The following is a 70,931-nucleotide window of genomic DNA, read 5'->3' on the forward strand; positions in this document are numbered from 1 at the left end:
ATGATGAAGAATTGGATTTTTAGGACATGGGAGTGTGTGGACATCGGCTTGTTTGATAAAACTAAGAACACAAAGCTCAACTAAGAGAGCACTTGCACAAGAAGATCTAAAAAGTGAGTGAAGGAATTAATGCAAGAGAATGGAAGTCTGCAAGGTAGCCTAAGGACAAAGTAGGCCTATGGGTGTGACTTGAATAGTCTAAAGAGCTATGAGGGGGGGAAAAGAGAAAGGGCTTAGGGGGGGAAATTAAAACCGGGAGGGGAAACAAGGGGGCTTAGGGGAGGGGAATTTAAACCCGAGGGGGGGGGGGGAACAAGGGCTTTGGGGGGATTAGAATCCGGAGGGGGGGAAAACAAGGGCTTAGGGGGGGATTATACCCGGGAGGGGGGGGGGAAACAAGGCCTTAGGGGGGAATTAAAACCCAGGAGGGGGGAAAACAAGGCCTTAGGGGGGATTTAAATCCCCGGGAGGGGGGGGAAACAAGGGCTTAAAGAGCCCCCTTGGAAGCTTCCAAGCCGTCTGGAAGCCTCACAAAGGCATGTGGGGGGGGGGTTGAAAGGAGTTGCGTGGCGAAATGGTGGCTGAACGGCAGCGGATGGCAGCGGCCTCTCGTCTTCCTCCCTGGGCTCGGAGTTATGGCGGCACTTTCCTTGTCTCACTCGGCCTCTTCTCTCACGGCTCCGCCTTTCCCCTGTATAGCAGCCCCTCCCCCTGCCTTGTTTAAATAGTGGAAGGGAGGGGGATCTTTCCTCATGGCGTGTCAACGCGCATGGTCCCCCTCCCTCCTAAGGCTCCACCAAGGAGCTTATCGCTCCTTCTATTCCCCTCCCCCTCCAGCTCGTCAGTCTGCTGGAGAGATAAGGGGGGAATAAAAAAAGATTTCCATAAATCCCATTGATTTCGTTAACGCGGAATATTACATTCTCTCCCCCTTGGTGGAATCGAGATGTCCTCATCTCGCGATAAACTGGGGATATTGATAGTTGAGAGAGCTTTCATCTATCCAAGTGGCATCCTCTTCGGGATAATCTTTCCACTGGACAAGGCATTCTTTCAAGGTTCTAGATCATAACTGTCTTTCCCTAACATCTAAGATCCTTTCTGGCCTTAGTTCAAGGACTCCTTGACTAGGCATTACAATTTGTTGGTCATCGAGTACATGACTAGGATTGGGTACATATTTTTTCAATAAGCTGATATGGAATACATTGTGAACCTTTAGGTTCTCAGGGAGTTGCAATCTATAAGCATTGGGTCCTAGGCATTTGAGGATTTTATACGGCCCACAATACCTTGGACTTAGCTTCTTGCATTCTCCTAGGGATAGAGAACTCTTTTTAGGGCGTACACGAATGAAGACCATGTCTCCTTCTTCGAAGACTCTTTCTTGACGTTTCAAATCTGCATATGCCTTTTGTCTATCATTGGCTGCTTGTATGTCTTGTCTTATTGACCTTATTTGATCATCCATGTCCTCCAACATTTGTCTTGAAGCTTCAACTCTTAGGGTTGGATCAGAAAAGTCTAGGGGACTTCAACAATCATGACCATACAATGCCTGGAAAGGGGTCATTTGAATGCTCTGCCTGGTAAGAAGCATTGTAGGCAAATTCAACTAATGGCAAGTATTGAATCCACCTCTTCGGCTCTCGACAACAGTATGCCCTAAGAATATTCTCAATGATTTGATTTACTCGCTCTGTTTGGCCATCTGTTTGGGGATGGTAGGCGGTGCTAAAACAGAGTTGAGTCCCAATAGCTTCAAAGATAGCTCTCTAGAAGTGTGATGTGAAGAGAGAATCTCGATTGCTAATGATTCTTCTAGGTAACCCATGTAGCTTGAATATCTCCTTGATAAACAATCTTGCAATGTCGGAGGCTTTATAGTTTATCTTTACTAGAATCAGGTGTGCAACCTTGGTAAGCATGTCAACCACAACCATAATGGAATTATATCCTCCTTGGACTTGGGGTAAGCCCACAACAAAATCCATACTGATGAATTCCCATTTCATTTGGGGAATGTCAAGCGGTTGCAGTTTCCCTTGCATCATGACATGTTCAGCCTTGATACGTTGGCAAGACAAACATTCAGTGACATACTTGAGAACGTCACCTTTAAGCCTCTCCCAATGGTAGCTCTTCCTAACTGCATTAAGAGTTTTTGCATAGCCAGGATGTCCTGCGAAAGGAGAATCATGAGCTTCCCATAATATCTTCTGCTTAAGTGACTGGCTTGTTGGTATACGTGGCCTTGTTCTGTAGTAGACAAGTCCATTATCAATGAAAAATTCCTGATACTTAGCTTGCAACTTCTGATTGTGCTCCTTGGTAGATATTTCCTTTATCATTGTTTGGTAGGCCAAATCATGGTATGCTTCTTCTCTAGCTAGTTCAAGTATAGGGTTGTTTGGCATAGATACCTTTGTAGCTAGAGATCTGGCCGTTGATGGATTTAGCAAGATTAGGGAATTTAAGAATGCCTTCCGACTGACTGCATCGGCCACTACATTCTCCTTCCCTGGTTAGTACTTGATTTCAAAATCATATTCCTCCAATACTTCAATCCACCGACGTTGCGTCATGTTGAGCTTGTTCTCGGTAAAAATCCATTTGAGACTCTTATGATCGGTTACTAGAGTAAACTTGTTACCCAATAGGTAGTGTCTCCAAAGCTTTAGAGCATGGATGACAGCTAATAATTCCAGATCATGCGTGACATAATTCTTTTCATGACTCTTCAATTTCCTTGAAGAGTATGCTACTGGATGACCTTCCTGCATAAGTACACACCCCAAGGCAAGAATGTTGGCATCAGTTACTACCTCGAACTCTTAATTGAGGTCAGGAAGTTTTAGAATAGGTGCTGATACCAAACTTTGCTTCAATTTGTCGAAGCTATTTTGTTCGGAAGTTGACCATGTAATAGAAGTCTGCTTCTTTAGTAAGTCTATAAGAGGTGCTGCAATCAAAGCATAGTTTTTGATAAAGACCCTATACCATCCTGTCAATCCAAGAAAGCTATGTATTTCTTTGACGGATACTAGTATTGGCCATTCAAGCACATCTCTGACTTTGGCTGGGTCTACTGATATTCCTTCAATCTGACGCTTGAAGAATGCACACTTCTTCATTTTTGCATACAGCTTATGGGACCTCATTGTCTCAAGGACAATCCGAAGTTGAGGTTCATGATCTTCTTCCTGTTTAGAATAGACTAAAGTGTCATCGAAGAAGACAAGCACGAAATCATCAAGATATGGTCTAAAAATATCATGCATTAATCTATTGAAGGTGGCAGGTGCATTTGTAAGCCCGAATGACATAACCAAGAACTCAAAGTGCCCATATCTTGTATTGAAGGCCGTTTTTGGAATATATTCTTCCTTGATCCTTATCTGATAGTAACCTGACCTGAGATCAATCTTAGAGAAGATCTTTGCACCTTGAAGACGATCCAGAAGCTCATCAATTCTAGGAATAGGATACTTGTTCTTGACTGTTGATTGATTCAACCCTTGGTAATCAATACATAGTCGAAGTGTCCCATCTTTCTTTTTTTGGAATAGTACTGGAGCTCCCCACGGTTAGTTGCTAGGCCACTGATCCAACAGTTGCTTGAGCTATTCCTTCAACTCAATTGCTTCAGGTATGGACATTCTATAAGGCCTCTTTGCAATTGATGCAGCTCCAAGCACTAGCCTAATTTCATGATCTACTTCTCTTGGAGGGGAAAGTTCAATCAATTCCTCAGGGAATACGTCAGCGTATTCCTTTAGCCAAGAAGGTCCTTCGTGAGACTCTTGCTTTTGATCTAACTTGTTGAGTTTGATCAGGTAAATGGGTAATCCTTTTCTGACTCCTTTTATGATCCGAGATACTTTGGCTAATTGGATTCTTGGCACTCCTGCCTCACCTTGAGTTGTGACAAATTCCCTTTCAAAGTTTCGAAAGGAAACTTGACCCTTTCCACAGTGGATGTGGGCGTCATTAGGCTTTAGCCAATCCATCCCGAGTAGACACTCATGGATACCTAAATTCATGACTCTGAATTTGACCGAGGTTTTCTTTCCTCCAAGAAAGAATTCCACCTTAGCAGTTTGCCTGGTACAAGTTACCTCACGACCGTTTGCCAATTCCACAAGCAGGGTAGGTGCTTCTACTGTGGCTATTCCTAAATTTTTTGCACATGCTGGTGAGATAAAGGAATGTGTACTGCCACAATCAATCAAGGTTTTGAAACCTTTACCTTGATAGTCGGACGGTGTCTGAATCATCGAGAACTGGTGATTCGGCCCTTTCTTGTGTAAAGCGGCATGGACGGTCGCTCTTTCGAATTCTGCTTCCATAGTCGGATCTTCCTCTTCTTCTTCTTCGCATCTTTGCCTATTGGCAATGCAAGCGGTCCTTCCTCTTCCACGGGTGGCGGCTCCTTGACCGCGGCCTGCACCTTGGAAAGGCGTTTGACGATGTCCTCTGCTGAGCTTGGGACATTGCCTCTTGAAGTGACCGGGTTCGTTGCAGTGGAAACATCGGAGGTTTCGGCCATTACTTTGAGTAGGAACAAAGTTGTTGACGTTATTTGTCCTTGCTTTCTTCCTTTGTCCCGGATTGTGACCTTGAGCTCTCTTCATTTGAGGCCTGAATGCTCCTCTGTTCGGGTCACTATAGGACCAAGTTTTATTACCCCTTGGTCTAGCTTGCACTTTCTGAATTATAGGTGCTGCTCGAATGAGTGCATCCTGAAGATCTGATGGACGCATAGATTTGAGATGAGTATTTATGGGTGGATTTAAGCTCGCGCAAAATTTGGACACCTGCTGCATCATTTCCATCTGTGGCGCATACTTTAAGTGTGAGACAAATTTAGAGTAGTATGGGTCAAGGGTGAGTCCTAGCTGTTTTAGCTCGTAGAACTCATTCATTTTCTGTGTACGATATGCAGGTGGCAAATATCTCCCCTGCACAGCTTTCTTTAACTTCTCCCAGGTAATAGACCCCTCTAAAGTCCCTTGATCCCTGCACCATTGTTTCCACCAAAGTCTAGCTTCGCTGGTGAGTTTTAACTTGGTGAGCATGGCCTGATTGGTAGGTGCAGTACCAGCTGCTTCAAAGTAATCCTCCATAGATTCAATCCAAATTTCAGCATCAGACTGGATGAATCTGCCTCTCCCGTCAAACTCGGGTGGCTTTATCTGCTTGAGGAGGAACTTCTTCTCTTGGGTCACAGCAGTACTTGATGTAGGGGGCGAATTTGGAACCTGTACCTGGGGTTGTGCCTGTGTAAAAGTTTTCTTAATGTTATTATATGATAATTGACGTTAGCTTATCTTTAGTTCAGCGATCTCGTAAATAATGAAGCTAATTAACTTTTTAACAACTCTGATACACATCCAAATATTGATAAAAGAAGTTTTTATTTATATTTATATGGGTGTAGCCTTATACAACATCTCGTGTGATGACAATCCAATCATTACATTCAGTTTGGGGAGAACAATGTTGTATTGCATTTGTCTACAGGAACTGTGTAATAGTAGGGTTTTTGGTCATGGATCTTTAGGAATTGATAATTCATTGGAAGTTCAGGATACCCTTTTCGTTGGAATCCATACTTCTCATGGCGGCCCAACACTTTAATCCTGTTGGCTGGGATTACACGGGTTACTTCCTCATATACATATGAGTTCATTTCAACCCTCTGACCTTGAATATGTAAAGTCGAATTTACGTGAGCTTCCACAAAAATGAACAGCTTCACGACTTTCAAGTCTTCCAACCACTTGATCCTCTTTAGGTTGGTATGTAGATAAGCAAACCGGTGGGCGGCTATGTAGTAGATTCCTGAAGACCCTGTCCATCTTCGTTCTATGTATAAAGGTGATGGATTATAAATCTGCTCCAGGATGTTCATCATCCCAATTCTTTGTCTATAAAGCGGAGAATGCATTGCAGTCATAAACATGACCCGAAACACCAAAAACTTGTTCCACGCTTCATAGTTCTGCAAGACAGCATTGAAGATGAGGAAATGTTTGGACAGTAATAATTTCTTTATTTCATTTTATTGAGATCTCATAAAAATAATTCCGTTGTTGGTCGGCTCTGATACCAACTGTAACGTGTCCCCTAGTATCATCCAGGACACGTCTTAGCAGTCCATCGGAAAGGATGTCTAAAAAGCTCCGCCCGTCACTCCCATGAAATGTTACGGGTTTTGCGATCTAGTTCTTCCCGCGTCTACCACGTAGCGGAAGTATCCTGGCCGTTCCCACTTAGGATCGACCGGAATTAGGGTTTTCCTAATGGGTCATTAGCTAACAGCAACTAGTGTCAGACCCGAGCAAACTACTTTACGAAGAAACGCTAGGTCCGAAGCGGATTCACGCTGCACTTGGTTCAAGGAGAATGGGAAACAAGAGGGATGCAAATCTCAACCTCTCTACCATAAGGCATAGTCCCATTCCATTCCCCTAAAACAGCGTAAATCGGGTAAGACGTAACTCTAGGTCATCGTTCTCGTTATTCTTTTTGATGATGATGATCATTCCGCTATTCTTTGAGATTTTTGAGAAAAGTTCCCGGCTAACCGGGACCACCCAACCGTAGGACGGACCCATGGCCCATCCTCTGCACTTTTCTCAGTTTGTTTTAGTTATGTAATTATCTAACACATTAATTTGACATATAACAATCAGCTTCTTTAATTAACCTTGTTAAGCACTGGTTCCTTCACGTAATCTTATCACGTGATATAGAAAAACAACATCAAGCAACTTCTTTTAACATTTCATCATTTTATCTTTGAAATACAAGGAGTTCCGCCCATAGGCTTTTCCATAATCTGCCCGAAGGCTATCCAGTAATCCATAGTGATCACTATTCCAAGCTTCTGCCCGTAGACTAGTATGCGGGCCTCGAGATCCAATCCCGAGTCACGTTAGCCTCTTGTGCAGGATTCGGAAGGCAAGGGATTTACGGCCAGAGCCCCCCCTGGCACCAAGCGTCCTCCTGCTCCAAGTAGAACTCAACGGAGAGACCTCTCGCGGCGGGTTCGGTCCACGTTCCCAGTGCGATCAGCAACCCCCTTGGTTAGGATCAGGCAGGCAGTCGGGGGTAACTGAAGCTGCCTCTCCCTTGAGGCCTTTAACCTGAAGTATATGTACTTATTTAATTTGTAAATCATAATTGAAACAGAGCCCTAAAAATCTCTAGCAAGCACAAACATTTCCATTAATCAACTCAGTTGTATGGCAAACTGCTAAGGAAGTGTTCTTTCCTTTTTGAGTGTATCAACACTCGTTCCCAAGGTGTCTTGTAACTTGGCAAGATCTCTTGCATTCTAGTGTAGGGCATACCCAACTTGGTTAACCCTAAGGTACCTTAGATATGCTAGTTTCTGGTTTACAACTTTCCTTATTTAGAAGGATATCCAAAAAATACGTCTTTTTGCAAGATAACTTATGTAAGGATCTGTCGTCCTTGATGAGGGTTTTTCCCTTTTCTCCTTGTGAATCAATCACAAAATGATTTCATACATGTTGCGCAAGTCCTGCGATGGAATAATCTGTTTAGATTCTTTAAGCTGACGTATATCAAGCCTAGGGTTTCTTCATTTAAGAACCTTAGGGACAAACCCTAGTTACTTATCTTTATGAATTGATTGTCCCTACAGTAAGGAAAGTAGTCAAGTGTTTAGGGTATGAATGTGTCTATGTTTAGATTGGTTTAGTTAACTTTTGGAAGGTAATATTAATCGTCTTGTCATGGTTTTACTATCTTTGTGACAATTTACTTTTCCAATCAACACAGTTTAATTTGGCATATAGCATAATGCCAAGGTGATACAAAGAGCGACAATACTCCTTAGATGAACTCATGCCAAATAACAACAATTTCCTTGCTAAGATGTGCAACTAGCAAAGATAACTCCCTAGTAATTTGAGCATCGAAAGAAACCTTTCTTGAATTTAGCTATTTACCATGAATCGTTGCGAAAGGAATAAGACTAATGGTGCAAGATATAATTTCTACGCTTTAGGAATATATTACTATAGTAAATGGTTAATCTTGCTTATAATTTTATAATGCTTGATGCAATTTGAAGAAAGCTAATTTGTATACATTGTCATTCATAAGCTAACTCCTTTGTTAAAAATAACTCGAACAAATATATCCTATCCTTAACAATTTTTCTTTGCATGATCGACTTAAAACCGAATTAACACTAAGAAGAAAAACCTAGCTTTGAGGTGAGATATCCACATGGATACCGGGAGATGACCCTCCCGCAGCTACACCTTGGGCTTTCTTCGGCGGCATCGTAGTTCGAATGTGAGATAGCCTTTTCCTTTTTCTTCTTGAAATTCCACCGTCTTCTCCTTCCTTTTCTTTTACCTTTTTCCCACTCTTCCTCCTTCACTCCCTCTTTTCACTCCCTCTACTTCCCTCCCTATCTTTTATCTCACGGCTATTTCTCCCTTACGGGATACCATACGAGGCCATGATGAAGAATTGGATTTTTAGGACATGGGAGTGTGTGCACACCGGCTTGTTTGATAAAACTAAGAACACAAAGCTCAACTAAGAGAGCACTTGCACAAGAAGATCTAAAAAGTGAGTGAAGGAATTAATGCAAGAGAATGGAAGTCTGCAAGGTAGCCTAAGGACAAAGTAGGCCTATGGGTGTGACTTGAATAGTCTAAAGAGCTATGAGGGGGGAAAAAGAGCAAGGGCTTAGGGGGGGAAATTAAAACCGGGAGGGGAAACAAGGGGGCTTAGGGGGGGGGGGGGATTTAAACCCAGGGGGGGGGGGGAAACAAGGGCTTTGGGGGGATTAAAATCCGGAGGGGGGGAAAACAAGGGCTTAGGGGGGGGATTATACTCGGGAGGGGGGGGGAAACAAGGCCTTAGGGGGGAATTAAAACCCGGGAGGGGGAAAAACAAGGCCTTAGGGGGGATTTAAAACCCCGGGAGGGGGGGGAAACAAGGGCTTAAAGAGCCCCCTTGGAAGCTTCCAAGCCGTCTGGAAGCCTCACAAAGGCACGTGGGGGGGGGGGGGGGGGGGGTAAAAGGGGTTGTGTGGCGAAATGGTGGCTGAATGGTAGCGGATGGCAGTGGCCTCTCGTCTTCCTCCCTGGGCTCGGAGTTATGGCGGCACTCTCCTTGTCTCGCTCGGCCTCTTCTCTCACGGCTCCACCTTTCCCCTGTACAGTGGCCCCTCCCCTTGCCTCGTTTAAATAGTGGAAGGGAGGGGGATCTTTCCTCACGGCGTGTCAACACGCATGGTCCCCCTCCCTCCTAAGGCTCCACCAAGGAGCTTATAGCTCCTTCTATTCCCCTCCCCCTCCAGCTCGTCAGTCGGCGAGAGGGATAAGCGGGGAATTAAAAAAAATTCCATAAATCCCATTGATTTCGTTAACGCAGAATATTACAAGATCATTAATGAAAACTCTTAGCTCTTTTGGAAAAATATCATTAAAGGTTTTATGGGTCGTATACTGCTAAGAACGGAGTGCATTAAATAATAGAATGGCTATCATATGATACACAAAGGTTCCAAGAATGTTATGAATGTCTTCTTTAGCCTTTCTTCCTTTATGATGGCCATTTGATTGTAGCTAGCAACACAGTCCATAAAGGAGTTTAAAAAGATATTCATAACTTAATTAGCTACAGGAGGTTAATGTTAGGCTGCTCAACTTGACAAAGAGAACTAGCTAGATAAAATTCTCAAAAGTTAGAAATAGCTCTATTCTCCTGCATCAAACCATTCGCTCTCTTGGTTGCTTCATAGGCTTAAGTGCCTCTTTCTTGGCCTTTAGTTTCTTCTTCATTGGCTCCTTATTCAAGTCTACTTTGTCATCAAAAACCCTCAAAGGACCACCTTGCACATAACGGTTAAGGATTTGCTTGCCCTTATCATCCTATTTAAGGGTTTCCTCAGTGGGGTTTAAATTATCTTTATCTCTCTCATTGGCCTTTTGGCCTCTCATAATTATTTGCAAATTAGAAGCATCACTGTTAGTAATGCACACTACTTCTATCAAACTTATGCCACTACCACGAGGTAGTTCCTCCACTACAGTCTATCCTCTTTGCAAAATCTTATTTCGTCCCTTATCTTTCTGAAGATTGTTTTCTTGTCCTCAATGATTAATAGGACTTGGCTATCTACTTTCTCGCTCACGGGAACTAATATTGCTCTAGTAGGTGCTGGCTAAGTGGCTATACTTTTCACATATGTCACATTTGACATTACGACAGCTTCGAGGGAAGTATTGACCACCGCCACATTTACAACTCTAAACCTGGACGGACTACCCTCTTTAGGACATTGACATCCCATTAGGTTTTGTTGCTTCTTCAAAGTTATACATCTATAGCTATTTGTCTATATTTTTGAGATATCATGTGAGTATAATGCTTCATCATATTCTTGACTTCCCGAAGAACATTTCACACTACACTCATAACTGTAATCATCCGCTTGGCATTCTCATGGCCTAACTACTTGGTTAGGTATTAGTGGTGGATGGTTAGTTGGCATTACATCGGGATTCGTCATTTGGCTTTCACTATTTAATGGAGGTAATTGGCTACCCATTGGCATAGTAACATTAGGAGGACCCGTCAATATATGTACATTTTTGCAAAAATGGACTAGACTCTAGCTCTATTGGCTCTAGCTGGGCTCCTAGATTCACCAAACACTCCTTACGCACTCTAAACTAGGAGCGCCTAGGTAATAAAATGAATTACCTAACTATTGCATTTATAGACACAATTTCCAAATTGTAGTCCAATTGGATTGCCCTTCTTGACTCCAAGCAGGGGGAGCCTCTTGCACATAAATGACTATTTCACCTAAGTACACACACATACAAAGGGGCATCCCCCTAGCTAACTGTTGTGACCCCTACAGCTCTCCTACACCTTAGGGATTGGCCCCAATATGCACCATCCAAACAAATACAACATTGAACATAGAGCTCTCTCGTAATATTGTATAACACAGGAGATTTTTTAATCCTCACTTCATCTTTCTCCAAGAATGCCATTCTATCCTACTACACAAACTAAATATCCTATGGTAAATGCAACTTTCTTTTACTTCAATTACATAAAAGAAGTTTAAATTCACATATTTTATTGAGCTCAAGTTGTACAAAATTAGAGGTTTCCAAGCCACTTTTGAGATCATTGGACTCATAAATTTGCATTTTTCAAAATCCAAGTAGAAAATAGGCCCCTACAAAACCATTCAATCACCTATTCATTTTATGCAATTGTTGATATACTTTAGTAATCAAGTATCTTGCCCACATGATGTTTATTACGAAATGATAAAGGTCACCACAATCAAAAGAATAACATGTAAATATATTGCACAAAATATGAACAGTCTTACTCGTAATCCATGAAAACACAAACGATGTTTATATAGCGTCATCCAACTCAGTCTTGAACATTTTATAGAGCTTTGCATTCTCGCATGTCACCCCAGACGAAATTCACCAAAAGTCATTCTTTGACATGGGATGGTTTACAGCCTTAATAAAGCTTCAGTAACAATACTATGATCGAAGAAACTGCGAATCCTTTGGCTTAGCCGTCTAACTCTAGGATGCGGCTCCTGATTTTGAATTGCTGGCTTGGGTCGAGGAGGCAATAATGAACCGCCCTGGCCTTCGACGTGGCTGCCATCATACATGTTGAAAATGGATAGTATATGTTCTCCTCGGAAAGAGACCCTGCAGGCTGCACACGACGATATAGTTGCAGTTGCCCAATCAAAAGTCAGGGGTGCTGACATCAGCAGGACGGTCATGCACCGCCAGCAGTACAGGTGGCCGCATGTGGTGAGAAGGACGGGCTGTGGAGGGCCCACTGCTGCGCACAGGCAGCAACAGAAGGAGAATCGCCGAGTGACGGCTCCATCCGAATCAAGGGCCCGTGTTGCGCCAGCTGGAGTAAAGACGACGTGCTTTGTATTAGTGCACGCCGGCATAATCGGTATAACGTTCGCCGATCCGTCGACATCGACGTTAATAGTGACTTGGCACACGGGGCACGGCACACGCGGTAGCCGGCGTCGGACACGAACCCATTTCCGGAGGCAACTCCCGCAGAACACGTGGCCGCAGAGCGTCGCCACCGCATCCATCAGCTTGTGTCTGCAGGACTTGTAGCAGATCGGGCAGGTAAACCGTATCAAGGGGCTGCGGCCGGATGGGATTGCGAGTCTATTGTCTCTGCTTATCATGTTACTCCCAACAATAGCATTCTGCTTAATATCCATCCTTCAAATGAATGGTACCGGATGGTGCCGTCAATCTATTGTTACTGAAGGCGCTGGTATTAGGGTCTCATTACCTGTATGTATACTCGATCCAAATATAAGGCTTTCATCGAGTTTCGTAGTCGGTCACATGGTTTTTCCTTAAAATAGTACACTTATCTTAGCACCTCAGCCAGTCGGCTCAAATGCCTTCTCAACACAAGCATCGTGTCCATATCTATAATAGTGAAGTGATCGGTGCATCACTTGTGTTTTCTCGGCAAACTAGTCCGGTTTGCATATGCCAACAAAGTTGCTCTATTCTCTATTTTAAAGAAAAAGCAAGAAGCTACTAAGTGTAAGATTGAAATTAAACGAAGAGCTACAATGCTACAACTATTAAGTTCCTAGTTAGTTTTTCAATTCTATAAATTTGTACATCGACCATTATGTATTGTAACAAGTATGGCATAGTGGATCAAATAAACAAATAAACGTCATATTCAACAAGAAGTTCAAAATCATCAAATAACAGAGCAGGTTTCCAATGTGATACAACAATGTCTTTTTCCAAAATTTTCTCTTCATTTATTTATAAGGATTTTGGGCATACATATACAAATTAAAGTGTTCCGAATTCCGGATGCAATTATAAAGAGAAGTGATTGGAGCTAAAGTGTCTAATGCATTAATAGATACAATGAGAGAAAGTGTCTCATGTAGTAGTAGAGATAATGAGCTATATAAGAGTGTCTTGTTTACTAATAAGCTAATGTTATGCAAGGACAATTGCTAGGAAAGCGATATCATAAGCATTAATCTCTAGATGGTATAACAGAGCTCCCTCTTTGGTAAGCACATGTTGTGGAGTAGCTTGAGCAACCCCCAAGAAGAGGTCTAAGTGGTGTGTAGTACTAGGCAAGCCTCCTTCAACTCCAAGTTGATGTGTTGTATATTGCCTTTATTTTCATGTGCAACATGATAGCGGCAACCATACACGAAATGCATATGTTTAAAGGTATTACTTCCACCAATTGTAGACAATCAATTGTTGCTTCTTCTTGCATTCTGTTGTTAAGGTAGGCCATTGTAGATGACCATGAAGCAAGAAGTTGAAAGACAGTGATGAGCTGGAGAAACTCTAATATTTATAGGTGAAGTAGATCTCAATGAGCACCTAACTATCCACTCACAAATAATCCAAGATAATCTTTGGATCACATAGACCTTCTACACCTCCACATTTTCAAACACCTTTCTCTCATCACTCTCTTTTGAGCTCCTTACTTCATTTCATTCAATAAGGACATCTTAAGTGATAAAAGTTAGAAAATTAAATAAGCATTAGTGTAAGAACTAGCCTAGCGTAGATTAGGGCTTAGGCTAGGTTACTTTAGGATTCACACATTTGGGCCTAAGGTTACACCAATGTTGTGATAGGCCAAGCTATCTTTATGCATAAAATGTATGTAATCCAGAGTATGGGCATAGGCTAACCTAGCTAGACTAAGATGCCCAGCATAAGGCATGAACTACTTAGTCATAGGCTAGACTTAGATTACACTAAGCATATGGTAAGATTAGTCTAGGCATGGGTAGAAGTGTGATGTATCGGCCTTTGATAATCCCCATACTTGAAGGGGATTAAGGAGAAGGAAAATGATTAAAGGTATAAACCTTAACCTTTTAAAAAACTGAAACAAAAAATGGAGTGTCATTAGATTAATTGAATTGATCAAACATTGGATTAATTAAAGGTATGAACCTTAACCTTTAAAAAAAAACAAAGCGAAAAAATAAAGTGCCATACAACTAATTGAATTGATGAGTTGTCATCATCAAAACTATTGATCATCATCATCAAAGTCCCAAGGTTTTGTGCAACTAGTATTTTCCTTTGTAATCATCACTATATGATAAGTAGCATGCAACCTTCATTTGAAATGCTGAACCCCATGACCATTATATGGCACAAAACATATGATAGTAATTAGCCTTAACTAAGGCTTATAAGGCTGATAAAATCCTTAGCCTATGTTGCCCAAATGACATTTTTTTCCCCTATCATCAATTGTTGCTTATAGAGAGAGAGAGAGAGAGAGAGAGAGAGAGAGAGAGAGAGAGAGGAGGAGGAGGAGGAGGAGGAGGAGGAGGAGGAGGAGGAGGAGGAGGAGGAGGAGGAGGAGGAGGAGGAGGAGGAGGAGGAGGAGGAGGAGGAGGAGGAGGAGGAGGAGGAGGAGGAGGAGAAGGAGAAGAAGAAGAAGAAGAAGAAGAAGAAGCAAAAGGTAGGAGAAAAGAGGAGTGAAAGGAAGAATTAGGAATCAAATAGTTGCATCAAAAATATTTTTCTTGGCATTTAGAATCATGTAAACATAGAGAATGTGAATTAAGTAGTTAAAAGCATGTCATTTAATTCATTGAGTAAAAGTTGACTCTTTGATAGAAAAAAATTCATTACTATTAGTTAAGTTGAACTTATTGAAATGCGAAAGTGTCCATTATAAGCCTATGATATTTGAATCAGCCTGCTTTGCCAACATAAAAATGTAAATATGAACCTTAACTCATGAAGCAACCAAAAAGATAACATGATCCTCTTTAGAGAAACTAAAAGCCTCAAATTCCCAGGGAAAATATTCGCCTTGTTAACTTACATAGCTTCCAATATAGAAATCAAGATTCTAAGTGTCCCAACCTAGCTTCTATAAGTTAAGATAAATCTTAATCTTATTCTAACACATACAAGTCTAGAAAAATAGTCAATACTCATAATAAGGTTAATAGACCAACCTCCAACAAAGATTTAGGTCAAGAGAGGTTGCGAGAAAACATCAAAATATTAGAAAACTTGATGATAACCAAGTAAAGATCCAACAAAGAAGTACTAATTAGCATTGAAACTTCAAAGATCACTTTGTAAAATCAAAAGGAAAACTAGGAGAAATCGAAGAAGGGGATAAGACCAAGTTGGAAAGCTAGGTTAAAATATTACTCTAATTGCATCCCTATTCATGTAGAAATATTGCTTGAAAAGGAATGGCTTGTGCTAGCAATTGGTGCATAAAAGTTTAATTGATGCAATTAGGAAGCTTGATTGAACTAAGTTAAAATCCTAATGTACAAGATTTACAATAGGATAAAAGGCAACCATGCTAGACCTTTACAAAAAAAGTTTGAACTGATCCCAATGGCAACAAGAGATCACTACATAGGGGATCCTTAAGCAAGAGGAGTTAAGGATGTGAGGGGAGATTTTGGCCAATAAACTCTTTGATTCTTAGGAATCACCCGAAATCCTACATGAATCAGGAGGACTTCTTGACTGATGCCAGGAGGCATATTCCACGGTGGATTCCGTGAGGTTTTACGGTGGATTCCGTAAACTTAGATGACCAGGGCTCATACACAAAGAGGATTCTTTGTGCGAGAAGTTGATGGGGACGCCAGTCCTTTTCGGGCGTTTCATTAATTTAGTGTGTACATGGGTGATTCCATAGCGGGTGATTCCGCAAAATGCATATTAAATTAATAAACGTTTATGAGTTTAGAGTGCGCACTTGTAATAAATTAAGGTTAGGATTTATTTCTAACCAGTTGATTTATTTATGTAGCTGAAGACTGCTAGGTATTCACTTTTGTCGGTTTAATTGTATTATTTTACTAACGATTGTGAATGCTTCAGTTGATGTGTAGAGATAGCAGCAGTAGCGGAGGAAAGCATTGGAGTCTAGCGGGTATTCGACATTTGGACTATATTTTGATAGGCGCCACGCCTATATTTTGTTATGTCTATAGAGACATTGATTTGCCAGACTCTATGGGCACCGTCCATTAGCTTTATTTTTCTATTTTTGTAGAAAGCAAACTCAAAAGCTAAAAGCTTGTCATATTTTTGTAATTGGGCTATTATTGAGCATGAAGATTGGAAATATACATAAAATACATGCTTTATGAAGCGCTCACATAAGGCATGGGGGAGATTGAACCCAATTTGTCTCTTGCCTCTTGTCGTGCATGCTTTTACATTGTTTTTTGTGCAAAAAGGTAGAGTTCATTGTTCTTGGGGACCTTCAGGGATTCACTACGTGAGCTATCTGGACCGATTTGCGCACCAGTGATATCAGAGCGGAGCAGAGATCAAGAGCTTCCAATCGCTACCAATCTCGGGCGAAGGCGGAGCTCCAGGAACAAACGGGCTCTACAGTCAATCTCATCGCGAACCGTCGATACAGGTAGACTTCTGGCGATCAAGAACCCCTGTTTCCACTATCAGATCGCGAAGGACCAGGCTCTGCAGGCGGAGGACCACACATACATCTCCTTCATCAAGTCGTTGAAAACAGTGAGAAAAATTCTTAATCTTCTTAATCAAAAGCTTAATTATAAAGCTTTATAAGCTTAAAGGAAGCTTAGGGCTTCAAAATCTCACTTCGACGTATCAGAAGACCCCCCCGAAATTTCCGCACGGCCAAAAAACGGTCCCCCCCCCACGAAAATTCACGCCGCCTGCTAGTCCTCCATTGAGCTATTAAAGCTTAAGCTTAATCACTAAAGCTTAAGGCTTTCTGCAAGCTACACAGGGCAGACAAGTCGATATACTCCAGGTCCCGCACTTCTGAAGTCAAGTTCAGCAAGTCAATTGAAATCAAGTTCTGCAAGTCGGCCTAAGTTCAGCAAGTCAACAACTCTGCAAGTCTGCTAAGTCTGCAACTCTGCAAGTCAGACTAAATCAGAACTGACTAGTGCTTAAAACTCATAGAAGACTTGTTCGTATGCAAAAACTCTGAACTGGAAAGTTGTTCGCAGCAAGCTATTCTACCTATCTACAAGTTCGTTGAAGTACTTTCAGCAAACAGAGACAGAAATATTGTAGAATTTCTTAAAATTGAAGAAGAAATACCCAAAAATACATAGCCTTGTAACCCCGAATTTGAGCTACGCTCATCCCGCTAACCTGATTTTGAGAGAGAAAGGTTTGTTGAGTTTTACAGGATGACTACCGCACATATGGATGATCCTATGGTTGAAGACGACCTACCTGAGCCTACCATGGAACAAAAGCTGAATCTAATCATGCTACAATTGGAAGAAGAGCGAAGGGCTAGGCAAGCATTGCAAGCGCAATTGACAAAACTTCAAAGAGCGTCCACCGATAAAGAAGAACCTCAAGCTGAAGATTTGATTCGCCGTACCATCGACGCTACTCTTGAAGCATAAACCATTCGCAAGGAATCCAAGATAAGTAAACGAAGTTTCAAGTTTCGCACTTTCAATGGCATACGAGAAGGAAAGACTGTTTTATCATTCATTAGCCAGTTTGATGACTATTTCCATGAGGAAACTTATCCCGAAAAAGATAAAATCAAGTGTATTACTAATCATCTGATAGACAGAGCATCACTTTGGTGGACTGTAGTCCGCAAGAGCATAGAATGTCCTGCTACATGGGAAGATTTCAAGAAGAAGTTCATGCAAAATTTCCTTCCACCACAATTTCATGAGAAGGCTATCAAACAATGGGATTTACTTCAACAGCAAGATTGTGAGCCTATTCCACAGTATACAGAGCGTTTTTGGAATGCACTCCTATAGCTACGCATGCTTGAAGACGTACCAGAGACGACACATAAGCGGAAGTATATGTCTGGACTTCTTGGACATTACTACGCTGAAGTGAACATGTTCAAGCCTGCTACTCTTGAAGACGCCATCTCCTTAGCTCACGACACTGAAGATAAGTTACGCGGAAGAGATAGACGACCACAGCAATTCCAAGCCAACGGTAATTATGGATCTAAACAATTCAATTCCAATTTTAGAAGGTTTAATCCAGGTCGTTTCTCATCACCATCTTTCCGCAAGAATTGGCCTAAACCACCTGCATTACCATCCACTATCAATCCAAATCCAAAGCCTATTCCACAAGCAAATACAAATGTACCCAGACTTCCAGCCATTGCAAATAATGTAACCAAAGCCAAGCCAATAGTATGCTATAAGTGTCACCAGCCAGGGCATCTCGCAGCAAATTGTCATTCAAAGAAACAACCAGCACATATCAACTACCTTGGAGCCATGGACGAAGACGAGCATGAGGATATGCCAGATTTTACTGAAGATGAGGATGATCCTATTACTACTTCCGACACTATACCAAGTATGCCTACTCCACATTCATTGTTGACTATGAAATGTATGGTGCATGGAAAAGAAAGAACTATCTTGCATGATGATGGTAGTACCCATGACTTTATTTCAGCAAAATTTGTAAAGGAATTGAAATTGCATACTGTACCTACGCATTATCGCATAAAAGCTGCATTTTTAGGCACTAGGTACAATGGCACACAAGAAGTACAGGATTTAGAAATTCAAATTGGTGCATACATTGAAAGAAGAAATTTCTTAGTTGTCCCACTACAGTCAAGTGACATTATTTTAGGAATGCCATGGAGACACCAGCATAATCCAAATATAGATTATTCCACGCACACAATGAATATTAATTTTCAAGGAAAATCTATTACATTATATGGTATGCATGCATCTCATATTTTTCCACTACTTTCGCATACTCAAGCAAAACGTGCACTACGCAAGAATACTAAATCATATCTCATTTGAGTGAATGAATTGCACGCAAAGGAAAATCATATGCACCCTAGACATAAGGAATTTCTTGCATATTTTAAGGACTGTTTTGCAGAAGACCTACCACCAGGTTTACCACCTTCACGTCCAGAAGACCATAAGATTGATTTAATTCTTGGCACACAACCACCTGCAAAGCACCATATAGGCACAATCAAATAGAGCAAAAAGAAATCCAGAGTCAAGTTGAAGAATTACTAAATAGAGGTTTAATTCGACCTAGCAGTTCCCCATTCGGTACACCTGTACTCTTAGTCAAGAAAAAGAATAATACTTATCGTATGTGTATTGACTACCGAGCATTAAATAAGATCACTGTAAAGAATAGGTATCCTATACCTAGAGTTGATGACCTTACGGACAAACTGCAAGGATCTTCTATATTTAGTAAAATTGACCTTAAGTCTGGATATCATCAGGTGAGGCTAGATAGATCCGACATATTTAAGATCGCATTCAGGACACAGTTTGGCCATTACGAATTCTTAGTCATGCCATTTGGATTAACTAATGCACCTGCTACTTTCAGTAGAATGATGAACCGTATCTTTTTAAAATATCAGTATTGTGTGATTGTTTTCTTTGATGATATTTTGGTGTTTAGTCAAAGTGAAAAAGAGCATTATGAGCATTTATAATTAGTTTTTCAATTACTGAAAGAAAATCAATTGTTTGCAAATCCTGAAAAGAGTGAATTCTTTAAGACAGAAATAGAATATTTAGGTCATCTTGTTTCAAAAGAAGGAATTAAAGTTGATCCTAAGAAAATTGATGCAATATTGCATTGGCATGTTCCTAAAAATGTACATGAACTATGCTCATTCCTTGGTCTTGCTAGTTTCTATAGGAAGTTTGTACGTAATTTTTCATTACTTGCTTTACCATTAACCAAACTTCTTAAGAAAGGAATTGTTTATCAATGGACTGAAACTCAGCAGAAATCCTTTGATTTACTGAAACGTGCATTAACTAATGCCCCTGTTCTAGAATTGCCTGACTTTAATAGACCATTCTTTCTAGTTGTGACCGATGCTAGCGGATCAGGAATAGGAGCCGTATTAATGCAAGACAACCATCCAATAGCATATTCTGGTTCTAAGCTGAAACCCTCTGAGCTCAAATATTCCACTTATGACAAAGAACTATTAGCAGTTGTACAAGCATTAAAACAATGGAAGCATTATTTAATGGGTTCAGAATTCATGATAAAGACTGACCAGCAAAGCATTAGACATCTACTTAGCCAACCCCAAATTTCTGACCGTCACATCAAATGGGCTTCCTTCATTCAAAGTTTTCATTCTATCATTCAGTACCAACCTGGAAAAGAAAATGTAGTTGCTGATGCATTGAGTAGAAGACCTGCAATTCATAATATTTCTATCATATCTTTTGATTCTTTGATTGCTATGAAAGACACATATCACCAGGATATTACTTTTCATTCTGATTGGCAAAAATTAGTTCAAAATAATTTCATTCCTGTTGATTCATTATCATATAATGATGGATTTATGTTTTTTGAAAAGAGACTGTGTGTTACTATTCCATTCCGATCTTTTGTTTTGAATGAAATTCATTGTCCCCCATATCAAGGTCATAGAGGTATCATATCTACATTACGTATGTTAACTGAAGATTTTTATTGGCCGCATATGGATGCAGATGTATCTAATTTTGTTTCTGAATGTTTGATTTGTCAAAGAATAAAGAGACATCATGGTAAACAGTATGGATTATTAATGCCTTTGTCTATTCCATCTAAACCTTGGAAACATATATCTATGGATTTCATTACTGGTTTACCAAATACTAAATCTAACCATGACATGATTTGGACAATTGTAGATAGATTTAGTAAGCAAGCATATTTCATTGCATGTAAGAAAACTTTAACAGCATCACAAGCAGCACATTTATTTTTGAAAACTGTTTTTACTAACCATGGATTGCCAAAAGTGATTATTTCAGATCGTGATTCTAGATTTTGTAATAATTTTTGGATCACACTGTTTGCAAATCTAGGCACAAAGATTGATTTCTCATCTGCATTTCATCCAGAAACAAATGGACAAACAGAAGCCACAAATAGCACTATTTTAGATCTTTTACGTGCATATACAATCTCTAAACCTCAGACATGGGATACTCATTTACATTTATTATAGTTTGCATATAACAATACACCGCACACATCTACCAAGAAAGCACCTTTTGAAGTCATTTATGGATATAGATTATCTACACCTGTTGCATCTTTGTCTAATAGAATTTAGAGTGCTGATGATATCGCTACTATACATAACAGTATTTTTGATGAAGTTAAGGATATGATACCAGGAGGCATATTCCACGGTGGATTCCGTGAGGTTTTACGGTGGATTCCGTAAACTTAGATGACCGGGGCTCATACACAAAGAGGATTCTTTGTGCGAGAAGTTGATGGGGACGCCTGTCCTTTTCGGGCGTTTCATTAATTTAGTGTGTACATGGGTGATTTCATAGCGGGTGATTCCGCAAAATGCATATTAAATTAATAAACGTTTATGAGTTTAGAGTGCGCACTCGTAATAAATCAAGGTGTGTGATGCCAGGAGGCATATTCCACGGTGGATTCCGTGCCACGGTGAATTTCGTGAGGTTTTACGGTGGATTCCGTAAACTTAGATGACCGGGGCTCATACACAAAGAGGATTCTTTGTGCGAGAAGTTGATGGGGATGCCTGTCCTTTTCGGGCGTTTCATTAATTTAGTGTGTACATGGGTAATTCCATAGCGGGTGATTCCGCAAAATGCATATTAAATTAATAAACGTTTATGAGTTTAGAGTGCGCACTCGTAATAAATTAAGGTTAGGATTTATTTCTAACCAGTTGATTTATTTATGTAGCTGAAGACTGCTAGGTATTCACTTTTGTCGGTTTAATTATATTATTTTACTAACGATTGTGAATGCTTCAGTTGATGTGTAGAGATAGCAGCAGTAGCGGAGGAAAGCATTGGAGTCTAGCGGGTATTCGACATTTGGACTATATTTTGATAGGCGCCACACCTATATTTTGTTATGTCTATAGAGACATTGATTATTGATTATTATTTTGTATGCGCTTATGCGCCCGGATATGTTATTTCTATTTGGACATTGAGATTGGGCGTGCCAGACTCTATGGGCACCGTCCATTAGCTTTATTTTTCTATTTTTGTAGAAAGCAAACTCAAAAGCTAAAAGCTTGTCATATTTTTGTAATTGGGCTATTATTGAGCATGAAGATTAGAAATATACATAAAATACATGCTTTGTGAAGCGCTCACACAAGGCATGGGGGAGATTGAACCCAATTTGTCTCTTGCCTCTTGTCGTGCATGCTTTTACATTGTTTTTTGTGCAAAAAGGTAGAGTTCATTGTTCTTGGGGACCTTCAGGGATTCACTACGTGAGCTATCTGCGACCGATCTGCGCACCATTGACGGTCTCAAACTAGTTAGGGGTAAAATCTTGCTAAAATAATGGCCTTCTAGTCATAGTGAACACTTGTATCAGATTCTTTGATAAATAAAGAAGTTGTATTTCAAAGGATTGTTTTCATTGTTTGTCAAACACTATGACTAAAAGAGCTAAATTAAATTAACAATGATTATTTTATTTGTACAAAATAAATGTGTAAGGTAAGTAAATAATTGAGACTATCCAACCAAGGGAAGTGGGAGTGTGATATTCCTTGCAAAATCACCCAAAGGTAGGGTGGTCTCAATTAGTCAAGGGCTCACTACAAGGGTACACACTTATAGGGATGCTAAGTAGCGACGTTTTTTTCGACGTCAGTATTAGCGTCGCTAAAAACATCGCTATTTAGCGACGTTTTTAGTGACGCAGATATCGACGCTAATAGCGACGACTTACTGCAGTAACATTTCGTCGAAACCTGAACGTTTCTTTCATATGAGCGCGCGAAGGCGGAGAGAAAGAGAAAGGGAGGTGAGCAAGAGAGGGAGGTGAGCAAGGAAGCAAGCTACAAGCCACACACGAGGAGAGGAGCGTCGCCCGCACAAAGAGGTCGTGGTAGAAGAAGAGAGCACGATGGTATGCCTTGTTTTGGTTTCTTTACAATCTTTGTTTTGTTTTGCAATGTAGGTTAGAAAGTGTTGGTTTCTCTTCGATCTTTGTGTTGCTTTGCAATGTAGGTTAGGAAGTGTTGAAAGAGAGAGAAATGAAAGCAAGTGTTTTCAAATTTTTTCTTGTGTTGGTTTTTATTCTTTGCAATGTAGGTACAAAAATGTATGTGTGTGAGCATAGTTTAGAGCCGACCTCAAAGATAGATAAGTTTAGAGCCGAACTCAAAGAGATAGGTATGAAAATTAAAAAAAAAGGACATGAAATATATATAGTGGAGTGGTCCGAATATACAATATAGAATCGTTATTAAATTATCATTCCATTACATCGCAATCAAGATGTCTAGCACTCACGACCAACATGGTGGTGATCGTGAGGCTTGGCTCAATCAACGTGTCCCCTGTCCATGCACGCAATGCAAATTGGCCATTCGTCGGAAACGTCGTTTGTCCATAGAGCATGTGCAATGGTATGGAGAGTTTTGAGTTGAGATAATCGACCAAGCAGTCTTGAATTAGGAGATTGCGGTAAGTTCTCTCTCATTACGTACTAAATGACATGTAATTGATTTAAGTATAATAGTTTGGGGTTATCTTACACTACAACAAAAAGGGTTCATAGATGCGCTTGTAGACACAATATTTGAATTGTGAAAAAAAATATCGGGCGCATTTATTAACGCGTCTATTTGTGTGTCTACAAAATCGCGTCTAAAAGCGCGCTTATGACCGGAGTTACACGCACACTTAGACGCGTCTATAGACGCTCGTATAAATGTGCTACGTAAATATATAATCATATTTTTAAAAAAGTGGACATATTCATATTGTGCGTCTATACAAGCATGTTTCTACGCGTCTAAAACCGTGTTAACTCTGAAAGATTTTTATGAAAATAGACGTGCATTTATCCTGCAATTTAGACACCCTGATAGACGCACAAAACAGAGGTATGAAAAAAAAACCAGAGAGCATGTGGCTTTGCAAGCCACACACTCTCTGGTTTTTTCCCCCCATCAACATCAAATTGTATGCTTAGGGATAACAGAGAAAGATTATTTTGAAGATTGGATACTGAAAAAAAAACAATGTATGTAGCACACGAAATTTCGTATATATAGATGAAAGGTTTTTACATTATGAGTTCTAGTGCTTGTGACGTCATGGTCGCAAGCACTAGCTGAAAGTAATACATATCAAAAATGAAAATTACAAGCCAAGGGGAGGCATGCATGCATGGGGCTCCTCTATATCTCCTCAGAAGAGGCATCATCATCGCTACCACCACCGCTGCCTGTGCCGTTGCCTTTGCCGCCACCGCTACTGCTAGTCCCCCCTTCGCTATCCTCAATTGCATTAGGGTTCGCCTATACAAAGGATTAAGGTATATAAATACCATTACAAATAATAAATTAGAGTTATCTATACTTTTCATGTAAAAAATCAAACATACCTCTTCTAGTGGTGGAATCTTCTTAGTGCGATTATATTGCTCCTCTGTGATGAGTCCCTCCTCGTAGAAATGCTGCCAAGTGGACACCCGGTTATGACCTCGATGGTAGCCTACCTCTCTAGGAGTAGGCATCCTACCAACGATATGATGCTATAAAACAATTTGAATATACAACATATTAAAACACACTACATAATGAAGTGAAACAAATTACCAAATTTAATTTTTTTAAAAAAATCAAATAATACTTACAAACTCAGTCTCCCATGACTCCCTGGCACCTGATCCATAATGCGACGATCCCATGGTTGCCATCTGGATACATCGCGCCTCTGCATGCTGGTGACTTGTCATTTTCTCTGCTGCTCTCTTCTTGGCCTCTTTCCACTCCTTGCGGTGGCAATTGGGTGGTTGGCCATATCCAGGGCGCCCCTGCTCTTGTCTCCGCAATGACTCCTTGGTGCGCGTCATAAGGTGAGACCTCTTGTTATGAAGCGCGTCTCTCACCTTTGACCGTCCCCAATCATCTGAGAATCATGAATTCTCGGGATTAGGGTACCTTTTATGTACTGCCCGCAGCACCTCTTGCCACAAACCATTTTTTTGGTGCTTGAAGGGAATCATGCAATCTTTGTATGTGGCATGCACGACACTCCTCAAGTAGGCTATCACTTCCCTCCCCTCGAAGTCATGCAAGATACCACCAACATCAGTGATAGAGTAGTACATTTGTGGAGGCTCACCTCTCTCATTTTTCGGTGAGGGTGATCGAGAGCCACCACCTAGGCAACCCCCACAGAGCCCTCGACCCCCTCGTCCTCCCGCACCACTCTCCCTCCTCCCTCGACATGCACTACCCTCTACCTCACTCAATACACGTACTTCTGCAAATGTACGTGCTTCGGCCGATCCATGTACCTCAGCTGATCCCTGTGTAGGCAAAGATGTGATAGGTGTCCCAGACATCACACTGAAAACCTCATCTGCAGTGCGAGGGCGACCAAGATAATTAGTTATCTCCCCCATGAATTGCTCCTTGTTGAATGGGGTGCTGGAGGATCCAGGATTCCACATCTACACAACAAAAATCATATTATCCTGTGTAGATAAAACATATTACATACAGAGTCTATACCTGCGTCTCTGTGCGCGTCTATACCTGCATCTCTGTGAGCGTTTGTCAGCACGTGTATCATCGCGTGTACACTGCAGAGCACATGCGCCATCACACGCACTCAAAGACACGCCCCCAGAGAAACATTTTTCGCGTCTATATCTGCGTCTACACTGAGATGTAGATGCACTGTCAGACGCGCTCGGTCGGCTTATTTTAGGCCGACGACTACCATTGATGATTTACAAAATGCAATACATAATGGAATCACAAATCCTAAATACACAGATAGAGCAGAGAGAGGAAGAGAGAAACAAAGAGAGAGAGAGAGAGAGAGAGAGAGAGAGAGAGAGAGAGAGAGAGAGAGAGAGAGACTCACCTTGGGTGTTTGGTGTGGCAGGTGGTGGCGCTTCTTCCTTCTCCTTCTTCCTCTCCTTGGTAAGTTACCCTCCCTTGATACTTGCTTGCTGCTTCTTCTTGTTCTCCTCTCTCTTGTTCTCTCTTTCTTCCTCTCCTTGGCTTTCCTTTTTCCCTTCTTGTGTGTTTGAAATGAAAGAAGAGGTGAGTCATGAGGAGGTGAGGTATGAAGAGACTAGGTGAGGCATGAAGAGACTGCATGTCGGCTAAACTCAAGCTTCAGAACCGCAAAAAACGCACGAAAGGAAAGGCGTAGTTTGAAAAGAAATGATTTAAGTATGATTTGAATTTTGACGTGTGCATCTATTTTTGCGTGTATATGCGCATCTATTTGCGTGGATACATAGACGCAAAATTCGCGTCTATTTACACGCACGTTTACACACACTTATAGACGCTGTGATAGACGCATCCGACTTTGCGCGTCTATGCCTTGTTTCTGTTGTAGTGTTAGAAGTTAGCTCCTTAACATCCTTTATAGGGTCAGGGCCATGTCGATACATTGCAGTCGGCAGATCTCTTGCGTCCAGTAAGACGGTTTCGTCCGTGCTCTATACAAATGCCGTCCGAGATAACTAACTGTCTCATAGAAGATGATAACTCTCAACCCCCTTCTATGGGTGAGAATTCTAGAGACATGGACGATCCTCCTGCTTTTTTGGAGCTCAAGTTAGAGGACATGATCGAATCATTGCTTCCGACGGACTCGGAATCCCAAGATCCTTTATTTGCGGAGGCTGCCATTCCATTGTATTATGGGAGTCGGATATCCCGTTTGAAGACACTTCTTGCATTGTTGAGCAAACAAACAAAGTATAGATGGAGCGATGTGATTGTGACAGAGCTATTCAAGTATATTATGATGTGTATGATTCTTTATTGAAAGCCATTAAAATGTGCTATTTAGTACTCTAATAACGTGCTTCATTGCAATTTGTAGAACGTTGAAATCTTACATTTTGCCTACCCAAAACACAATGCTTGAGTCTCGTGACGATGTAAGACAAGTGCTGCGAAAGATAAGCATGGGTTATAATTGCATTCATGCTTGCCCCAATGATTGTGTTCTCTTCCGGGAGAGTTTGAATTGTTGGCCACATGTCCCAAGTGCGGTGCGGACAGGTATCCAAATGACTTGCAAGGATAGACTATTCTGTAGAAGGTTTTGAGGCACTTTCTGTTGATACTGCATGTTCATCACATTTTTCGGACCAAGAGTTTTGCAAAGTTGACTACATGGCATGCGGAAAATCGATCCACTGATGGTGTATAGCGGACACTAGCTGACTCAAAAGCATGGCATCACATTGACGAAACTTTCCTTGACTTTGCAAAGGAGGCGAGGAATCTACGATTCGGTCTTGCCATGGATGGGGTAAATCCTTTTGGTTTACGTTCCACCTCCTATAGTGTATGGCTCGTGGTCCTTGTTAACTACAATATACCACCATGTCTTTCCACCAAGAAAGGAAACCTTTTGCTCCGCTTGCTTGTGCCTAGACGATACAAAGTCAAGAATATGGATGTCTACCTCTCTCCACTGATTGATGAGCTAAAGGAGTTGTGGGAGGGAATTGTAGTGGAAGACATGAGCAAACATATTGGTAGGCGATCCGCAACTATAAGGTCAATTCTTATGTGGACCATGCATGACTTTCCACGTTATGGAGAATGCTCTGGTAAAGCGTGTTTTCTTATTTTGCTAGTTTTCTTTGAGCGATGTTGGTGTTATGACATGCCTCATTGTACATGTGTGTTCTGCAAGGCTAGTCACGTCAGGTTACCATGCATATCCTCTGTGTGGACCAAGGTTGGATTCTCGTATGTCAAAATCTATGAAGAATATGGTATTTGAGGGACATCGGGCTTTTTTGCCAGAGGGTCATGTCATGAGAGAAGGATTTATTGGTTCAGTTTGTCTCCCAAAAAGAGATTCACATATCATCGATTGAATCCGCGAAATGCGTGGTAGTAGAGACTGCTTGTCTTTTGGAGAAGTATCTTCCCACTAGCATGCTCACGATACAAACCCATCTTCTAGTGCATACTGTAGATGAATTGCACGTTGCAGGTCCAGTCCATAGTCGATGGATGTTTTTCCTTGAATGGTTCATGAAGACCTTAAAGGGATTTGTGCGACAACGGGCTCATCCTAAGGGTAGCATGGCTGAAGGTTGGTTAGTGTCGGAGGCCTTGGTGTACATTTTTGAGTGGTTGTCCACTGTGGATCAGGACAAAGACTTGTTATGGTCACTTAAGGAGGATGATCGTCTGAATGGAGATGTCCTAGTGGGAAATGGAATAGAGAAGAAGATGGACGCATCGATGGAGTCCAAGGTGAACCGATTTTGTATGTTGCATAGCACTACGATGGAGAAGTGGCTGCAACAGTATGAGGATGCTCGCACTGAGCGAGAGTCTGCAAGATCTGACTTTCGACGGAGCACGCGGAAATAGCCCATTCAATATCCGAAGGGCTTAGAGGAGATGCCTCTACTCATGTCCACTAGATGGCTACATGAGGCCCTAACCAAAGCATCGCAAGATGGAGAAAGAGTTACTGAAGAAGAGTGAGACTTCTCACGTGGATGAAATCCCAAGGTATGGATGCAATCCCAAGGTATGCAATCCCAAGAAATTATAATCTATCCTGCAAATTGCAACTAATATACTTGTTCTTCTCCTAGTATAGGGTCCATAGTGCAGCATGGTCACGTGGACGACATTTCAGAGTAGAGCACATCGACAAGTTATGCTCGACAATGGACTGTGGAGTGATGGCAATATTTGAGCAGGAAAGCCGACGATGTGCCACAGATCCAAACTGTGTAGTTGTAGAGATGGATTATTTTGAATGTTTACAGAGTATCCTTGCAGTGGACTATCAAAGTTTCTCCGTGACCATATTTGATGTGCAATGGTTCAAGGTTACTCTCGAAGGAGCAGGTGCAACTGTTCAGCGAGGGCCAAGTTGCTTTGTTGAGATTGACTCAACAAAGAAGTGGACCGATTTGAGTGATACATTTGTTTTGCCAAATCACTGTGAGCAGGTAAGAGTCCCTAATACTTGATGAACTTTAGCAATCTCAAAGTGGACTTTTATACTAATCATAATATGGATCAAGTCATCTTTTTCCCTAATCCGCAACAACCTCAATGGTGGTATGTCATTCCCATGACATCTAGGAGTATCCCCGTGTTTGCTAGAACCCCTGTACCGATCGTAGAAGAGACACCTTTAATAGCGGCAATGACAGAAGGCATACAAGAAACTAGGATGAACTGTCTGGAGGACCAAGACATCTCACCTATGGAGATGGAGGAGATAGAAGATGGATTTTTTGAAAATGAAGCAGAGTCCTCATTTTGTGGAGAATTTTGTATAGATCTCCCAGTGTATACTGAGCTATGTCAAGATGAGATTGTGAAACCCTAAACAAAAGTGACTCGATCAAAACGTTCCTTCCACTACAGCAATGCAACTTTTTGCAAATCGGTTAGGACAGTTTGTATGTTTTCGGAGTATGGTATTTTGTATTATCTAATTTTTTTATTATTTTAAAATGAAGTCTTGCAAATTAAGTCTTAATTTTATTATGTCTTGCAATTCATTATCTAATTGACTTATTTTACCTTGTATGTGTAGGTTTAGGATTTGGGCATGGACGGCATGATGAGTCAGGATTTTACAGATGACGACATTGATGCGATACTAGCGCGTTTCTCACCGGATCAGCTAGCACAGATCAGAGATAGAGCCAATGCAGATCTTTCTCGTTCCACCTCAGCATGATCGGCAAAGTCTAGATGGTCCGATGCGTCGGTCTCCAGTAGACACAGTTGCATGTCTCGCTTTGCTTCAGAGTCACGTGGTCGAGGAGGAGGTAGCTCCTGTTATGGGGACATAGATGCAATCTCTCCCACTCGCACTGCCACTAGGGATTCAACACCGTCTTTCACTAGCGGTGGCGGGCAGACGTCTAGTGCTCCCACTCCTTCACGCACCCCACCGATCACTCCCGGCCGACAAGAAGTACACAAAACCCACTCCTCCAGGTATGTATTTTCACATGAAGATTTTCGTAGTAGCACTTATCAATTCAAGTTGTGTTTGACACATTTGTATTAATGTCATGAAAGTACCCGTTTGAAAAATCTTGCAGGTTACTCCTATCTCATAAATAAGGCCTCTAGCCATTTATACATGAATGATGATGGAAAAGTTGTCATCTCTAGGATGCACGAGTTGTGCCAACAAGTATTTCCACACAACATTACAGACAAGTGGAAGGAGATCCCAGATGCCAGCAGGAGTACATAATCGATACATTGTATCGAGAGTTCCCTGAGCCCTCTAGCAATGATAGATTTTCGAGAGGGTGGATGATGATGTGTATGCGTGATTATCAGTCGCGTAGGCAGTTTGATGCACGCGAAGCGGTCAAGCAGGGAAAATCAAAGCCGGAGTGGTTGGATACAGAGGACTGGAGTAATCTCCAGGATGAGGCGAGATCCACTCCAGACAAGTGGAAGCAGCAGAAGGATGCAACAAAGGCGCGCTTGGATGCAAGATCGGTGCATCACCTTGGTAGCGGCGGCCACGCAACATTCGTGGCAGATTTCGTAAGTATTAATAGGGTAGAGTACTCTAATTTAATGATCCATGTTGATTTATGTGTTTCGAACGTGAATCTCAAGTACGTTGTTTTTCAATGTTTGTGTGCCATAGCAAGGTTTTACGAATCGCGACCCAACTGCACTAGAGGTGACATACGGGGAGAAGCATGGCTTAAGTGCCCTGATCGAGAAGCTCTATGCTCGTGGAGGACTAGTAAGTAGTAATAAATATCATTCCTAATTTGAGAAATCTGTCATTATATGTCAGTTTGTATTTGATACTCACAATTATATATGTATTTGCTATTGCAAACTCCCTTCAATATGCCACTACAGCGAGAGGAGTTTTCTGATGCGGATGAGTCATAGAGAGCAGATTAGGCTACATAGGATTACTCCCCATCTTGTATTATGTAAGGCCTTATAGTCTCTATCCTCCATATGTAATAGCAAATTGTATATGATTCGGACTTCTATGTTGTAGCATGACTCCATATTTGCTTTGTCGTAGTAGCACTTCTCAATTTAAGTTCTGTTATTTTCTTTATCAATGTAGTGCACATTTGTGATAATTAATGTCATGAAAGTACTTGTTTGCAAAGTCTTGTCATTATTTGGGATCGATTGTCTAACTTCTTTGACAGGAGGAATTGTCTCTAAAGCCTTGTGTGGCTCTAATTGTGGCAGCGCTGCATCTACAGATCTGCCACAAAAAAAATTTATTCTCTGCAACCGTTAGTATCAGTGTCGAAAAATAATTTTGCAATCGTCAGTAGTAGCGTCGGAAATTCCTTTGTAATAGTCACTATTTTCATCGTTAATTTCGTCGGTATTAGCATCGCTAAATAGCGAGGCAAATAGCGACAGTTTTGGAGCGACGCTAATACCGATGCTAATACCAACGATGGGGATATTTTTTATATATAAAAAAAACATTGTTATAAACGTCGTTATAGCATGTATATGTTGTAGTGGCTTCTCTACAATTTGATCTGTTATAGTCTTAGGGAGCATTGAATACATAGAATCATTTTAGGGGAATAGAGTAAAACTTTGCCCTATGGGCAAAGTGGTCCACATACCCATAATCCCCTCATTTTTCACTCCCCTTCAGCCAAGTACAATATGAGTCTCTAACAATGTAGTACAAATAGATACTTGAAGACCGATACTAGTTAATGTAAATAGGTAACCTCATTTTACTTAGAACCTAAAATTTAGGTCGATTCTTATGGGAATGGCCAAAAACCTTTTGTTGCAAAGTGGACTTGAGAGTCTAAGAGGCCACAAAACTCATTTTTTTTGAAAGAGTACCGAGCAGCATAACGTAGAAAATCATCTTGATGGACCACTAGATCATGCATTGAGGATGTCTCAAAGTGAATACATCAGAATAAGTGAGGTAGGCAAACAATAGGCATAAGTGATTCATTGGCTATGAATACATTGTGAGTCTGTTCCTCTTGAAGATCTAAAATAGGACTATGAGTGGATGGCGTTATGTGGTTAGCCATGGGTAGGACAAATTTAAGTCATGCTAGATCTAGAGAGGACTTATTTGCTAGGAGTTATTTTATTCTAGCTTATTTTGGATAGGTGTTTTCTATTGAGCATTGAAGCTTTTACCTAGCATTGCAATGAGTGCCACTAAAGGATTATTAAGCTTAGTCTACATGGATGACTCAAGGGTTTGAGGCGATAACTTTAAGTGAAGGGTCCATTTAATATTATTGAGTTAGATTTAATAAGATAAAGGTCCAATAGGTATGCTAATGAGATCTTATGGTTTTAGGAAAACCCTTCATTGTATATTTTGTATAGATATTCACTTTTAAGGTACCCTAATGAGATCTTGATACCATAAAGAATGCTTATTTTTTAATGTGATATTCAAATGAGATTTAGAGATCATATGAATAAAGACCTAGAGACACCAAAATCCAATGATTATCAAGATCAAAATGTTAATGTAAATGTGTAAGTAAACACTAGATAATTTATTTTTCTTTCAAGTATATAAATGTGCTTTTATATACCAGTTTTTGTCAACTATGACAAAGAACTATGGCCATGATGTTTTATACTTGCATTATAAGTAAAAGAAAACTTAAGATAATTACACAAAGAAAAAAAAAAAAACACACACACACACACACACAGAGGTGCTCTTTAAGCTTGTTGTAGAGGACTTAAAGAAGAATAACAAGCAAGTTGCTTTGATCTCAAATGTATGGAGTTGTTCTGGTTTGTAGTTATAAATATCTATTATCTTCATGCTACTTTAATGATAAAAAGAAATGGGTTTGCTATGGCCATGCTGTGCATGACTATTTACGAAGTGTCGTATAATAAATATGATTTTATGCATGATAAAAAATATGCCATGGGAGAGCTAAAATGCAATCATACACATGTAGGTAAATTTGCTTGGTGTAGAATGTTCTTGTTGTAAACACACTCTATCTTCCATTTATGAACTATTTTAAACACATCTTATTTTATTATTTTCAAATTTTTAAAATATTTATAATGATTTTAACGTTGATGTTCCCCACCTTCTCCGTATGTAAATACATGCTTATAAGGGAGTTAAAGATAAATGTTAATGAATACCTTTAATGGTTTTTTCATTTCTTATTCTCTCCAATCTATTTCCTTCCTACACATCAATGAGAGCAATTACTACCTTCCTAGTGCACCATCATACCACGAGAGAGAAAGAGAGAGAGAGAGAGAGAGAGATCACAAGTGGAGAGGATACCAATGATTCCAAAAAGGGCACCATGACTGGAGAAAGATAAACACATTGATATTCATGAATATATCAAACCTCCTTGAAATCATAATTGAAAATTGAACCACAATAGGACTAATTATTATCGCCCTTACAAGAACCATCAACTAGAGTTTCATCATCGTCCCCATCATTAGATATAGCATCATTAAGCTCAAATGAGACGAGGAGTTAACTAGCAACTTGAGAAAGAGGGAGAGTCAATGATTAGCCTAAGGTGGGGAGGAGTGGGCTATGAAATATCCCCTAACTAATGATTAAATGGTCCCCTCTAGTTGAGGGAAAACTAATCTCCATCCATGCTGAGAGAGAGGGGGTGTTGGGGAGAGACAAAGGGAGATATTAATAAAAGATAGAAGGAAAGATATGGAGGAAGAGGGCAAGGCAAGAGAACAGAAGAAATCAACAAAGGCAGAGAAGAGAAAGATTAGTCTTGTTTCCTTGAAGCATCAAATCCATTTTTCTAGTCCATCCCTTCCCAAGGAAACCTATCAACACTTGTGAGTTGAGTGCTCATAAAAATGACCAGAGCTCAAAGAGTGAAGGCTCATGAGAAGTGCTAACAAGCTCAAAAGAAGAGTAATCTAAATGATGGCTCCTCAATAAGCATTTTGATTCTAGTATCCAGTTGGGTAGACAATATCAAATCAATAAATTGTAGTGGATGCCTAGTACTTGTCATGTGCTCTGACTCCTATTCTTGACCTTCTGAATCTAGAGTGTAATCATAAGGGTTCTTACTTGTATAAATTAAGGGATATGATCACCTTATATAATTTGCCAAAAAAAACCTTTTTTTGTACTCATTTGCAGAAGGGAATTCTTAAACTTGATATAATTGGGAAATGTTAATGAATTTGGAAATTCTTAAACTTGATATAATTGGGAAGTGTTAGTGAAATTCTATAACAAGGTCTTACCTAGAAATATATTATTCTTTTGATTATGGACTAACCTTAAGTTGAAGAAACTCTAAATGTGACTTGTATCTTGATAAGATAAAGAAGGACATCTCTCAAAATATTCTTAGAAAAGGGATTATTTAGATTCCTAAAGTAGACAAACCTTCTTGCAAGGCTAATAAATTAGACTCATATGATTAGTGGTCGTTATCCATAGCATTACTCATACAATGGTTTGTAAGATTATGGACTCAAATTACTAGTATGCTTCTATTCGGTTATAAATAAGAGGTGTACATGCCATGGGAAACATATTGTACCTTAACAAAGGTAATTTGTGGAAACATGCACTTGCTAGGAGTCGACTTCTCTTATGATCCATTTGATAACTAAATAGAGTTGATGACCTATGCGTATTTCATACTTGCAAGTGGCATTATATTGCATCCATAGATTGCAAGTCACCTAAAGGTAACTAGGTTTTCATGTATTTTCCTAAGGATGAGTCTACAAGATTTTAATTAAACATTGCCTAATAGATACCAATATCATGTCAAATATCTTGGATTTTTCCAAAGATATTGGTGACCATGTAACCATATCACAACAATTAGCTTGTCTTGGTAGCTTAATTGCCATAGCCTTTAAAATGGGTTAACTTATGAGTTTATGGATTAGATAGCTAAAAGACCCCAATTAAGGAAACATAATTTCACATGCATGTATTCCATACATCCTCACATAATCCCCAATTGAAATATCATAACCATACCAAGCAGCTACTTGAATACCACCATCCACTTAACCATTGTACTAATACATAATGACAAGTATAGAAAATCCAAACAAACATTTTAAAAAATATAGGCACCTGTACCTTTGATTTTTAAGAGATTCTAGAAGATGAAACTTCTTCTTTAAACTAAAGTACAAAGATAGAAATGATTTGAAACAATTACCAAATGTAACATGCATGTTAGAAGATCCATTGACAACATGACTTGAGAAGCATAGTCCTAGGTGATATTGTTCAAAACTCCAAGGTTAAGATTTCCCATTTGTAAATGAGTACAAACAAGGCTCCTTCTTGGAAATTATATAAGGTGATTTTGGAGCTTAGGTGAAAATGGCTATGGAGTCACAGTTAGGGTTTCTGGGGGTAGCCTGGTTCTTTTGACATTGCACGAGCTATACTTAATCATTTTGAAAACTTTTTATATGGAAATGAAGCTTGAATGATGGGTTATCAATGCCCTATGGTGGTTTTCAACATTGCAAACTCTAGTGATGGAGAGAGCAGTACGAATGGCGATAGGGGCATTCTGGGTAGCAATCTACACGAACGATAATGATGGGCTCAAAGAGGAGTAATGTTGAGGTTTGATGGCCCAGGGAGGAGTGCCTTGAGTTGAGAAATGATCTCTAGTTGTTGGTACTTCTAAGGGAAATACTTATTAGTCGTACTATGGTTATACTACGATGACGATTTCAAGGAAGTTTAATATATTCATGAAGATCACTGTGTTTGTCTCCTCTAGTCATGGAACCCTTTGTGGAGTCATTGACATGATCTCGTCCACTCACTCTAATTTGTTTTTTTTTCTCTCTGCATCTCTTTTTCTTTGTCTCTATCTATGGTTCTCTTCTCTCTGGTAGTACAATGGTGCATTGGAAACACGGTGATTGCTGATGTCAATGTTTACAAAGACAACAAATTGGGGAGAATAAGAAATGATTAAATCATTAAGGGTTTTCATTAACCTTTGCTTGATCCTCTATAGGCCTAGAATCATATTTAGAAGGGGCGAGGCATCTAAGTTTACATCTAATTTAATCTAGGGATCACTTAATTTCTACTTATATATATGTCTATGCATATGTGTGTGCATAGCCTATGTCTATACTTGTATATGGGCATAGGCTCTACATATGAGTATCCAATTACATATGTGTAGCTTATGCCATATCTATACATACACACACATACACATAGGCTATTCATATACATGTATATGAATAAGTTGCACATATATAGACATATGAACATGCATACACACAAGATACATATAGGATGCATAGTCCTTACATATATCTTTACTCAAGAGTTCAAAGCCCTAGCTATAATTGCCTAGAACCCAAAACATCTTTACAAGATAGTTCACACCCTTCACCCAAATCCCAAGTTTTCTCCTTCATCCCCAACTTCATAGGAATCCTTAGGAATCCTCATCCCAAACCCAACTCTAATTATTAATTTCAATCCTTTCCCATTTCTAGAGATCCTCACTACCATCTCATATGTAATTTTTGTAAAATACAAGGTTATATAAAAAAGGATTATTGGTAAAAGGATATATTCAACAAACATCACTCATGGAGCCAAGCTCACTTTGCTAGCATTGGAAATTAGTACATAGAAGATCACTCAAACACCATCATCAACTTAGCTACAAGTGTCTACCTATCTCATCAAGATCCAAAGAAGAATATACATGGTTCCTAGACTTTGTAGCTACTAATCATATGACTTTTTCATAAATAATAAATGATCAATTTTGAAGAGATGTCTACTCCACTCAGTGTAGCTATGGGGGATAATAGCATCCAACAAGCTCAATACTACGAGACGATTCAAGTGGAGCTTCCATCTAACTACATAGTTAGGGTACACAAAGTTTACTATGTTCCAAATCTCAAGAAAGATCTTTTAAGCATCAGTGAGCTCACTTCTCAAGCTTCTTTCACTTCTCACTTCTTCAAGGACCATTGTATCTTGTAGCTATTGTTGCCTTCTCTCAAACTTGTCCAAAATTAGGTAGGCTTTACACACTTGGCTATTCAATTCTCAAACCTCCTCTACTACCAATGCTTTTGCTGATTTCACCTCACTTTCTAGTTTAACACAAGACTCTCTTCTATGGCACTTTCGATTTGGTCATGTCTCTCAACATGTTCTCCCACAACTTACCTACAAGAAATTTGTCATGGGCATCCTACCTTCTCTCTCTCAACTTCCATTTTCTCAAGCTTGTGCTCTTAATAAATCCACACATCTTCCTTACTCTAAATCCTATTCAATTAAAACTCAATTTCTTCAATTAATACATTCCAACATTTGTGGTCCCATCAATGTTACCTCACTCACTAGAGGAAAATACTTCATGGTAGTCATTGATGATTACTCTAGATATACTATAGTAAATTTTCTCACAAGGAAGTCAGATGTATTTTCAAAGTTCAAAGAATACAAAGAAGCAATGGAGAATAAGCACGAGCTATGAATCAAGGTTCTCTGAATAGATAATGCAAGAGAGTAAACAACCAATGAGTTTGAAGACTATTGCAAAGCTTTTGGGATTCACCATGAGCTTACCATACCGTATCATCCACAACAAAATGGAGTTGCTGAATGTAGGAACTCCACTTTGCTAAACACTACGAGAGCTATATTTTTAGTAGCACATCTTCAAAAAGAATATTGGGAAGAAGCAATTGCCATAGCAACTTACATTCAAAATAGGTTGTATTCTACCTCTCTTCACAATCACACTTCATATGGATTATGGTTTTTCCACCCTCCTAAATTATCACATTTGAAGATATTTGGATGCACTGCCTTTCTCATCAACATGGACAACAAATCGAAATTCTCTCTAAGAGCCACACAACTTATCTTCACTAGATATCCTGAACCTTAAGGGTCACAAAGCTTATAGACAATATGACACATAACGCATTAAAGTTTTTATTTATCTGTAAGAGTGCTATCTTTAAAAATTTCCATATCTATAGGAGTGCCATCTTTAAAAAACTCCATATCTTTTCGGCCTTTTAAATCACCAAAACTCTCAATTTCTTACTCTATATCCGATTGCATCCTTTGCAACCACATCTTTGAACTCATCCCATGCCACACATGCAACTCTAATGGTGGGTCCACTACTTCAACTTTGTTTCCTACAATACACACATCTAATTCTAGATCCACATCTTTAAGATCCTCTTTTTCCACTTATAATGAAGAGTCTTGTTTCTTCTCCACACATTTGACACTTCATACACATTCCTACCCACTTGTCACATGTGACTTGCCTCCAAAAATTCAACAATTTAATATCCCTAAATCAATCACAACTTGTTAAAGCTTATTACCTTATTCTAGCTTACAACAATATGATGGCAACCATATTTTGGTGCCAATTTAGCGATATCTCACCCTCCTTCCATCAGGATTGCTCCCCATTATCCTTTGACTCAAGAAGGTTCACTCCATCGATCCATCAAATCATTAATGACTCAAATTAGCAAAGGATCTTGCACTAGAAGACACTAATATCTTTATAGTGCTTTGGATTGTTTCAATTTGAAATAAATTAAAGCTATTGTTAGATTATAGAAGCATTATTAGAAAATATATGTAAATACTTCAAGGAGAGGCCACACGTAGGTCATCAATAAGGCTCTATCTCTAGAGGTTTTCTCTTAATGGTGGGTTGCTATAATCTTAATAAAAGGGCAGCTATATCTATCTTTTTTAAAAGATTGTAGCTTTGTAAATCTAGTTGTTCCATACACTTCACCAACAATTTCAAGACCTCGGAGCTTTACCAATCAATGCTCTATGATTAGAGTATAGGTCTCTTAGTAAAGCTTTGCCATCAATCAATGCTTACACCACTGGAAAATCACCGACTTACAAGGTGTTTAAAAATATGCATCATTTGAAGAGATGTCTTTCCCATGACATAGTAGTAGTAGTAGTCCACCGATGTCTAACAATAATGGATATGCAATCTAGTGAGCATAAAATGTAGATTTGCTGACTAGATGATGCATTAACACTTCGAGGTGGTGTAAGAGCTGGGCAACCTACCTGTGTTGAAAATAAAGTTGTGACAACAAATGAAGGTCGCCAAATAACAAAATACAGCGGTGGGAATAAAGTTAACTTTCACATGATGTCGAGCGGTTGGATGGCATGAATGAGATCAAAATGTAGCGTTGAGAGTGCAAATTTGGTCACCTGTGGACAAATGTCATTGTTAATAGGGTAGCCACATGTAGATAATGAAGATCTGCAATAGTAGAATTCCAAAATAGCTTATGTAGCCATGTGTAGATAATCGACATTTTGCAAGATCGTCTTTCTAGTAACACCTTATATAACTTAGTACATATTACCTTTATCTTAGTTTCTAGGAGTATAAGCTTCTAGTTTTGAGTCTTAGTCAATATTGTGGTTTGGAGTCTTGTTCCAACTCTTCCTCCTTAATAGTTCCAAGCTTTGAAAGGACAGGATACCTAGAATCTACTCCAACAAGCTTCTTGATACAAAATTTTTATATGAGCCCTCATGTTCATCCAACCTTGTGGCAAAACGGGTCTCTTTGATGAGTAGGAAAATAGTGAACTATCTTGAAAGTTTTGGAGTATGGACTGTGGAAAATGTTGACCTATGCAAGTTCTCTAGGAAACTCGTGCATTCAAGCTCAATGTGTGAGCCTGGTGGGACATCAATCAAGGATTATCATACACCATAGAGCTCTTTGGACTCCTATCCTAGTGGGACTTCTTGTTCAAGTCCAAAATATTCAAAGAGGTATGATGTTTCATCGGGCCTTTTTGTTTTCCTTTCCATTTAACTTTAAATGCTATTTAAAAACAAGTTAAGATAATTGGTCACTTTCGCAAAAAAGATTGGTTTTGGAAAATTGTGCACATATTATTCTTTAATGAAGAGGATTGTATGGAGGATGATTCCACTTGAGAGAGTTACTAGCTTAGGCCTATAGTAGGCATTGGAGATGAGTCTGATCAAAGAGATGGTTGACATCAATCAACAATGATTGAATCTCAAAATCAAATGACTGATGATGGTATGGTAGTTTATCTTTCAGATAATGAATTAGACTGTAGGTCAACGCCATCCAGGAATGTCACTGATGGAAAAGTCAAGCCAGACAATCAGAATCTGGAGACTCGTTTTGACAACCCCTACTCCACTTGTTTATATGGTAAACAACGAAAATGAAAGGGCACTAATTGTTTTTAACAATCCAAAACAACTAGCCAACTCAAAAATGTAATTTGGAATCAACATTTGAGAATGAGGTGATAAGTGGAGAGCTCTGAAAAGAAACTCCTACAATTGTTCCAATGACGTAGACCTGTTTAGTTTCAAGCTTTTGAAGTTCATGCACCACGTCACAAGCTGTTTGAAAGCCTTAAAGTCCACCTCATCCTGAAAAATTTCAGAATTTAGGAATACAAGAGAAGTAGCTTCCTGGGATTGGGTTACAAATGAGCCAGGCAAATCATCCACTTTATTCTCAAGAAAATTAAGGTATTGCAAGTATTACAACTTCTCACAATAATTGTGAGTCCATTAGAGCTGAAATCTTTACACATATTCAAGGTTAAACTCTGAAAGTTGTTCAATGGGTTGCAATCCTTGACAGTGGACATAGTCTTGTCTCATTCTTAGCTTTTCCAATGAGGGATAAGCTGTGCAAAATGATTGAACCCAGGGATCAAAATGGAACCTTGCTCCAATCATCCCCACCCCAAGCCTTTCTTTTTTTGAGATAAATTCCATTTTTCTCTCCAATTACTTGAAATCAGAGATGTTTGGTTTTATTGTTACCAATTACTAGAAATGCGGCTTTATTGTTTGGTTTACATTGTTACCAATTTAGAGATGTATGAAATACATCCATACATCCAAGATCATGTAGCATGTGATAGGATCGTAGACCTCAAGGTAACCTCAAGCTCGTAGGTGTAAATCAATGTAGCATTAAAGCATAACCCATGCAAGAAGTGGCAGTCCCCATGACATGTAAGGCAATGTATTCCAATTTCAAGCGTGCGAATGTAGCCCAAATATGAAAGTCAAAATTTTTCCATAGCATAGTCAAATGTGTGGCACCACTGGCATGCAATGTAATCCCCAAATGGCATGCACTTCAATACATAGAGTTTCCCAAGTAAGTGACAGGCTATAAGTAATGACTAGAAGTAGAAATCTCTACATAAACTGACATATGTCAACCCAACATGAAGCTCAAAGCATATCCAAGCCTTATCATAACATCCAACATCATAGCCATGCCCACAACAAGCATCAATGAAGCTCATGACATGAATTAGTGGTGGTTGTCCTTGTGAGTAACCAGTATGTTGCCCTACTTTCAGTAGTGATATCTGTCTAAGATTGAGCCAAATGTGGGTTTCGATCAGTGCCAAAGCATGGGAGAACTTTACCTTAACATCCTATCATCAAGAAAACTGTATATGGGAGGCAATTTCATCATTACCTGAGCTCCAAACTGTAATATTTCTACCAAAAAATATATATTGAGGCCATGTGAATTCTCGACAAAAGACAATGCCGACATTGGGTCCCGGACGGTACAAACTTAGATGCGATGTATCATTATCTCCTTTGGCAAAAACCGGGACTATGAAACCGCATATGTCGCATGAATCCCCTCTTGGGAAGAGGTCATGGGGATAATATTTGAATTGGATAATTAATAGGATAATGGAAAATTTTTGTATCCCTTTCTCCTCTAGCCGACTGTCGTGCTAGAGGAGAAGGGAATAGTAATGGCTACCAAGTTGCTTGCCATGAGACGAACGAAGCATGCCCGATGCCGCGTGGGGGAGGGAGCTACCTCTCCCTCTCCCTATAAAACCATGGCTATGGGAGCTTTGGAGAAAGAAGGAAGAATTGAGAACTCTGACTCTACCGTTGGTCGCTGCCGTGGAGTGAGAGGGTTGATGCTGGCCGTCGAGAGGGAGGAGACAAGGCGCTGCACTGCCGTGAGTTGGGAGAGGCCCACATCACCGCTAGCCGAGAAGGGGAGTGTTGGTGTGGAGAGAGGAGGAGGGTCAGACTGCCGACGTTGCCGTGAAGCACTACAGTCGTGAAGGAGGGGAAGGCTTCCGACGCCACCGTGAGAGGGAGAGGAGGAGCCGACACGCTGTCACTTCTGCCAGTCAAAATCCCACCTGGCCTCCATCCACGTGCGCTTCTGAAAGCTCCAGAAGCTTTAGAAGCTTCTTGGAAGCTTCCAAAGTTGGGCCTCCTAAGCCCCCTTCCACATTACACCCCCAATCCTCTTTGTGGGTCCTCTTAGCCCTTGTCCATGAGGGCTTGGTAAACCCCCCCACATAAAATTCCCTTTCTAACGGCTTAGACAACGCTTGCTTCCCTTTTTCTGTCGTGTCTCGGTAGACCTTGTAAAAAGCCACTAAGCCCTTTCCCGTGGCTTTACTAATCCTTACCTCGAAAGGTTTTAAAACCCCCTCCCCGAGATTTAACCCTTCACAAGCGGGCCCTTACACTTCCTTTCCTTGAGTCTCACTACGTAATTTAGGACCCTGTATTCCACAAAGCCGTGGTTTTTAAACTCCATTTTTGTGGATTTTCCTTTCCATACATCTCCCATAAAGCTTAGCATAACCGGTTTTTTTTTAAAAACCCATTTTCATAGCATCCCCACATAGTTTTAAACCCGTTTCTTTCCAAGTGATTCTCCTCAAGTTCAGTTTATCCACTAGAAAAAAAAAATGTCTTTCCTATTGCAACTCCCACAAGTCTTTAAGGGCTTTAAAGTTGATTCACAAAGGGAGTTTCGTGTATGAAGAGACGGACAAGATCATAACTCTGCGTCCAAGGCGAAAAGACGGAATTCGCGATGGCCCCTAAGAAGGCACAAGGCACAACCACAAGAGGATTGTCTCCTAACATCCAAGTGGACATCTCACCACAAGTCCAGGTTTTTCTTCCTAATTTTTATTTACGTCGTTATAATTCAATCGTGCGTGGATGATTTTTGGAGATAGGATGCATTTTTTGTTTTAAATACTTTGACTAATTTAAAAGAAATAGCTCACGATGAATGAATTTGGTCATTAGTATTTTCAATAAAACGGACAAAATAAAGTGAGTAGAAGATTGCTATACATTTCTAGCAAGTAGTTTTTATGCATTGCAATGAATTGAAATTAGATTAAAAAACAAAATTATGATAGTACACGTTGATTAAGCATGGAAGAAACAAACCGCATATTGCATTATTGAACAGATTTTTTTGAAATTATTCCTAAAGAAGGTTGCTAGCAACCGTTGTCGTGCTGTTGCGCATCCGAGGTGTGAAATCCACCCAAAAGTTGTGTGTGGGATTTGATATTTTGTACATACTTAGTCGTTATGTTTGCATCTTTATTCTGCGTGGTAATATAGTAAAGAGGGGCTAGAAAAGGATACTGTTGTTGGCAGTGCATTGGTTGGTATGTATGGCATGTGTGGTTTATTTGCGGAAGCACAGAAAGTGTTTGACAAGCATCGACTTTGTAGCGTAATCTCGTGGAATGCTGCATTATCTTGGCTTGAAGGTGACAAGGGGTTTTGTTTGCTTGTATTGTGATGATCAAGGAAAAGAATTCCAAAGTTTGGAGGCAGTTTGAAAGCGTATGATATGAAAGAGCCATTGTAAGCTATGATATGAAGATGAGGGCTTGTATGCTTTTCTAAGGGCCGCTTTTCTAGAGCCAATGATGGGATGATGATTTTCAAATGGGCTTTTTGGGGGGAAGAGGCTTAATTGAGAAGAAGGGAGGGAGAAAGCTACAAATTTCAAGCAGGGAAGGAAATCAGAGAGAGGAACAGAGGAGCTGGACGGAAAGAAAAAAAAAACACAAAGGAAGGATTTTCGTCAATCGATGATGAGCTATGGAGACCAAAAGGGGGGGAAAATTGAAGACGATTAATCAGAGGGAAATCTCTGCAACTTCAAAGGGGAGTTCAGGACAGGAAGAACAGGGGAAGGTAATCTTGATCGAGGGGAAAACTGCTACTGTGATAGAGGAGGAGAAGAGGGCCGTCGACAGTGCTGGGGTCATCACTTGGACCATGGACTGATTGATACTGCAGAACGAGATGATCCTTTGATTATTGGTCTACAAAAACCCTTTCTGGTTCGTATGATATGCAATAAACAACTTACAGAAAATGCAGATGACAGAGATGTTCGTCATATCGAATTTGACCTTAAAAGTTCTGGCTTGAATAATACCTCTAAAGAGACCTCTCTAATAGCACAAATGATAAAATTCAGGCGGTTATAGAAGCTGGTGTTTGCCCGAGGCTTGTTGCATTGCTTCTGCATCCATCTCCATCGGTCCTCATCCCTACGTTATGAACAGTGGGCAATATTGTCACGGGGGATGATGCATAGACACAGTATCTTCTCAACCACAATGTACTTGCCTGCCTTCTAAATTTGCTCACTTACAACCACAAAAGAAGCATAAAAAAGGAAGCATGTTGGACCATATCAAATATAATTGCTAGGAAGAAAGAGCAAATTCAGGCCGTTATTGATGCAAACATCATCCCTCCTCTTGTATCATTGCTTGGTACACTCGAATTTGAGATTAAAAAAAGAGGCAGCTTGGGCTATATCAAATGCTACATCGGGTGGTACACACGAACAGATAAAGTACCTTATAAGCCAAGGTTGCATCAAGCCATTGTGTGATCTATTGACCTGTTCGGATCCTCAAATTGTGACGGTGTGTTTGGAAGGATTAGAAAACATATTGAGGGTTGGGGAAGCTGAGAAGGACCTTGGTAATACATGTGGCATCAATTTGTATGCTCAGTATATTGATGAAGCAGAAGGCATTGAAAAGATTGAGACTTTATAGACCCATGACAATTCTGACATTTATGAGAAGGCAGTGAAGCTCTTGGAAACATGCTGGCTAGATGAGGAGGAAGATGAGAACGTTGCTTCTGATAAATTGCTGCTGCTTTCCAGAGAGTTAATGAGTTATGATTAGCTCTAGCTTTTTCTAACACTATTTGACCTCAGTCCTGCTCAATTAGCAGCAGTTTGTGCAAGTCTTATCTCACAAGGCATCAAATTTCACAGTGATACAATAGTGAGTGACATCTACAAACCATCAAATGAAGTGCAACAATCAATTGGTGTATTGAGGGAAACACAACAATGGCTACTGTTTGAAGGCTCTAAGCCCCTACTATATTTGCAGTATACTATCCACAAGACCACATGTTAAGAAGTTATGTCACATGCTTGCAAGTAATTTATGGAAACATGACATTACCATGGCTCCTTGATACATCTCTTTAAACTAGATGTGAACATCCCATTAGTTCCCTTCACCATCTTCAACCATTTCTGCAGCATGGCCAACTATAACAATTATAATCAGAAGCTTGATTATGTTTACAAAGTTGTCATTTTCAAGAGTCAAATTGTCATGATTTGAAGAGCTATTCTCAGTTCTCATACTGCTCATGAGAGGGTGGAACAGATTTGTCAACTGTTGCAATCACATAGAGATGATGTAAGCAGGCAGAAACTGTTGTCAATTGTGTGCATTTGAAATCTTGCTTCTCATAAGCTTGGACTTTAATAAGAGCTTGTATACATGGCATGGGTCAATTGCATAGATCACAGGTGGTTTGTTATGATGTTTCTCTATGCTTAGAGATAACTTGGGAGTAATACAATTGTTACTTAGCATCATATTTGTCTTGATTATTTGCTTCGATTTATCTTCTATCTTGGAATTTCTCAAGAACCTCTGTGGTTGCGACTTTGCTTTCGAAAACCCTTTGACATCTTTGGTGAACCCGACGTGAAAGTGTCGCATAAATTTCAGGATGGGAGATACTTCAGCATCCATTTCAGCCTCTTCTACGATTCCTGCTGCGTCCTCTACTTCAATTCCATCATTGACTGCTGCTTCAAGTACTTCAATGGATGATCTAAAGCAGATTTTGTAGAATATGTCTATGTATATGCAGCTTCAAAATCAGCAGACACAATTGTATATGCAACAGCAGCAGCAATTGCATCAACAACAGTTGTCTCAGCAAAGGCAACTATATTTGGAGCAAGAAAATGCAATCAACACGACTAAGGCGATTGAAGCAGTTGAGAATGAGAACAAGCTATTTGATGGCCGTAATGTTTCAACATATTTGAAGACATATGAGATCAAGATGGGGTTTTTTGGAGTTCCAGCTGGACTTATGAGTAAGTATTTCCTTCGTCTTGTCACACCCACCTTGAGGGCAAAAGTGACTGATCTTTTTATTCAAAATTCGCATTGGCAAGATTTTAAGAAGGCCCTGAAAGAAGAGTATTTCCTTGAGGACTTTGGGATGGCTACAAGGCGGTCATTCCGAGAGTGGGTCTACATGCCAAACAAAGGTCTAGCTGCTTCAGAGTTGATACGAGAATTTGAAGAGAGGTATAGTCAGCTTGATGCCATTGAACAAAGAGCATTGGATGTTGAGAAAGTTGAGCTTTTCTTGCAAGTTGCAGATCTTGCTCTTCAGGAAGAATTAGGAGAGCTTCTTGAGGATCGCACGAAGCCTATGGGTCTTAAAATGGATTGGCAAGATGCCCAGGATGCAGTTTCGACTTTGACCAAGAGGAGGATATGGAAGACCCGCCTGTAGAATGGTTCTATGACACCGACACCATCTTCTGCTCCTATGCCTACTTCTATCCCTGTTATTTCTTCTCTTCCTCAGCCAGTTTCTTGGCCTATGCCAGTGCCTACTGTTTCTACTCCTCCTATTCCTCCTTCTCCAAGATCGATGCCGGCTCCTTCTACTCCAAAACCATCCGCTCCATCGGTGCCTTCCTCTCTTGATGATATAATCAAAGGAATAACGGATTTGACACTAGAGTCAGTTAAAGCAGAATTGGTGGGAAAATTGAAAGAGCAGTTTGCTTCGACTGCGCCTACTATTTCTTCTAGTGCTCCTACTACACCTAGGAGTGCTCCTAGTGCACCTACGAGAGATAGAATATGTATTTGGTGTGATAGTACGGACCATCAATATTGCAGGGATTGTGAATCTTTTCAGGATGCAAGGAGGAAGAATTTGGTATTTTGGGGACAAGATGGTAAGATTTGGTTGACTGAAACAGGAGCTTTGCTTGCTACCAACTTTGGGAAAGGTGGAATGAAGAAGTTAGTGGATGACATGGCTGCGCATACTTCTTATGTGGCAGCTAGAGGAGATGCTTCTGCATATGGAGTCCAGATTGAGAAGGGATCAGAGAATCAGTCAGTATTATGGACTTATGCTATGGATACGGCAAACAAGGGAAAAATTCAACAAACTAATTGGACTAGTGCAGGCTCTAGCATCAGATCTAAGACAGGTTGGGATTCGCCTATTGACAGGTACACTATTTATGCCTACTTGGCTAAGTCTCAGGGAGCAGATGTACTTGTTGAGGAGAAGCGTAAGAGGGATGAAGAAAATCCAAGTGCATCTAAATAGACTAGAGGGGGTGAGTTTGTTACTCCACCTACTGCAGGACCATCTTTGAGACCAGGGCTAGAACAACAGATGGAAGATGCTCAAAAGAAAGAAAAGAGGCAAGAGCCTAGAGAGAGAAAGCAGCTAGGGTTTAGATTGATGTCTGATATTGAGACATCTACGGACATGAAGAAAATCTTTAATGACAAGATACTTGGCAGTGAGGTGACTTTTACTATTTTTGAGGTCTTGGGCATCTCGAAAAGAGAGTTTCAAGATCAGTTCCAAGAGGTTCTGAAGAGGAAAAGACATGCATTGCCTACTATTGATACACAGGGAGTTTTGATTGGGGAGTTGGATGAGGATGAGGATGAGGTTATGGTTCAGAATGCTTCTGTTTTTCCACAGATAGAGAAGAGGGTTCAGCCTATGCATTATGCTGAAACTGATGAGTGTGTCTTGATACCGCGTAGTCACTTTTCACGGAGTCATTGGGCTACGGCAACTACAGAGACGATAGTAAAAATTGGAGAGAGACAGGTGCCTTATGTTGCTTTGGTGGGTCATGATTTAGAGATTAATCTCATAGTTCATGGAGTTTATGAAAGTAATAGATGGCCTATGGATGTAGAGCATGGGTGGCGTATGAGAGCTGCCAACAACACTGCAAGTGATTTGTATGCTACCTGTCCCAGTGTCAGGGTTTCTATTGGAGATGTAGAGGAGGATTTCCATTTCTTTGTGTAGGATTAATGCTCTTATTCCATAATTCTTGGACATCCATTCATCATAGAGATGCGCATGGAAAAAAAAGTAATGGATGATGGATCTACTTATGCATGGATTCGCAGTAAAGATGGCATGAGAGCGGTTTAGTTTATGACTGTGTGTGTGAACCATGTTAGAAACGGGGATAGTCTTAGAGATGCACCTTTGCCCACTCTGAGGGATTCGGGTTTTCATTAGGTATCGCTGTTTCATGAGACGACAGTGGTACAGAGTAGAGGAGATTGGAGTTCTCGCCTTCTGGCAGCAGTGTTTTCTCCTCCAGTTTTGTTGGAATTTTAGCAAACAGTTCGATGAGTTATTAGAAGACTTCTAAGTTGCCTAGAGCTGCCAGGCAGTACATATGCAGGAAGGAGAAAAATTTGAAAATTGTAGGAATTTTAGAGGATGATGAGCACATAGATGGGATGTATGATAGTATGATTTGTGCCGATACGATGATAGAGATGGAAAATATGCTGAAAATTGGTATGCAGAGTTGTCACAATAATGTATTAGTGCAGTCTTTGGACATGTTTCATGAAATTGCAGATTCTTTGTCACAAATAGAGTTAGAGGCTGAGGTGACTCAGCAAAAAGTATTGAGCGCTTAAGAAATTTAGCAAACAGAGTTTCCAGCTGATTATGATCAGCTTACAAAGACATAGAGGGCTGAAAACTTTCAGCCAACAGAGTTTATTGCTGAAATATTTCAGCATCCAGAGTTTAGGGTTGTTCCTATGCAGTCCATAGAGCAGAGGGCTGAGAATATTCAGCCCATTGGACTGCAAAATTGCTGATTTACAGCAAGATTTGAGTAATGCAGAAGAGCATAATGAAGCCAGGATTGACACGAAATACAAAACTGTGGATAAGAAGGTGAAGTCGGTAGCTGTACAGCTTCCACCTAATAGTGATCAGCAAATAGAGAGGGCTGCCAAACAACCAATTTTGAGGAATCCGGAGCATATAGGCCATAAATTTTTAGCAGAGACTCTTGCTGAATTGAAAATTGGAAATGGTGATTCCTTGCTACCCACAGAGAAGCAATGCTTTCAGGAGATGCTTGAGTGACATGGAAGGGGGTTTGCTTTTTTCCCGCATGAGATTGGATGTGTGAATCCAGATATTGTTGCTCCTATGGTGATCTTTACTATTCCTCATATTCCATGGAACCTCTGACCTATTCTAGTGCCTAAGGCACACCTGCCAAAGCTGATTGACTTGTTGAATGAGAAAATCAAGATGGGAATCCTAGAGCCTTCATCTGCACCATATTCAAATAGGTGGTTTACGGTTCCAAAGAAGAATGGTACTCTCTGATTTATACAGGATATGCAACCAGTAAACAGAGTTACTATCAGGAATGTTGGTATAGGTCCAGTTGTGGATGAGTTTGCAGAAGCATTTGCAGGACGTGCCATCTATTCTTTAGGTGATTTGTATTCGGGATATGATGAGTTTGAACTGGCTTTGGAAAGCAGGGACATAACCACTATGAGAACTCCTATTGGGCTTGTTAGGATGTGTACCTTGCCTCAAGGTGCCACTAATTCTGTTGCGCATATGATGAATGCCATGCATAGGGTCCTTCGTGATAACATACCTCAGCTTACCATGCCTTTCCTTGATGATGTGCCCATTAAGGGGTGTGCAGAAGAAGAGAAGAATGAGAGTCTAAATGAGCAGGGATGCAGATACTTTGTGGCTGATCATATTTCAGCTTGTGAGAAGATTTTGGCCAGGTTAGAAGAAGTGAACTTGACACTATCAGGGCAAAAATCTGTTTTTGGAGTAAATAAGGAAATCCTCACCTGAGAAGGTGGATGCTATAGGCAAGATTACATAGTATTGTTCTACCACTTCAAAGGTACGGAGATTCATTGGTGCTTGTGTGTTTTATATGATTTGGATACCCCATTTAGCACACATAGCAGATTGTTTATATCAGCTGCTTCGAAAGGGGTAGAAATTCTATTGGGATGAGAGCCACACTAGAGCCATGCGAAAATTGAAGAAGTTATTATAGATTGCTCCTACTCTCAAGAAAGCGGATTACAATTGCGGAAGGCCTATTGTATTGACAGTTGAGACTAGTCCAATTCGCATAGGTTGGGTTGTGGGTCAAGATGATGCAGATGGAAACATGTATGCTATTCGGTTTGGGGCGAAAGTCCTAAATGAGAGACAGAGGAGATATCTGCAAATCAAGAGGGAGTTACTAGGGATTGCTACGGCTCTCAAATGTGACAAGGAGTACTTTATTGGAGCCTCAGTTGTGGTAGAGACAGATTGCTTGCCATTGATAGGTATGATTACGAGTTACTCTACTCCGGATATAGCTATGCTGAGATGGATTGCATACATCAAGTCATTAAATCTAGAATTTAAACACATAGTAGGAAAGGATAATCCAGTGGTAGATATGCTATCTAGAGCCAGATATGATGATGAGGAGACACTGCTTGCACAAGAGGATGATGTAGAAATTTCAGCCACTATGGTTGATAATGTTTGCCATGTCTATGATATTGTGGCTTTCATAGAAAAACTCTATGTTGGAGATTGGTTGCAGATTGGCAAGTACCTTAGTACACTAAGTAAAAGAGATGAATGGACAGATGAAGAGTTCAAGAAGATCGGAAGAAAATCCTATGGTTATTTTCTCAAGGACGGATTTCTTTGAAAGCATCCGAAGAAAATAGGTGGATTACCTTTACGGGTTGTCTACGATAGAGAGACACAGTTATAAGTGATGAGGGAGTTTCATGAGAGTCCTTGGGCTGGTCATAGAGGAGTGTGGGCTACTTATGAGAAAATCAAGGAGAAATATTGGTGGAAAAGCATGTATAGAGATGTTTCTCACTTTGTAGAGACTTGCAGAGATTGCCAGATGTATTCGGTAGTGCGTCATCGCGATGAGCTTCATCCGACCTATCCGCTATGCATTCATTATAAGTGGGTAGTTGACTTGGTTACTATGCCTATGGGTCTATGGCAGATGAGGTATATTGTTTTGGCTAGAGAGGATCTTACTAATCATGTTGAGGGCAGGCCTTTGAGAACGAAGACCACTAGTGCAGTGTGTAAGTTCTTATTGGAAGAAATTTTCTGCAGGTATGGCTGTGTGGGTAAGATCACTGCAGATCGTGGTGAATTGGATGCAGATGAAGCTAGGGAGTTTTTCTCTCAACTAGGAATCAAGTTGTCTCTAGCCATAGCATACAATCCAGAGGAAAATGGGAAGAGTGAAAGAGGGCATCCGCCAATAGTGAAAGCATTAGCCAAAGCATGCAGAGGACGGATTGGAGAATGGCTGAGACTTCTACCATTTGCTTTGTGGGCTGATCGTACGACTCACAGTGTTACCACAAGATATATGCCCGCAGAGTTGATGTATGGTCAGAAACCGGTTATGCCAATTGAGACTTGTGCTTTGACTTGGTCAGTTTTACCTTGGCAGGAGGATTTGACGAGAGCGGAGCTCTTAGCTCTTCGGATTCGGCAGTTGGAGAGAAGACCAGAGGATATTCAGCTAGCTATTGACAGGTTGAAGGTTGCTAAACTAAGAAATAAGGATAGATTTGACAGCAGGCATCGCTTGCGGCCTAGAGCAATAAAAGAGGGAGACTGGGTATTAGTCTTTGATAGCAGCCTTGAAAATCAGTATAGAGCACTTCGGAAGATGGTGAAAAGATGGTTTGGGCCATACATAGTCAGACATGTTTTTGACAATGCAACATATGAGTTGACAGAATTGGATGGGACAGTGCTTAGAGTGCCTATTGCAAGAAAAAGAATTAAGATTTTCAAGAAAAGAGATGATGAGGATTATGCATTGGAAGAATTTGCAAGAGAAGAGCAACGAGAAGAAACTCCAATAGAAGATACAGATTATATGATAGATAATCTTGTTGATATACCGAAAATGCACAATGAAGAGATTGATCTATTTGTGGATCTTGATGATAATGATCATGGGTAGTTGGCCCATTTGGAGGATGCGCAGGATTAGAGGGGGTGGATGTCATGCTGCTGCGCATCCAAGGTGTGAAATCCACCCAAAAGTTGTGTGTGTGGGATTTGATACTTTGTACATACTTAGTCGTTATGTTTACATCTTTATTCTGTGTGGTAATATAGTAAAGAGGGGCTAGAAAAGGATACTGTTGTTGGCAGTGCATTGGTTGGTATGTATGCCATGTGTGGTTTATTTGTGGAAGCATAGAAAGTGTTTGACAAGCATTGACTTTGTAGCGTAATCTCGTGGAATGCTGCATTATCTTGGCTTGAAGGTGACAAGGGGTTTTGTTTGCTTGTATTATGATGATCAAGGAAAAGAATTCCAAAGTTTGGAGGCAGTTTGAAAGCATATGATATGAAAGAGCCATTGTAAGGTACGATATGAAGATGAGGGCTTGTATGCTTTTCTAAGGGCCGATTTTCTAGAGCCAATGCTGGGATGACTATTTTCAAATGGGCTTTTTGGGGGGAAGATGCTTAATTGAGAAGAAGGGAGGGAGAGAGCTATGAATTTCAAGCAGGGAAGGAAATCAGAGAGAGGAATAGAGGAGCTGGATAGAAGGGGGAAAAAAAAAAACACAAAGGAAGGATTTTCGTCAATCGATGATGAGCTATGGGGACCAAAAGGGGGGAAAATTGAAGACGATTAATCAGAGGGAAATCTCTGCAACTTCAAAGGGGAGTTCAGGACAGGAAGAACAGGGGAAGGTAATCTTGATCGAGGAGAAAACTACTGCTGTGATAGAGGAGGAGAAGAGGGCCGTCGACAGTGCTGGGGTCATCACTTGTACCATGGACTGATTGATACTGCAGAACGAGATGATCCTTCAATTATTGGTCCACAAAAACCCTTTCTGGTTCGTATGATATGCAATAAACAACTTACAGAAAATGCAAATGACAGAGATGTTCATCATATTGAATTTGACCTTAAAAGTTTTAGCTTGAATAATACCTCTGGAGAGACCTCTCTGATGGCACAAATGATAAAATTCAGGCAGTCATAGAAGCTGGTGTTTGCCTAAGGCTTGTTGCATTGCTTTTGCATCCATCTCCATCGGTCCTCATCCCTGCGTTACGAACGGTGGGCAATATTGTCACAGGGGATGATGCACAGACACAGTATCTTCTCAACCACAATGTACTTCCCTGCCATCTAAATTTGCTCACTTACAACCACAAAAGAAGCATAAAAAAGGAAGCATGTTGGACCATATCAAATATAACTACTGGGAACAAAGAGCAAATTCAGGCCGTTATTGATGCAAACATCATCCCTCCTCTTATATCATTGCTTGGTACAGCAGAATTTGAGATTAAAAAAAGAGGCAGCTTGGGCTATAACAAATGCTACATCGGGTGGTACACACGAACATATAAAGTACCTTATAAGCCAAGGTTGCATCAAGCTGTTGTGTGATCTATTGACCTGTTCGGATCCTCGAATACTGACGGTGTGTTTGGAAGGATTAGAAAACATATTGAGGGTTGGGGAAGCCGAGAAGGACCTTGGTAATACAGGTGGCATCAATTTGTATGCTCAGTATATTGATGAAGCAGAAGGCATTGAAAAGATTGAGACTTTACAGACCCATGACAATTCTGACATTTATGAGAAGGCAGTGAAGCTCCTGGAAACATAGTGGCTGGATGAGGAGGAAGATGAGAACGTTGCTTCTGATAAATTGCTGTTGCTTTCCGGAGAGTTAATGAGTTATGATTAGCTCTAGCTTTTTCTAACACTGTTTGACCCCATTCCTGCTCAATTAGCAGCAGTCTATGCAAGTCTTGTCTTAGAAGGCATCAAATTCCGCAGTGATACAATAGTGAGTGACATCTACAAACCATCAAATGAAGTGCAACAATCAATTGGTGTATTGAGGGAAACACAACAATGGCTACTGTTTGAAGACTCTAAGCCCCTACTGTAATTGCAGTATACTATCCAGAAGACCACATGTTAAGAAGTTATGTCACATGCTTGCAAGTAGTTTATGGAAACAGGACTTTACCATGGCTCCTTGATACATCTCTTTAAACTAGATGTGAACATCCCATTAGTTCCCTTCACCATCTTCAACCATTTCTGTAGCATGGCCAGCTATAACAGTTATAATCAAAAGCTTGATTATGGTTACAAAGTCGTCATTTTCAAGAGTCAAATTGTCATGATTTGAAGAGCTATTCTCAGTTTTCATACTGCTCATGAGAGGGTGGAACAGATTTGTCAACTGTTGCAATCACTTATAGATAATGCAAAGCAGGCAGAAACTGTTGTCAATTGTGTGCATTTGAAATCTTGCTTCTCATAAGCTTGGACTCTAATAAGAGCTTATATACATAGCATGGGTCAATTGCATAGATCACATGTGGTTTGTTATGATGTTTCTCTATGCTTAGAGATAACTTGGCAGTAATACAATTGTTACTTGGCATCATATTTGTCTTGATTATTTGCTTCGATTGATCTTCTATCTTGGAATTTCTCAAGAACCTCTGTGGTTGTGACTTTGCTTTTGAAAACCCTTCGACATCTTTGGTAAACCCGACGTGAAAGCGTCGCAAAAATTTTAGGATGGGAGATACTTCAGTATCCATTTCAGCCTCTTCTACGATTCCTGCTCCGTCCTCTACTTCAGCTCCATCATTGACTGCTGCTTCAAGTACTTCAACGGATGATCTACAGCAGATTTTGCAGAATATGTCTATGTATATGCAACTTCAAAATCAGCAGACACAATTGTATATGCAGTAGCAGCAGCAATTGCATCAACAACAACTGTCTCAGCAAAGGCAACTATATTCGGAGCAGGAAAATGCAATCAGCGCGACTAAGGCGATTGAAACAGTTGAGAATGAGAACAAGCTATTTGATGGCTGTAATGTTTCAGCATATTTGAAGACATATGAGATCAAGATGGGGTTTTTTGGAGTTCCAATTGGACTTATGAGTAAGTATTTCCTTAGTCTTGTCACACCCGCCTTGAGGGCAAAAGTGACTGATCTTTTTATTCAAAATTCGCATTGGCAAGATTTTAAGAAGGCCCTGAAAGAAGAGTATTTCCTTGAGGACTTTGGGATGGCTACACGGCGGTCATTCCGAGAGTGGGTCTACATACCAAACAAAGGTCTAGCTGCTTCAGAGTTGATACGAGAATTTGAAGAGAGGTATAGTCAGCTTGATGCCATTGAACAAAGAGCATTGGATGTTGAGAAAGTTAAGCTTTTCTTGCAAGCTGCAGATCCTGCTCTTCAGGAAGAATTAGGAGAGCTTCTTGAGGATCACATGACGTCTATGGGTCTTAAAACAGATTGGCAAGATGCCCAGGATGCAGTTTCGACTTTGACCAAGAGGAGGATATGGAAGACCCGCCTGCAGAATGGTTCTATGACACCGACACCATCTTCTGCTCCTATGCCTATGTCTATCCCTGTTATTTCTTCTCTTCCTCAGCCAGTTTCTTGGCCTATGCCAGTGCCTACTGTTTCTACTCCTCCTATTCCTCCTGCTCCAAGATTGATGCTGGCTCCTTCTACTCCAAAACCATCCGCTCCATCACTGCCTTCCTCTCTTGATGATATAATCAAAGGCATAACAGATTTGACACTAGAGTCAGTTAAAGGAGAATTGGTGGGAAAATTAAAAGAGCAGTTTGCTTCGACTGCGCCTACTATTTCTTCTAGTCCTCCTACTACACCTAGGATTGCTCCTAGTGCACCTAGGAGAGATCGAAGATGTATTTGGTGTGATAGTACGGACCATCAACATTGCAAGGATTGTGAATCTTTTCAAGATGCAAGGAGGAAGAATTTGGTATTTTGGGGACAAGATGGTAAGATTTGGTTGACTAAAACAGGAGCTCCGCTTGCTACCAACTTTGGGAAGGGCGGAATGAAGAAGTTAGTGGATGACATGGCTGCACGTACTTCTTATGTGGCAGCTAGAGGAGATACTTCTGCATATGGATTCCAGATTGAGAAGGGATCAGAGAATCAGTCAGTATTATGGACTTATGCTATGGAGACGACAAACAAGGGAAAAATTCAGCAAACTGTTTTGACTAGTGCAGGCTCTAGCATCAGATCTGAGACAAGTTCGGATTTGCCTGTTTGACAGGTACACTATTTATGCCTACTTGGCTAAGTCTTAGGGAGCAGATGTACTTGTTGAGGAGAAGCGTAAGAAGGATGAAGAAAATCCAAGTGTAGCTAAAAAGACTAGAGGGGGTGAGTTTGTTACTCCACCTACTGCAGGACCGTCTTTGAGACCAGGGCCAGAACGACAGATGGAAGATGCTCAAAAGAAAGAAAAGAGGCAAGAGCCTAGAGAGAGAAAGCAGCCAGGGTTTAGATTGATGTCTGATATTGAGACATCTACGGACATGAAGAAAATCTTTAATGACAAGATACTTGGCAGTGAGGTGACTTTTACTATTTCTGAGGTTTTGGGCATCTCGAAAAGAGAGTTTCAAGATCAGTTCCAAGAGGTCTTGAAGAGGAAAAGACATGCATTGCCTACTACTGATACACAGGGAGTTTTGATTAGGGAGTTGGATGAGGATGAGGATGAGGTTATGGTTTAGAATGCTTTTGTTTTTCCACAGATAGAGAAGAGGGTTCAGCCTATGCATTATGCCGAAACTGATGAGCCTGTCTTGATACCATGTAGTCACTTTTCGCGGAGTCATTGGGCTAGGGCAACTACAAAGGTAAAAATTGGAGAGAATCAGGTGCCTTATGTTGCTTTGGTGGATCATGGTTCAGAGATTAATCTCATAGTTCGTGGAGTTTATGAAAGTAATAGATGGCCTATGGATGTAGAGCATGGGTGGCGTATGAGAGCCGCCAACAACACTGCAGGTGATTTGTATGCTGCTTGTCCGAGTGTCAGGGTTTCTATTGGAGATGTAGAGGAGGATTTCCATTTCTTTGTGTAGGATTCATGCTCTTATCCCATAATCCTTGGACATCCATTTATCATAGAGATGCGCATGGAAACAAAAGTAATGGATGATGGATCTGCTTATGCACAGATTTGCAGTAAAGATGGCATGAGAGCAGTTCAGTTTATGACTGTGTGTGTGAACCAGGTTAGAAACAGGGATACTCTTAGAGATGCACCTTTGCCCACTGTGAGGGATTCGGGTTTTCATTAGGTACCGCTGTTTTGCGAGACGACAGTGGTAGAGAGCAGAGGAGATTGGAGTTCTCGCCTCTTGGTAGCAGTGTTTTCTCCTCCAGTTTTGTTGGAATTTCAGCAAACAGTTCAATGAGCTATCCAAAGACTTCTAAGTTGCCTAGAGCTGCCAGGCAGTACATATGCAGGAAGGAGAAAAATTTGAAAAATGCAAGAATTTTAGAGGATGATGAGCACATAGATGGGAGATATGATAGTATGATTTGTGCCTATACGATGATAGAGATGAAAAATATGCTAAAAACTGGTATGGAGAGTTGTCACAATAATGTATTAGTGCAGTCCCTGGACATGTTTCATGAAATTGCAGATTTTGTGTCACAAATAGAGTCAGAGGCTGAGGTGACTCAGCAAAAAGTATTGAGCGCTAAAGAAATTCAGCAAACAGATTTTCCAGCTGATTATGATCACCTTACAGAGACATAGAGGGCTGAAAACTTTCAGCCAACAGAGTTTATTGCTGAAATATTTCAGCATCCAGAGTTTAGGGCTGTTCCTATGCAGTCCATAGAGTAGAGGGCTGAGAATATTCAGCCCACTGGACTGCAAAATTGCTGATTTACAGCAAGATTTGAGTAATGCAGAAGAGCATAATGAAGCCAGGATTGACACGAAATACAAAACTGTGGATAAGAAGGTGAAGTCGGTAGCTGCACCGCTTCCACCTGACAGTGATCAGCAAATAGAGAGGGCTGCCAAACAACCAATTTTGAGGAATTCGGAGCATATAGGCCATAAATTTTCAGTAGAGACTCTTGCTGAATTGAAAATTGGAAATGGTGATTCCTTGCTACCCACAGAGAAGCAATGCTTTCAGGAGATGCTTGAGCGACATGGAAGGGGGTTTGCTTTTTTCCCGCATGAGATTGGATGTGTGAATCCAGATATTGTTGCTCCTATGGTGATCTTTACTATTCCTCATATTCCATGGAACCTCTGACCTATTCTAGTGCCTAAGGCACACCTGCCAAAGCTGATTGACTTGTTGAATGAGAAAATCAGGATGGGAATCCTAGAGCCTTCATCTGCACCATATTCAAATAGGTGGTTTACGGTTCCAAAGAAGAATGGTACTCTCGGATTTATACAGGATATGCAACCAGTAAACAGAGTTACTATCAGGAATGTTGGTATAGGTCTAGTTGTGGATGAGTTTGCAGAAGCATTTGCAGGACGTGCCATCTATTCTTTAGGTGATTTGTATTCGGGATATGATGAGTTTGAACTGGCTTTGGAAAGCAGGGACATAACCACTATGAGAACTCCTATTGGGCTTGTTAGGATGTGTACCTTGCCTCAAGGTGCCACTAATTCTGTTGTGCATATGATGAATGCCATGCATAGGGTCCTTCGTGATAACATACCTCAGCTTACCATGCCTTTCCTTGATGATGTGCCCATTAAGGGGTGTGCAGAAGAAGAGAAGAATGAGAGTCTAAATGAGCAGGGATGCAGATACTTTGTGGTTGATCATATTTCAGCTTGTGAGAAGATTTTGGCCAGGTTAGAAGAAGTGAACTTGACACTATCAGGGCAAAAATCTGTTTTTGGAGTAAATAAGGAAATCCTCACCTGAGAAGGTGGATGCTATAGGCAAGATTACATAGTATTGTTCTACCACTTCAAAGGTACGGAGATTCATTGGTGCTTGTGTGTTTTATATGATTTGGATACCCCATTTAGCACACATAGCAGATTGTTTATATCAGCTGCTTCGAAAGGGGTAGAAATTCTATTGGGATGAGAGCCACACTAGAGCCATGCGAAAATTGAAGAAGTTATTATAGATTGCTCCTACTCTCAGGAAAGCGGATTACAATTGCGGAAGGCCTATTGTATTGACAGTTGAGACTAGTCCAATTCGCATAGGTTGGGTTGTGGGTCAAGATGATGCAGATGAAAACATGTATGCTATTCGGTTTGGGGCGAAAGTCCTAAACAACACAACATTAGTGAGTTTGGGAATCTCCCAATTCCAATTTTTTGAATACTAAAAAGCTGACAATCGGATAACATGCCCATAAGTTTCTCAAAACCATATGATGTGACCTATCTTTGGAAAGCGCTTGAAAAATGGAATCTATTGAGCTATAGAGCGCTCGATTTGGAGTTATAGTATTCAAGTTATGACAAATTCAAAGATTTGACCATGTGTCCCAAACTTATGGGAAATTCCCATATTCCCCGATATGGTGTTAAACGAGAGACAGAGGAGATATCCACAAATCAAGAGGGAGTTACTAGGGATTGTTACGGCTCTCAAATGTGACAAGGAGTACTTTATTGGAGCCTCAGTTGTGGTAGAGACAGATTGCTTGCCATTGATAGGTATGATTACGAGTTGCTCTACTCCGGATATAGCTATGCTGAGATGGATTGCATACATCAAGTCATTAAATCCAGAATTTAAACACATAGTAGGAAAGGATAATCCAGTGGTAGATATGCTGTCTAGAGCCAGATATGATGATGAGGAGACACTACTTGCAGAAGAGGATGATGCAGAAATTTCAGCCGCTATGGTTGATCATGTTTGCCATGTCTATGATATTGTGGTTTTCATAGAAGAACTCTATGTTGGAGATTGCTTGTTGTAGATTGACAAGTACCTTAGTACACTAAGTAAAAGAGATGAATGGACAGATGAAGAGTTCAAGAATATCAAAAGAAAAAGCCTATGGTTATTTTCTCAAGGACGGATTTCTTTGGAAGCATCCAAAGAAAAGAGGTGGATTACCTTTGCGGGTTGTCTGCGATAGAGAGACACAGTTACAGGTGATGAGGGAGTTTCATGAGAGTCCTTGGGCTGGTCATCGAGGAGTGTGGCCTACTTATGAGAAAATCAAGGAGAAATATTGGTGGAAAGGCATGTATAGAGATGTTTCTCACTTTGTAGAGACTTGCAGAGATTTGCCAGATGTATTCGGTAGTGCGTCATCGAGATGAGATTCATCCGACCTATCCGCTATGTATTCATTATAAGTGGGTAGTTGACTTGGTTACTATGCCTATGGGTCTATGGCAGATGAGGTATATTGTTTTGGCTAGAGAGGATCTTACTAATCATGTTGAGGGCAGGCCTTTGAGAATGAAGACCACTAGTGCAGTGTGTAAGTTCTTATTGGAAGAAAGTTTTTGCAGGTATGGCTGTGTGGCTTACGTAAGATCACTACAGATCACGGTGAATTGGATGCAGATGAAGCTAGGGAGTTTTTCTCTCAACTAGGAATCAAGTTGACTCTAACCACAGCATACAATCCATAGGGAAATGGGAAGAGTGAAAGAGGGCATCCGCCGATAGTGAAAGCATTAGCCAAAGCATGCAGAGGATGGATTGGAGAATGGCTGAGACTTCTACCCTTTACTTTGTGGGCTGATCGTACGACTCACAGTGTTACCACAGGATATATGCCTGTAGAGTTGATGTATGGTCAGAAACCGGTTATGCCGACTAAGACTTGTGCTTTGACTTGGTCAGTTTTACCTTGGCACGAGGATTTGACAAGAGAGGAGCTCTTAGCTCTTCAGATTCGGCAGTTAGAGAGAAGACCAGAGGATATTCGGCTAGCTATTGACAGGTTGAAGGTTGCTAGACTAAGAAATAAGGACAGATTTGATAGCAGGTATCGCTTGCGGCCTAGAGTAATAGAAGAGGGAGATTGGGTATTAGTCTTTGATAGCAGCCTTGAAAATCAGTATACAGCACTTTGGAAGATGGTGAAAAGATGGTTTGGGCCATACATAGTCAGACATGTTTTTGACAATGCAACATATGAGTTGATAGAATTGGATGGGACAGTGCTTAGAGTGCCTATTGCAGGAAAAAGAATTAAGATTTTCAAGAAAAGAGATGATGAGGATTATGCATTGGAAGAATTTGCAAGAGAAGAGCAACGAGAAGAAACTCCAATAGAAGAGACAAATGATATGACAGATAATCTTGTTGATATACCGGAAATGCACAATGAAGAGATTGATCTGTTTGTGGATCTTGATGATAATGATCATGGGTATTAACATATTTTAAGAGGTGTATTCAACACTTCTTTATGGGGAGAAGAATCCTCATTTAATTTTATTAACTTTATTTTCATGTCTATACTATAGGCTCTTAACCATGTTGAGCCATCAAAAAGTGTGGATCCTTTAGGTATAGAATTGCCATCAAGAACTTCATCAGTAACTCAATGTTATTAAATATTAAGACAATAGAGTAGTTAATTAACTTATGATGTAGTAGCACACTAATCTATGTTATATTTTTAAAATGCAGATTGTTAATGCCTTTGAAGAGGAAGACCAAGAAACCATCCTCCTCAAATATTTGGTTATCCAATCCATTAATGAGCTATATGCATCATTAAAGTCTACATATTTTGTTATTAAGAGAGATCCTACTTTTTTAGGAGGCTACAATGAGCAAACATTGCTAGCCATGAGAAAGTCTCTTGTGGAATGGTTACTCTATAGAGAGAAAATGCACATCACAAAAAATCACAATAAACCTTTGAGTATTGATAATATATGTATCTTGAATTGACATCTTTATTGATGAAGATATCTTTTAATTATTTGAATTATTTTAATTTATATTTTTTTCCATGATAGTAATTCTTAAAACTATCTACATGATTGCAACTAGTTTTCTTATATATAAAAAATACTATATCATTAGTTCTAACTAGTTTTTTAATATAGTAAAGCTTCACTATATGGATAACTAGAGAATTTTAAACTTCCTATATAGGCATATTTTACTATATCACTAACTTGTAAAGTGGGTTGGAACCACTTTCATACAATACAAATGCAAGAGGCTGAACTAGTTTTTTTGTAAGTTACTTGCTAATTAAGCTTAAAAGAGCTAATCTTCTTGAAGCTCAATGAGGGTGGGGGGAGACTTGCCAATTTGTGGATGACTCCTCAATTTATCAAAAAATGGATTTTTACAATTGTTAGAACCATTCTCCTACATTCTAGGGCTAAGATGCTATGTTTCTTTACTCCTAATTGCTTTAGACCATGCATAATTTGATGCATCGAATGAAAATATGAGATTTCAGTCTCTCTCTTCTTTCTCTCTCACTATAAATGTGGTTCATATGGGTTGAGAGAATGAGGAGAAATGCATGTCAGTTCATTTGACGAGATTCAAGAGATGGATCAAGGAAGTGTAGAGGAGGCTTCAACAGCTATAAAAGAGTGGCATCGACTTCTTATTTTATAAATACAATGTGTGCATATGCGGATTATAACATAAGCATCTTTTATTGAATTTGTATGATTAATCTTTCATTCTTGTGATTAAAAATGAGTAAAAATGGTTGAATATTCTCGAATATGTCAATAATTTCTAGTAACTTAGGTAATGATAATCAAAATCGTAAAACTAATTGCAATGTAGAACTTAATAGAAAAACAATGATTTCATGGATTTTTATAGTTGAAATGGAGTTTTTATGGAGTTATATAGAATATAATACTGAATCACAATCCACATAAGCTTCATGAATTAGAAAATAAAAAAACTAGTAATTAATATTAAAATAAATGGTTAAAAATCATGAAAAAAATCAAATGAAAATTTAGTTTAAGGGTGAAAATTTTACAAAAAAGTAGAAAAAATATTCTTGAGTGTATAATGAATATAGAGAATAAGTTTAGCCTTATTCTACATACATTTGTATGTTAAAGTGATCGTTTAGAGAGTGTTTCTATGGGAAAAAAATATCATGAAATCTAGGAAACACCCTATATAATAAATGAACACATAATGAAGCAAAAATTCCAAGAATTTTATATAGAAATATAAGTGCTATGCATTCAAGTGAAGCATAAAGTCCTCGAGTGGTTTCATATGTAAGATGGTACACCTATTGGCTCTCCTTTACCTTTTCATGTGAAGGTTAGTCATGTCAATTGTTCAAAGTCAGATGAGTACAGGGCCAAGATGGCCAAGATCACACTTGCATTGTTAGAGGAGTTTCAGTACACAATGTGAGAATGGACTCTTAATTAGAGGTAGCAATAGTAGAACTAGTGTCTATTTCACCAAGTGATGATAACACAATATTAATGAGTTTAGGTATCTTCCAATTCCCATTTTTTGAATACTAAAAAGGTGGCACTTGGAAAACATGCCCATAAGTTTCTCATACCATATGATATAACCTATCATTGGAAAGCGCTTGAAAAATGGAATCTATTGAGCTATAGAGCGCTCGATTTGGAGATATAGTGTTCAAGTTATGATAAATCCAAAGATTTGACCACGTGTCCTAAACTTATGGGAAATTCCCATAAACTCTAATATGGTTTTTGATGGTGTATTGGAAGATTGACTTATCTTATGGCCTTGGGAGGCACTTGACAAGTCATATTGAGCCACAGGATTGATAGTCCCAATGAAGTCAATCCCCTATTTCTCGAATGGTTGTCTTGCAATTATGAGACTGGGTTTGTTTAATATTTTTAAAGAAATAATAGCACAGATTACTCCAATGTTATTCGTAAGCAACAAAATAATACATTAGAAAGGGAATCATTGAAAGAATTCACTACAAGATATAGGCCTTATACCGAAGTTTAAAGCGACAAAAATACAAACAACAAAATTTTCCCCCGTCGTCGCAAAAAGCATCGTTATTAACAACACCATAGAAACGTCACTATCAGTGCTGATAGCAACGCCAATAGCGACACTATTAGCAAAATTATGCGATGTGCATAGCGATGGCAATAGCGACGCGAGCAGTAAAATTTGCGACGCTAATAGCGACGGTAAGATGGATAAATTTTTTTTTGTGGGCAAGGCACTGTGTGCTGTATGAGAGCCATACAAAATAGTTTCTGGACTACTGTATACAAAGCGCTTGCAAACAAAAAGAATGTATACTGAAATCATAAAACTTATACATGAAATAAATACATGATCGCATAAAAAGCGATTGGTACAATCATGACAGGATATCACTAATACATAGAAAATGTCTACATAGATCAGGCGACTAAAAAATAAATGTGTGTGAGCTCCAAGGATCCAAGGGTGACCTACAAATCATTGTCCCCCGAAAGCTCATCCCGTCGCAAAGGAGCATTGAATGGACTCTGCTGAAAAAGAAACAACACATCAATCCACCATACAATAATGCATTCAAATATCTCATGGTAACTACGGACAAGAAAGATGAGTGACTTACAGGGCCGCTGCGTCTATACAATCAATTGATCAATGCATTGAGACCGTGCCTCTCTGCATATGGAGTCTCAAGGCCTATCGGATCGCGATTTGTAATGGAGTGCTGCAAAGAAAACAAAATGCTAATTATTAGAAACATGATTGTCAATAAAAAGAATAGTTCAAAAAAACAAACAAGCAAAACAAAAGAAAAACTTACAAAGTCCTTCAAATATGTCATGTGGCCCGCCACTCCCAAGATGATGGACCAGTCCGGCCTCGAGTCGTGCCCTCGCTGCCTCGCGCTGTTGACTCCAACGTCATGGAGAATCTGTAGCCTCCTCCCTTAGTCGGCACCAGTCGTCTACATCTAACCACTCGGGCTTTGCAGCCCCACTCTTGATTGCCTTGCGTGCGTCGGATCGTCTATGTGACATATATGCACGCATGCAATCCATCATCCAGCCCGTAGAGAATCTATCTGCTGCGGCTCGCACCAGAAACTCCTCATGCAAGGATGCTACTATGTAGTCCTTGCTCCCTTCTGGTATGTTCTTCCAATGATCCAGGACGTTATGCCGAAAACTTGTTGGCACAACTCTCTCATGTGAGCCATCACCCTCCTCCCCTCATCATTCATGATGATGGCTCTTGACCTACTATTGACCAGATATCCATAACCCCCTAGGAGTTTGCCTAAGATGGGTCCTCTCCCATCTGCATCCACGCTCCTGGGCATATCCAAGAGACCCCTCTACATCCGATGTACTGATGGGGGTAACACCCAAAGGGGTGGCACCCAAAGGGGTGCCACCTTGCTGATGGCTACGCAAAAGCCGGAGTAACTGGAGTAGACGTCTCCACATGTGTGACAAATCCTAGAGGTGATGCGGCTCCAGCTGAACAATGAGACGGAGACACCACATCCGTGTCTCCACAGCAGCATCCCCCTAATCCCGATGCACTCCCTCCCTCTGGTCCAAGTCATGAGCGTTGAGATCGTCTGCTCGAAGCCAAAGCATTCGATCGCGCTAAAGCAGATCTAGCAGAGCGCCCTGACGAAGAATGAGGCAGCTCCTGGTCTGCCATCTCTCTGAATCTCATGAGCTGGTCTGGAGACATGCGTGCGAAGATGTCCTGTAACTCCTCATCGCTCATCCCTTGACTCATCTTGAAAATGTCACCTACACAGATAAAAAATGATGTTAGAATATTCAATTGAAATCATACAAAGCACAATAATATAAATAATTTTTAAAAAATATCTCTTAAAATGCATATCTTATATACCTTTATAAGAGATTGGTCAACGAATTGAGTAAGTGGATGCTCCAAGTATGAAGTATCCTATGGTCCCATGTTAATCTCTTGACACAACACTGCATACACTGGAAGGTTGATAGACATGTCACCACAAAAGAATGAGTCCGCCTCGTTTTCAAAAAATTCTTGGACTCCTGTATTTCCATCATTGTTAGCCGATGCTGGCTCCAAGCTTTCGACGGCCTCCACTCCTTGCAATATCGACCCCTCTATTTGCATATTATCTTCATCTATACTTGAAACATCGCTTTGATCATATACTCTCGCACTTCGAGGAGTTGAAGGTATAACATACCACCATCGAGGTTGTCGGGGGTTTGGATAGAAGATTACCTGTTCACAAATACGTACAAGAGAGTTCAAACCATTGTGGCATAAATCATGTCGTAATACAATTAGCAAGCAAATGACTCCATGCACCTATTCACAATGGGCCGGTAATACAAATGTGTTGCGCAAATCCGTCCATTTTTTTCCGGAATCTATTTCGAGAAATCCAGATAGACCTCGTCGAACTGTTGCTCCAGCTCCTCCAAGTACCACTTTCAACCACTCCACATCGAATAGTATCATGGAGAAGCTAAGGTAATCCACCGTAATAATACTTTGCAAGTTCCCAAAATACTCCATCTCATCCACAACCGTGTTTGGATCCATTGCTCGTCACCGGCTCTCTTGCTCAAACCTTGCCATGACACCATAGTCCATTATGGAGCACATTTTGTCAATACGCTCCACACGAAAATGCCGTCCACGTGACCACGTTGCACTATATATTTTGTACTATATATTGAAACACTCAAATTAGATGTCACATATAAAATTTAGATACGAAAGATTCTAAACCCCTCATCACCTTTGGACTACATCTCCTCGAGAGTACCCACTCCTCCATTGAGACCTCTGTCCCTTCGCAAGATGCTGCGGTCCATGCAACCATCGTGTTGACATAAACCGTGTCATCTTCTCCATACCTTCGGGATATCGAATCGGTCGATGATGCGTACTACGTCAGAATTCAGCTCGTGCTTCCTCTCGATCTTGCCTTGCAATCTGGTACTTGGCGAGCCACATCTCCATGGAGGCATGGTGCAACATACAAAAGCGATTCACCTTCTCTTCCATTGAGGCATCCATTCTTTTTTCTACCCCATTTCCAACCACCACATCTCCAGTCAGTCTATCATCCTCCTTCAGCATCCATAGCATTTCATTGTCTGGTTCCACTGTTGGTAGCCATTGTGAAATATGCATTAATGCCTCTCACACCAACCAACCTTCGGCCATGCTACCTTTTGGCCGAGCTCATTGTCGCACAAAGTCTTTCAGGGTTTTCATGAAGCGCTCCAGGAAGAACATCCATCGCGAATGGATAGGTCCAGCAATCTCCACTTCGTCCACAAGATGCACAAGAAGGTGGATTTGTATCGTGAGCATGCTAGTGGGTAGGTATTTCTCAAAGAGATAGACCATCTCCACTGCTTCCCACCTCAAGGATTCAATAGAGGACGTCTTAATCTCTTTCTGTGAGATCCATTGCACCAAAGTCGACAACTTGTAAATGGCCCTGCGAATTTTTGGAGTAAGGCATCCTGCGATCGCGATCGGTAGGACAAACTGCCATAAATGAGAAAGTATTATGAATAATGGCCACTTTTAAAATTGCAAAATGCCCATGCTAATTACAATCCATTCGTAGCACAAACTTGACATATCTTATGCTAATCATGGGATTTTAGCCCCGACAATTGGTCATCTTTAGAAAATGAAAACCTGAGAGAACGCATCATGCTCGTCGGAGTGCGGATAGACTTGCTTACTTGCTTCACAATGACTCTTCTTTAGTGGACAAAACCCAAGGAGCGTGAGGAAGCTACACGTGACCATGAGCACTCGACTGCGGCCAAAGCACCTCCATCTTACCTACCTCCTTCAAATCCATTCGTGCCCCTATAGTGTCTCTCTTTCCTGTGATGTGGTCCCATAGGAAGCTGTCCACATTCTTGAAAATATGCATGGGATCCAACAAGTGGTTGACCTGTAAGTGGGTCCAATATGGCAACTCGTAGAAAACTGAGAACCGTCACATTCCATTTGGATGTGATTCTGCGTGGACCATTTTCAGCTCGTACCAGCTTGCGGTGTTCATACGTGTTGGAGGTCGTTCAAGGAAACCTTCCCTGAGTTCATGATCCTCCAGCAAGAAAGCGGCGTGTCCTTGATATACCATCTTCTTCATGGTTCGTGACCTTCGGGAGTCTAACTGTGGCCCGCACAATGGACATGCATGATAACCTGAGGCAGCCAGACCTGTTCCAACACTACAACCTAGTGGATACTTGATTGAATGAGATAAAATATAGATATTACCAGCGAGAACGGATGCCTGCTCACCTGAGCACTCTCGGAATCCCAGAAAGTCATGCATCGTCCACATGAGAATGGCTCGAAAATTGGCTAATGGTCGACCATCGTGCCTACTCATATCTTGCACAGTGACCCCCTCCTCCCACAAAATCTTAAGCTCATCGACTAATGGATGAAGATACACGTCCATATTTTTTATTTTGTAGCGGCCTAGGATGAGCAAGCTAAGGATGAGATGTCCTTTCTTCGTAGAAAGCCATGGAGGGATGTTGTAGTTGACAAGGACTATAGGCCACACACTGTAGGAAGTTGAGCGCAGAACGAATGGGTTCATGCCATCCATTGCGAGACTGAGCCAAAGATTCCTTGGCTCTCGTGCAAAGCTTGGGAAGGTAGAGTCAATGTGGCTCCATGCGCGCGAATCCGCCGATATTCGTTGAACTCCATCCGTGGACCTATTCTGCACATACCACATTGTCAAGCTCTCCATGCCGAACGTATGAAACATGTGGTTTATGCGGGGGATGAGGGAAAAGTGTCTGAGAACTTTTTGAGGGATGGCTTTCCCTTGAAAGTCCTGTTGATATCTGTGAGGACCACACTTTGGACATGTCTCCATAGTCTTCTATTCTCCTCGAAACAGTATGCAATTGTTGATACATGCATGGATTTTATTGTAGTCCATGCCAAGCTTCCGTAAAACATGTCGTGCATCATCACGAGACTCAGGCATGGTATTTGCAGGTGGTAATATTTGATATTTTAATAACCTGAAAAAAATCATAAAACACCTTGAAAAAGCACAAATATTTGTAATAATAGTGTCAAAAAAAAAATCAATAAAGCCTATGTGCAAGGTACCTGAATAACTCGGTCACACTCGTATCGCTCCACCCGTTTTTTGCTTGCACACTTAAGAGTGCAAGCATTGTCTTCAACCGAGATACTCGACACCCATCATACAATGGTATGGATGCTTCCTCTCTAAGAAGATTAGAAGTCTCAACATCCATGGGAATCAATGCATCGATCATTGCCTCCATCTCAGGCTCCAAGATTGTAGGTAGGTCTGGAAGGTTGTCTGTCTCCTCTGGCATTGACGGTATACATTGGCCTTGCGAGTGGTACATTGGCTCTTGCACTCCATCCATTGCACACCCACGAACTCTTCTAATTGGCCGCAAAGGGTGCACTCCCCCTTGGGACGAGACATCACCTCTCTAGATAGAAAATTTGCAGAAAATTTGCCAGCAAGACCCAATCTTATTGTATATGGTTTTCAATTATCTTGCGAGTACAATGCATGATTGATATTAACTTCAAATTACCATTTGCTGAAAATCCACAATCGCGTGATCAATGATCTCAGATTGAAACTTGCCAAATCGTCGTACGTGTTCTATAGACAATTGGCGTTTTCGTCTAATTGCCAACTTGCATTGAGAGCAAGGACATGGGACACGCTGATTAAAATATGCCTCGCGATCTTGAACAACAAGACCTTCTTCGTTTTCCATCTTATCTACATTACAACAAACAATTTAATGACTTGTAATACAATTTGGAAAAACGAGGCTCAAATGGATAGCTCCTCCATGTATGTCAAGTTGCAAGTTGACCATAAGCTCTTGCTTGAGAGGTTTTAGCCTCTGGAAGAGATTGAGAAGCAAATTTTGTAAAACATTGAGGTTGATATTGATGCATCCATGGTGTTGAAATCTAAACTTCAAGATATAAGAAATGCTTTACTGATTGATATAAAGAATGCATGGGACATAGTAGTTGAGAGATTTATTGATGTTATATCTCAGCCATATACCATACTCAAGGATTTGTTTGTCTTGGTAGATAATTATTAATTATTGTAAAAAAAAAAAGCATTAGTTCATAAGGTTCATGAGTTGAAGACTAAATGTTTGGACTTGACTAAAAGATTGGATAATGCCTTAGATGCTAAAAGGAAAAGTGATGAATATGTTACTTCATCATTGCAACAAAAAGATTGGTGACAAGGATGCTATGGTTAATGAAGTTCTTCACGAGGTGAATATAGAGTTGAAGGGGATAGAACACGATTCTTCTTTGGGATTTAGTGGTAATCAATCAATTATTGAGGTCACTTCTTGTATGGCCATTATACCTTATATACCTAGCTACGGTCTCTAGGTTATGTACTTTGAATATCTTAGAGGGGCTCTACTAGGATTACTTATACAACTGCACTAGAGGGATTTGAGTATAAGTAATCTTAGTCAACAAAATTTATGAGCATCATTGAGGATCTCTTAGTCTAATAATAAATCAGTCTCAACAAAAAGCATCTTAGTAATGTGGTTTTTTTGTCCTAGATTCATGTATAAAAATTAATGCCATCTATGAAATTTATCAACTATAGTTATAAAATTTGTTCCAATCAA

The 70,931-nt window shown here is 40.4% G+C and overlaps 1 pseudogene; it reads left to right on the forward strand.

Annotated features, from left to right (window-relative positions):
* The first annotated feature begins 42,039 nt into the window (after positions 1-42,039).
* Positions 42,040-54,174, forward strand: LOC148016181 (importin subunit alpha pseudogene; annotated as a pseudogene).
* The last annotated feature ends 16,757 nt before the right edge of the window (positions 54,175-70,931 follow it).

The sequence above is a fragment of the Lygodium microphyllum genome, chromosome 23, assembly GCF_053477565.2.
Source record: "Lygodium microphyllum isolate KBCC chromosome 23, Lygodium_microphyllum_v1.1.10, whole genome shotgun sequence".
NCBI classification, from domain to species: domain Eukaryota; kingdom Viridiplantae; phylum Streptophyta; class Polypodiopsida; order Schizaeales; family Lygodiaceae; genus Lygodium; species Lygodium microphyllum.